Below are 66,888 nucleotides of genomic sequence, written 5' to 3' on the forward strand. Positions count from 1 at the left end.
AGGTTCAAAGAGGAATTGCAAGTTAATAAGCGCTATGAACCAATACGACGATGGAGAGCTAGTCTTAAAGGTAGTCGAGCAAAAATCTCTGCTCTTTTTAAGTTTCCTGGATTGAATTAAACTCGCAGCGGAAAAGCAAAGAAATACGAGACGTCAAATATTCACACTTTCACGGGGAAGCGTTTCAAACGAGGAATTTTGATTTTATCAGCGGTTTTATCAGTTTCTTACTCTTTCCGCGACGTTCCATTACGTTTCCCTTTGAAGTGGTATTTTCTAAACATTTTTACACGTCTCGCCTGTTTCATTTAACGATCATTTTTGTGCTATTCGTAATATTACAATCGTTGGCAGTCAAAGTCACGCACACGTGGAACCTGCCGCGAAAGCGTAAAAATTCGAAGAATTAGGGCGTGATATCATTGGGTTCATCTCGAACGGGGATTCATCCAGAATCAAGAGGAATTCAAAATTAGAGAGAATTAATAATCGCACTGTGCTATACCGTTTGGTAATAAGCGAAAGAACCACGTTTATGGTGCCACGAAACATCGCCACGCCGGTACACAAGAGAGTGCGAGGATGCGCGTAAATTAGGGAGGATAAGTGGCTGAGACGGAGGATGAAGAAGTTCGGGCACGCAGCTCGTTCAGGAAGCGCTCCTCGAGTAATTGAGGATTTCGCGTCCCTCGCGGTTGCGGAGCCGGCTTAATGCCAGCGTGCGCGTATCTCTCCGCGTGACGTGCACGGGGCAATCGGAACAAAATCTTTCTCTTTTCCTCTTTTTTTTTTTTCTTTGCCTCGTGTTAAACCTTAAAAGCGTTACGTGACGTTTTCACGTGCCGCACGAACGCGATTCCCATAATTAGAAGAGCAAGGACGAAACCGCAGGAACGATACGTTTAATGGCCCTGGTAACCGATGCGGTGGAGACACGCGTGTAATTTCGACCAAGAAATTAACGTGTCAGCTGTTTTTGCTCGGGCCGATTTTCGTCAGATTCGTTCCATTTCTCAAGAAACTGCAGGATCCACCAATAAGTACGACGCGCCAAAATCTCTGCGATAAAAAGAAGCTCGCGAAAGCAGCAAACCTCCTTAAAATTCTTAAACCACTCCCATTTCCTTCTCGCCTTTCTCACCCCTTCAGCGATCCTCAATATTCAACCAGGAACGAACGAATCAAACGAGAAGAAAAATGCCCAAGACAACTCCATCCATTGACGATACGAGATACGTAAGATCTGTGCAAGAGCAAGCAAACAAGTTGGCAAACATCGAAACTCCCGAAGATTCTCAAACGACTGCACCGCCTCGCCATCGGCTTCGCTCTCCCAGCGAACCCGATCCAGCCCAACCTCGGGCCGAGTTAAACAAACCTAAAAATCGTGGCGGAACCCTATCCTCCATCCATCACTTATCGTTAGATCCTGCGCAACACCCAATCATCGAGGCCGTCGGCCATCCAACACCCAATCGATCGGTGAATCGCTGGACGATTCTCTCACGGCTCTCGCCAGTGTCATCGCGGCAATGAAAATATCCATCAAGGCTTTGCTTTTCATACGGAGCTAAACATTGTACGTTGTACCTGGCTAGTGGCGCGTCGTTGAGTACCGGTTATGACGAACGACCGGCGTTCCATGGGTACCAGAAGGATCTCGTTCCATCTCCAACATCCTCTCTTTCTTCTTCTTATTCTACTGCTTCTTCCTCTTCGCTCCGTCTGCCATAGAGAAGACTCTGTTTCTCGAAGGAAGTAACAGTATCCGAGTGGATGGATTCCGTGCGAGGTGTGCAGGGACCGTGTGGATTGTGTGCAGAATGAACGCAAACTGTGAGGGTAATTTGCAACACTGGCAATTTACATAATTAGCAGTTCTGAACTCGCGGCCCTCGACGACCCCCACCCTTTCCTCCACGACGCCGCTCCTCCGTCTCTTTCTTCCACTGCCTCCTCCTCGTCTTTCCTCGTCTTCTATCTTCCTTTCTCTAACGCTATTCTTCTTCGTCTGGTTTTCAGTTCTAGATCGTTGCAGCTCGTTGAGAAGATGTTGTTACGAGAGAGAGAGAGAGAGAGGGAGGGAGGGAGAGAAAGAAGATTCGATACCATAGTATTGTTGTGTGAAGTGTTCTGATTCGAGGTGAAGGTAGTTTCGATACTTTCCAAGCTGCCACGGACCATAGTTTCGCAGTGATGTGGTGATAATTGGTGCTCGAAGAATGTTTGGCGATACGCTCGTTTTATCAGCTGCGAAAGTTCGGATATCGGTAAAGTGTATTTTTATCGAGTAACGAGCGTGATAATTTTGCTGCTGAATCAGATTTTTGATACAACTGATGAGAAGATAAGAATCGAAATGAAATGACATTTCAATATTCTTCTCGTACCATCGAAAAGTGGCTGCAAATAGCAAATACTTTTGAAAAGAGAGACACGAACGAACCCTACGGAGTTACATAACAGAATTACATCTACTCGAATAAAAATCGCTTTTCGATTTACCGAACCGCAAGCTAGAATGCTGTATCAGATAAATTCGTGTATTGGGTTAAATACTATTTAAGCTGGAATCGATTATTTTCCACTTAAACCGTCTCGATGAATCATCGAAGATCTGTTTTACACATGAAACTAAAACCAACACACCCAGGAATTAATCGATCGCTTCGATATTCCGGGCCATCGTACCATTAAGCTAATATTATCAGTGCGATTTTACGAGTCTCGAATTACGAGTATTAATAAATATCCTTGCACGATATTAACAAGTGTGATAACGAAAGGATAACGAAATGTTACAAAGTGTTTCGATTATCGTTTACTACGAAAGATCATAAAATCGTGAAAGCGACACCTGTAACTTGTACTTTATCCAAAATTACTATAACTGTTTATTAAATTATCGAGTAAAAGGCCAATTAAAAATCATCGATTTAAATGCACACTGCGCAAACATCAACTGTGAAACAAACCTACCGCCATGGTGTCTAATATCTCCATACTTGAAACAAAGTAAAAATCTGAGAATGTCGACGAGGGACAAGATTGCTGATGATAAAAAGAATCGATAAAAACTGAGTGACGCGCTAATTGCCAGATCACCGCGTAATCATCGATTAAGGACGAACCGCCTCGCACGAATATTAATGAGCCGTCGAGAGTGGCGACGTTTCACCCTGAAAACGGACTTACGAGCTGTCGACAAGCGGTAGACACCGATGAACTATGAGATCTATTAATTGGCGAGTGACGTCCTCTGCCCCGCTGGACTTAATTATCGGCTCTTCGGCAACGTTCCAATTAACGCGGTTCATTATAGTTATAGTCCGTGTTACCCCCACCATTTCATCCACGGTAATTCCCAATCAGAATAACGATTAATATTCGGTGCTAATTCAGTGTTTAGCGACTCTGATTATTCGATTATCGCGCTAACGGTGAAACGCGTTTCGTAAAATGGAATAATAAGAACCGAAGATTAAAATTTCGTCGTTCTTGTGTTAGTCCCTTGTGCTTTATCTGCTTTGGTCGCTGTATCCGTATACTATGTTTCTTTTTCTTTCCTTTCTTTTATTCCGAGCCGAGGATTATTTAGAATTTAAGCCGACTAAAAGTATCGCCTTTAAGAAAGCTTCGAACGTTTCGAGGAAGGCTTCCGCACAAAAGAAACTTCTCCCAACGATAGGAAAACACGACCAGCCATGGAAACTACCTAAACGCCAAATACAATAACAGAATGAAATGAAATTTTTGCCACAACCCATAAATAGTTACTACTTTCTGATACGCGTTTCAAAATCTAAGAGAAAAAGCAGCGATAAAATTGGCAAAAGTATCCTTGACCCTGCGAAAAGCTGCGCAGCAAAAGGAATATTCAAAAATGTAAAAAAGAATGATCTCCTAACGAGTATAAGTTTAAAAATCTGCACGATAAAAATCCATAAAAGCGCCAAAAATATCGTCGTACCGTGCAAAATCGTACGAAAAGGAACGCTGAAAAATCTCAAAGATATTCTTCCATCCGAATAACGTGTGTGAACTGACCAAAAGAAGAAGAAGGGATACGTGGCCGCCATTATATTGTCAACCGATAAGTGCAGGTTATAGAAGCTACTGGTGTAGTTCACGAAACTTGCGGCCCCATGAAGAGGCGGCAATTCCCGCAAAAATAATGACTCTTTGTAATGGTTCGCCTCTGCATATCCGTTGTTTCGGGCAGACACGGCGTGGTTAATTACGGGGCAGCCGACCGCTCGCGTAATTATTCGTCCTCGAAGCGGCGATTATAAAGCGATTATCGACAAGGATCAGGCTGTTGGCCTGCGAAGGAAGCAGGAACGACGGTTCCGTGGAAACGGTCTGTCTCGAACATCGGTTGCATTTTCTTTTCAGTCTCTTCGAGTTTGTCCGGCGAACATTATCGTATTCTGATGGAGCATGGCGCAGATTCGCTTCGGAGAAAGCGAATTATCCAGGAGCAGGAATCTTGGTTTCGGATCTTGGCTTTTTAAATTTGTCTTTTGATGAGATCGTCGAAGAGATTGGATGGAAAGATTGGTGAAAAGTTGATGAAGCAGATTGGATTCTTCGATGGGATTCTTCGCAGTTAGGGTTCTTCGATGTAATGGAGTTTTTCGATGAAAGTGGATGGATAATTCGTTGAAAAGGTGAATTATTCTTCGATGAGAGGTGGTGGAAAATTCTTCGGCGAGATGGATTATTCTTCGATGGAAGATGACGGTGAATTCTTGGAAAAGGTGAATTATTGCTCGGTGAAAGGATATAGATTTGGGTTTTTGGAAGTCGATGGGAAGCTTTTGCAAGTGCATGTGCTCGGAGTTTGATCGTTGTGTTCTCGTTAATCGAAAAGTGGATTCTTAGGTCGATGATTAAATTCGGCGAACAGCGATGGAGAATTGCAATATATTTTCTTACTTCGTGGATTGTATTCTGATTTATTGCCGAAGGCTTCTAAATTTGCATAGTAGAGATTATCGAGACATCGATCGAAGAACTCTTCGACTCGGATTTTTATGTTCTTGTTAATTGAATTTCGAGGAGTTTCAAATAATCGAACATCATTGAACATTCAACGGAGAATGTAGAATTTCTTCCATTTGGCCTTCTTCTAACCGTTCCGTTTCGAGGCTGGCTGGTGAATGAAACGCACACACGTGTTGTCGTGAAGAGATGATATAATTTATTTCGCTATATCGTTAGAACACGAACTGAATCATCCGTATGACCGTACAATCCTACGCTTTTTGCACGTCGAGTAAAATCACAATTCTTTTATGTACAACGTATTTACAAAAACGGACCGGTTAAGCGTGCAAGCCGATCGTTCGTCAAGAAATCGCGATCCATCTCGCGATCTAGACAAGATTTTCCAGTGATTCACTCGTCCATCTGTTCGAATCTCGTCCAGATCGATTCTAGTCGCTTCAAATATCGGTTATGTATCGATAGAGATGCGATACGTGCGATCTGAAAGGGACTAAAAGACATTTTTCATTTTTCATTGTAAAGGGAGAAAAAATAAAAAAAGGAATGGAAAAGAGACGAAGATTTCTCGTGAACGATCGTTTTTCGGCTGACGCGCTCAGCTGTCCCGTAAAATATAATCGATATAATAATTTAAATCGTCAGTACATCTCGGACATCGATTTGACAAAGGGAAATACTGGTCGCTCGTGGGACAACGACGTTAAATACAATTCGCAAGTTACAATTCGAGTTTACACTGGGATTGATTCTTCATTCATCTAAAAAGGATACGAAGTTTGGCACTCTCATTTTCCCCTACGTTTTTATCCTTCGTTTCTTCTTTTGCGGCTTACGCATATTCAGATACGTTATGATGCACGAATCGATATTAATAACGTGAAAATTGTTCCTCGTATTGTCTTTGTGGATAAAAAATGGAAAAGGGAACAAGGCTACTGTATAAATGTTACGAGTATCTATAACATCCTCACTTTTAAGACAAGATACTTATTTTCAACGAATTTCATTGTAAAAACGCGTGCTGAACGTATCATAATTATCTTCCAAGTGCATAGGATATGGACAGAGACCGATATAGTTCTACAAATGCTGGATAGAAGTCGATGAGTACATCGTAACACGTTTTATGTCAGTAGGCCGCGCGTGTTCGCAAATTGTTAACCCATTAAGCATCGAAACAGTATAAAATTCGCGAAAACGCAACATTGTCAAGTAACAAAAAAGAAAAAAAAAAAAGATTTCTATGATTTCAAGAAGAAACTTTGATATACTTTTATCAACACCCCGACTCGTTCGAATTTCATAAAATTAGAAAAATAAAAATAAAAGGAAAAATATAAAATATAAAATCATAAAAATAGGAAAAAAAATAGTATGGGAAAAAGTATTAAGCAAACCCTTGAAATCCCCTTTCGATTCAATCGTATAAATTAATTAAAAATATATCGCGAATAAGATGTTGCGTCAACGCGACAACGATCCTCGATGGATTAACAAGCACTCGTTCTCTTACTCTCCGTAACTCTATTTGCATCTCGACCATTGCGATCAGCTTCCTCGAAAAGCGATCAAACGCGCTTTTCATCGACGAATTATTTACAGACACGTACACACACCCACACATTCATTCACGCACGCATACGCAGATACGCGTCCTCCCGTCTCGAACAAAAGATCGATCCTTCCGTCGTCTACTACGCGGAACGCAGGATCCGCCTGTCTGATCCACCACGGATCACAGTCTACGATTCTTCTCGATATTTATTTATGTACACGAGAGCTGACTGTCTCGCCATCGGACGATCTATGGCAAGATGCGTGTGAACGCGACGATCTATTTGTATGAGGATTAAAATTCGTGAAAATCCGATCCCTTCTCCCCGATCGAATATTCCAAAGGAACATCCTTTCAGCATCGGATAGTTCCAAAAGAATATTCATTCTCTCGCGCGCCTTTCCGCGAATCGATCGAGGAACTATGGTATAAGAAAACATCGGGGGGAACGATGAAATTGATATCGCCGCTGGGAGAAAGAGGCGCAATTCCGCCGAGAGAATAGGGGAAAGTTCTAAAGATCGAGCAAGTTCTTGTAAACGTTTCTGGTTTTTCCGACGTTTCCGCCGGAAATCGATCCATTTGGCTTCGTCCAAAGTTTCGAAGAAACAATACCTCCATTACCCAGCTTCCGTGGCGCTCGAAACCCCGCGCGATTCCATCGATCCTCCGGAAAGCAGTTTGCTTCGCAAACGAGTTTCTCACCGGGATTCTTCGATCGTTTCCGACGCGAGAACACGGGAACGGATACGAGGAGCTACGTCAGTCTTGCCAATAGGGAAATCCGCAGTCTTCCGGTGTCGTTCAACGACGACTATAGGAATCGTCTTTGCCATGACAATTCCACGATCGAACGATCACGATCTTTCTAGCGAGACGTAAATTTAATTGTCTTTCCACGCGTTTTTCGTCTCGTTTGTGTTCGTTGTTGCGATCTTTGGAAATCCGTGGGACACGCAATTCCTTGACAATTCCATTGCCGTTGTTTCTGGTTTTCGGTGACTCCTAGCCTCTTCTATATGGCGCTCGCCTTTATTTTTATTTCCGTCGTATTCTGCTAGAGAACCTTCGGAATCTCGGCAATTCCATTTCTTGAACTATCCGAGCAATCAGCGAGTATTGACTCGTGAATTCTTAAAAATTGCGCTGGACGCGCAATTCCGTAAAATCTCTCGTCGAACGGCAACATATTTTTGGTTTTCACCGACAGTTCTGTCTCGCAAACACTGGAACTCGTCTCGTGCTTTCACACGACATCTACTGCATTTGCAATTCCATCCAAGTTTCTCTTTTACATCCAACTGTATCCTCCTTGCAGTTTCTTCGAACTCGACGCTCCGCACTTTACGCGATCTTTGGATGTTCGCGATAAGAATAAAATTCTTGCCTCGACAATTCCACCAATTTCTTCCTGTTACTCGTGTTTCTCTCGGTGAAGCTTTTCGACGCATCAGCCTCTTTCACTTTAACGTCCGCCATTCCACAATTCTTGCGATACTCGTAATTCCGACAATTCCAACGAAATTCCAAGGTTTCGCCTTCCTTTCGCTCTCTCGCGACTCGAAATTTAAACCTCGATTTTAACTCATCGAGTGGCACAGTTGACAGCGGTCGTTCTTCGTCGGTCAGACGCAATTCCCGGCACCTTAGTCCAGGCAGAGAACGTCTAGCTACGCCTCCGAACCGCTGGAACACTCCTCCGCTTCTGGATCGATGTGTTCCTCTTCCTCCTCTTCCTCGTGGTGATAATCACCGGTCTCCTGTTGCCATTTGCTCACGTGATGGGTGTTCTTATTGTTGGAATTGTTATTCGCGTTCCCGCCTCCACCGCCACCGCCCCCAGATTGCTGCTGTGCCTTTGCCTCCTCCTCCTGCTGCATTCGCTTGTGCTTCGTCCGTCGGTTCTGGAACCAGACCTTCACCTGTAACATACAACAGCAACTTTTCATTCATTTAATTCTGGTTTCTATCATAGGATTGTAACGCGATGTTAATGAATTAATAGATTAATTGCAAGATCTCTGTTCGTCTCTCTTTTATCTTCATTTTTAGTTAGAGATCAAACAGATCAACTGTTTAAGATGAAATTTCTATCGTTGTCGGTTTTTGGCACAGTGTGCCATAGAATCGTCGATTTCTATTATTAAAATATTCTTTCAGTACCGGATCCTCGGATGACGAAGAATTTTATAAAAATCAAAGGATCCTATCAAAGGAAGGCGTGTGCAAACTATTTCCATTGCAGACTTCTCTATCTGGCACTCGTACAAAATGCAATGACCGAAATACGCTCACAATGTATTTACCAATTTGTGAAAGTTCGGAAATAAAGTCGTAAATGTAAAAGAAACGTTGTGCATGTAATGGAATATCTCGTTGGATACTTTCCCATTAACCTAAAACGATATTCTACTACTAGAAAACAAGAATCAAAAGATCGTAATTTAAATGTCCTAGAAAATATAACTAGCCTCCTATACACTGACAGTTATTGTACCATCATACACTGTAATACTACATATGTTAACACAGCGACAATTAACCTACATACAATATCCAATTCCTATAATCTACGTACCGACCACTCCAATTTCCTTGTCTACTTTTATTCGATAATAACAATCGATCGCAATTTTCATTGACCTGCAACCTCGATCGATTCAAACACCGGACAAACGACGTCTCATACGCCTCCATATCGAAGAAATAAAATGTCTTTTCGACAAAGAAGGACTGAACGTCCTCTTCGACGGACAAGAAATAAAATTCCAATCCAAACGAAAAAGAAAGAGAGTGAAATTCCAGTCCAACCATGCCTTTCATCTTCGCGCATCGCAAATTATACAACGATACAGCATAAACGATTCGACGATCGTAGTTTCGTGATCTCCAATCATCGTTTTCAACGTTCTCGGACCAACTGGAAATTCTGCAAGGGCTATCGACCCTCGAGCTTCGGCAAATTAAGTGGCAACTAGTTATAATCCACCCCAAGTGTATCAAGGAGCCACCCCTTAAACAGGGTGTATCCGGTTACAATGGGCCGTGTCGTTGACGCGGAACCCCTCTCGTCGAGGGTTGACGAGAAAAAAGGGAGGGACGAAGCGAGTGGTGCGACGATCGCAGAAAACGCGCATTGTCCTCGAATTGACTGTTAGATACACATTGTCCTGTTCCTGCTTCCTGTTTGCCGCAGAAGGGTTGAAAGGGGGCTCCATTTTCGAATTATCTACGCGTGAAATCAGCATTGTCGCATTGGCTGCTGCATGGATAGAAAAGGCAGGAGAGAAGGATGTTTGTCTAACTAACGTCACGATCCAACGTGTTTCTGACATGACCCGGATTAGTCGCTGTTCACGACCCAACCGAGAGTATCGAAATGATCTGGCGAAGGGGTGGATACGCTTTGGCAAATGGAAAGCGTGATATCGATGGAACAGCGTTGCGTGGATGGTGTTTAGATGGAATTTAGGAGAACGAGGGTGAATGGACGTTGGGAATAATGGTTGTCTTTGGAAATTATTTGGGGTGAATTTAGAGTATGAGGAATTTTTCAGGCTGACCTAAATTTTTCGCCGATTGCGTCGCGATTTATAATTTGTTCGAGGTTGAGACATTTCGTTCGGCTGATTTTGGTGCAAAGGACTCGATGCAAAAGTGATTTTTTTTTTGATAGAGATCGATTGTTTCGGTGTAAAATAATTGTACGTTCAAATTTACTGAATTTTCTTTTGAAATTAGCAGAAAAGGACCTGTGATCTTGTTGTTCGTTTTATGGTTATATACTTAAAATTTATATGATATTTTAGAAATTTACCAATTCGACATAAACGTTTTATTTAGGTAATTATAGGAAATCGAGATTGCTATAATACAAATATAGAATTTCCTTTCAACCAACCTTCCAAAAATTCTACAAATAGTTTCACCCCCTCCAAGCATGTGACTCCAATTCTTCGGTCTATTACGTTACCATCAACTAATTCAATTGTCCCTAATAAATCGAGTTTATTAAGCCAATCGAAAGACCGGAACACCCTGAGGGTGGATAGAACGCAACAAAGTCATCTACCGCGTAATGATATTGTTTCAAACAAATTAAAACAAAAATGCCATGGCATTTCAAAAAATTACTTGATCAATTTGATCAAGAAAACCGGTTCGTCTTATTCTAAAATTTTCACAGCGATTACTCGATTAACTGGGCCGTTCTCCTAAGAATACATCGTGAAATTCTTCCGCCAATTCCATTAAAATGCCACAAAATTATCCGCAAAAGACCCCATTCGCATAAATGCCCACTTACCCAAACCTTTAAACACCGCTAAAATCATTATACCTCCAAAAGTAAATGAAACCAAAGAAACGAAGCAAGCGCTAAAATCATTCATCGCCGCCTCAATTTTCCAAAACCAAACTACAGCCTATCACAGCTCGACAATTCCACCCCCAAGAATCCACCTCTGGCTGGAAATCCAAGGCGTAACAAACACCTCGGGCGCCATACTACGAATAGTAAAATCTTTGGAAATAAAATCACGAGGAAGAGAATCGTGCCGGTATAAATCGACCAAGCTATTGGGAGCTTTTATGCGATTTTTACAACGCGCCTCTGTAAAATACTGGCGTCGATGGAGCGACTCAACGGGGGTGGTTGGGGGAATATAACATAGACCATACATATATATATACATACAGAGACAGAGACAGAGAGAGAGAGGGGGGGGGGGGAGAGTCAGGTTAAACCGAGTGTAAATCCAGGCGGCATAAGGGGTTGGAGCAGAAGGGGGTTGGTTTCGAAAGCGTTCGAGCTTGATCCTGGGGAATAGGCCACGTATCTAGGGGTGAGAAGGGGGTGGCCGGGGTTTCCGCGTGCGTGAAGATCCGCCAATCGGCTTTCAGGACCGCCCGCGGTCGCCATGGCAACCCTCGGGGACGTAGGGTGATTACGAAATGGGGGTAACTCGATTAAACGTACGACACAGTCCTGCAGGGAGCGTTCAAACGTTAGGGGGATGAGACTACGTTAACCAACGGGGTTGCGATTCTCTATTTGCCCTCTTAATCATCCGTTAAGTGCCACAATCCTCGAAAAGTTCCCCTGGGTACACAGACAACCCTAGCTACCCTTCCCTCTTCCTCTATCTGTGTCTATCTAGTCACATCGTCTGAAATTTCCCTTCCCATCCGTCCCATCTTTCTCGTCGTACGTACTTTCGTTCGGCCATTAATTCCTCGGCTAATTGTTCGTGTTACGCGGGTCGAAGGGCGAGCAGAAGGATGGAGGATAATACGGGGGAAGGAAATAGGTGGCTTAGAGGGGAGGACTGGAGGAGAAGTGGGGTGATTTGGATTGTGTTTCAGGACGTGAAAGTGTGAATGGAGTATCCCGGTGTAACGCGATAGATAGAACTCTGCCGATCGTCGATTCAACTAGATTCAAGAAGTAGGATCGTAGGTAAAATTGAAATTATATCGTAAAGATTTGCTGCATTCTCCGGATATTACGATGAGTACTTTGAATATCCTGTACATCGTTGCATATTATCTACGTGTATTATGTATTCAAAAATTGAACTGTACCAAAAATTTTCGATTACACCCCATCTCACCACGTCAAGTCGAAATTAATATTGTCGATATCTACACTGATTTCCTACGATTCCACCAATTCTGCAGAAATTCAAAGCTAATTTTCTTTCTACAACACGTACGTAGGTAGTAATTTCAAACCTTTTTAACATTTGTTATACACGTTAGTCATTGCTCTAACTAAATACTCGGAACAAGCTCACCTTACCATCCTTAAAACGGACCAGACCATTCTCAACCAAACCAAACTATTCTCAATGTCCATAAAAGACGCCTACTTATACACGAACCGACATACACGATGGGAACCTTGAAAGTACAAACTGCAAACATCCTTCAAATCCCTGCAACATCCGCCATTGAGATTGAGAAGCCTTCTCAAAGCCTCCAATTCCCACCAAACCCATCCAAGATGCACCGCTCAAGTTCCAACATTGCTGAAAGCCTCGCAAAAATAGCGTTGCAGAGGGAACGAATCGACGTTCGATGTAAGCGGATAACCGATCAGTAACGTGGCCTTCCAACCGTATCTGCGTATTTCTATCGATCGAATTACCACGTGGATTACGGCTAATATCAATCGGGCAGAATCGCGAAGCATCGCGCAAACCAGCGCGTCGTCGTAGCGTGATCTTCGACGCTGGATAACGAGGCTGTGCACACGTGTATAACCATGCGCAAAAGTGTAATTGAAGTTGCTCCTGGTACACGTTCTAAGTGACAGGTGGACACCTTATACGCGAATCGAGGCAGAGGTTCGATGCGACGGCGTCGGTCTTCGCTTTGGAAGAACGCTCTCGGCACAGGTGTGCGTGGACAAGTCACCGTGGCAGAAGTCGAGGCGGTTTAGGAGCGTCTTCTACTCGCCGGGAAAGGAGTCGCGGCCAGCACCGACTGTATGACCATATTTGCGTTTCGGAAATTTCGCTGATTGATGGCGACAACCTGATGGGCGTAATTGGCGTCCTGCGGATCCTTGGGGGCGAGAGCACGCCGATTGGGCGGTCACTTCGATTTAGAGCGAACGAGAGGTGGTTGCATCGTGTTGCTTCTTTTTTCACACGTCACGAAACCTCGTGATGATGAATTTTGGGGGGACAGTGGTCTTTTTTTTCCTTTCTTTTTTGTTTTTATTTTTCTGCTTTCTCGAAGATTTAAAGTCTGGTTTCTAGAGATTCAGGTTGGATCGTATCGAAGATTTGGAAAGAGAACCAGTATTTCAGTTGTACGTATCGAAGGAAGATCGAGATTCTTTCTGCTAAAAGAATGACACGTTTTAAGTTGATTCTCGATATGTCTACATTCGATTTTTCATACAATCCGCTCACCTTTTGAAATTGAAACCACGAAAGGCAAACGATCTGTGTTACGAAACGCGACAATCACGATTTCCCTCAAACCCATCTGATAATTGGTATTCTAATTATAATACGACCACGTTCGGTTGTTCTCGTTACGAAATCGTCAGATGGTCGTATAAAAAAGGAAGAAACCAGAAGTCTAATCTATCGAAGACCTTTACGTCCACTGTTAAATATAATTATCGGCTCTTTTTATTGTCCATCGTGGAAATTGGATGTTCCCTAATGGAAATTAATACCGTGATTGTCATTCGCCATTTTCTCCTCGCCAAGGCATAGAAACGCCAGCCCCTCCATCGTTTTATTATAATTAAAGTTTGACACCACTTTGTCGAGATTTGTAGAACGAAGCTCCGATAAAATCACTGAGATCTCTTCGACACTTTGGTGAAAGCTTCCGGCATTTTGTTATTCTTTGATAAAAAAATCTTGCATATTGCCGAGGATCTTTAGGAAACTTTGTCAAATTTTGATATCACTCGGTAGAGACTGGCTTGAAGATTTTTAAATTTGAAAATTTCCAAGCTAAATTTGAAAATTATCAAGCGTAAAATGCACTTAAATCTGATCGTATAATTTCTTCCTATAGACACTTTGAACAATTTCATATATCGAAATCAACTCACTAATCAATCAGAAACATGTTTTCCCAAACCTTTAAAACGAACCAACACATTATAACAATATTCATATTTTATTACAATGTAGCAATAATTATACACTATCCTTAATTATTTATTTATATCAATTCCAATTTCCTTGAAAACCTTCAGTCTGTGAAATGCATAAAATAAGAGGCATAAAAGGACGCAATAATTACGTAAATTAATAATTTCACAGAATGAATTCATATATAACAAAAGCAATGAACAAACATATATATTTGTTGCCAATATCGTGCAAAATTTGTAGCACGAAAATTATTAAAACTCACAGTGTATCAATTTTAAACTTTCTTTCATCCGCCACTGTACGTAGAGACTTTGAAACTCCCAAACATGCCCATACGAACTTTGTAAAATCAATCGTTCTATGAAAACTCTCCAACGATCCATCCACCACACCAACGTCATCCAACGTCCTACCAATCAAATTCCACCCCAAATATTCGAAAGCTTGCAAAATTGGAAAAAAGAAGCATCTTGCTCGCTTCAAACCCTCAAAAGATCGTCCCAAAGCAACGATCAAACGAGAGGAATTAAACAGACACGATCTCCCTCGTAGACCATCCGTGTTGGAGATACGAAAGAAAAACAGGCGTATCGTTTTTCCCCCGAATGAAATCCGCGGGTCTGCGACGACTGGCCAATGGCGGGTGTCCATAGCGCCCCATAATCCCCCAGGGCCTGACCAGTCACGCTCGAAACATTATTTTTAATCCCGTGAACGCGTCGCGACGAATCCACGCCCCGCCGATCGTGCCACGGCTAAATAAACCCGACGATATTATTTTTCAATTGTCCACGGGCACACGCACACACGCACGCACACAGAGGAGCGCGCACGCGTGTTTTGTTAGGACGAAATTGAGCGTGATCTGCGCGCCAAGGGGTGGCAATTTCGCCGGATGCGCCTTCATCTGCGTGCAACATTTTTTATTGTCGACAAACGAGATGGCTCCGCTCGGGGAGCTTTGCGTGCGAAATCGATGGAAAATAGATATAGATGTTATACATCGGTACAAGTTTCGAGCATTTCGTATACATCGTACGATGATTTTTCTCTTTCTTTTCGTTCACTGGCTTTTATTTCTGTTTTGTTCTTTTTATTCTGTTTTTTTTTTTTTTGGAAAAGGATCGCAAAGGATTGTAAAGGATTGAAAAGCGTGGAATCGACGATGGTGCTTTTAAGAAGAGGAAATGACGATACTTGGGACTTGAGAATGGTTGAGATCATACGTGGTAGGCAGAATTCTATAATGGAGCAATCGCGTTAGATGTATTATACGTAGACGTAAATCGGAGAAGATCGAGGGTTGAAGATTGGATTAATTCGTAGTCGGCTTAAATCAACGAAATTCTAGTAGCAGTTTAAAAGTTACGATTCTTTGACCAAAATCAAAAATCTAACGGAAGAATAGTTATTGTACGTTGATTAAAAGATCTGTAAAAATGTGTACTACACTCGTACCATCGCCAATCTTAATCTTTACAAAACTAACCTTATTCTGTAACATACGTCGTTAAAATTTCCCATTCTCCGTTAATATTAATATTATTCACTGGAGAATATAAGAGACACTATCGCCGATAAAATCTAAATATATTCACGATGGTCATACGCAACGATACCTTAAAACAAAACCTTAGATCCCTTACAACCCGAATCGTCCAATTACCTGCAACGAAAGCAACCGAAGTTAGAAAATTAAAACACGCAACGTAGCTTTAAAAACTTCGCGTTAGAATAATTGTCGTGTCTTGGAACGGTAATCAAAGTCAAATACCACGACTAAGAAGAGACACACATGGTCCAGACGAAATCCAACCGATCGATCGGAAAATATTGGCGAGGCAAGGCCGCCAATTTCATCGAACACACACCGTTTCTGCCTGCTGACGTGTATTTACCAACGGTTGAGGATTTTTTCCGGCGGATTTCCAGCAGAATTAAAAAAGGGAATGATATTTTGCTAACGGGATACCAAACGTCACGTTTCCAAAGAGTGGCGCGACACCTGCGTGGATTAACGACACCAGGTTGCGACGCGTGCAGGGTGGAGACGCCGAATCAATACGACAAAGAGGGGAAAGATTGATCAAATACAGATCCTTCAAGTTTGGTCAATGGTAGATATCAAACAGCAATCATTGTTTCATCCCTTTGCGATTGATTTTTTGTTTATCCTGAAACGTCGCTAAAAAGATCTCGGATGGAACGCGTGTACAGATATCGTAGGTTGTAAGTCAGGTTTGTTGCGACTTCTAATCTATTAGGTCGTCCGAAAAGTTTTTTTCGCTTTAATAAGGAAATAACGGATGCACAACCTTTTTCCGTTTTATATTATTTTATCGAATTACGTACGGTACGTTTTGTTCTATCGAAATAAAGATCACAACGTTCGACAGATTAGGCTTCACGTTTGCATAAAGATGCATCGTTGTAAAAGAGAGACACTCATCGGACAACCTACTTTGAAGCTGAGATACGTGCAGAATACGAGGTATTTTATAATTATAAATTATAATTATAGAAGAAATTGTGAATGATTTACCGTGACGATAGAAGCTGATACAGTTTCTAACATTTTACGAGCAAAATGAATTTCAATTCGTTCTGATATTTCATGTCTAAATAAAAAGCAAGCACAGTGCTGCGTTCTTCGTAAAGATGACGATCATCTTCGAATTATACTTTTCTTCGAACACCTTTCGCGGATAGAAATCGATAAAATAACGCGGAAAAAGTAATCGACCGCAGACTTCGAGCTTCGAATAAAGAATGAGACAAGATATAATTTTCACGTAGAAACGAACGTATCACCACGCATTCTGCGTAAATGTGACGATGATCTCCAAAGAAAATGAACCTTGCGCCTTTCCTCTAACAACCTTTACGCGAAGAACCGATGAAACGACGTGTAAGTACAGTCAATCGGAAAACTCGATCCTCGAACGAAGAAAATAACGGACACTTTATTGAAAATAAAAGAACGATATGAAACATTTTCAACAAGGCTATCGACAACAAATTTCCAAACAAAGTGTTACTCAGGGAGCCTTGCAAAGATTCCAAAAGAAAGACTTCCATTCTCGTCTTGCAGAACAAGAAGCATAGTCTCGTCCCTAAAGTGTAACGATTTCTTCGAGCGATCTCGAATCGGCTCGAAGGAGAGCTTCCTCGCGAGTAGAGGCCGACAGTATGCACACGAAGTCGACGACACACGACAGTGACATGCCAGAATCGTGACGAGAAAACCAACGTCCTTTCCCCTCTGTTCCTTCCACGCAACCAAAAGGGATGAGGAGCGAGTTTGAAAGAGAGGAATCGTTTTGCTTCGCCACTGCACCGCGCCTATCGTTTACGCCGATCGTTCGAATCGGGAATATCGTTCGCGTTTCGCTTCCTTTCCATCGGCCTTTGAGCTTCGCCGATCGTTTGGAGCCAACTTTCGCCAATTTTCTTCCCGAAGGAATTTTTTTTCAAATCACACATATACTTACACGTCGGAACGTTCTGGACGATGTATAAATGGACTCTGGCGAATTTTCTTCTCTGAAAATTTTTTCTTTTTTTCGAAATTGTACATAGATGTATATATATTGGAAGGTTTAAGATATACGAATGAACTTTGTAAATTTTCTTCCGAAAAGAATTTTCTTTTTTTTTTTTTTTGTACGTTATTAACACACCTCGACGCGTTCACACGTGTGCCATTCGTGAATTTTTTCTCTGGAAGAAAACACTTTTTATTAAATCGTAGGTGTATGGGAATCTTGCGACAAATACACGGAACATTAATCGCAATTAAAGAAAAAATCTCCATTGATATAATTAAATTTTTATTTAACGATTGCTAGTAACAAAAAAAATACCTAAATATAATTAAGATTAATCGAAGCATTTCTTCTTTTCCTATCGCGCATATATTATACAAAGTATCAAAGGATGTGTGTCAACAAGCACGCAATCTAGACAAAGAAAGAGAGAGAGAAAGAGAAGACTCTCCACGCAAATTTCGCCGCTTTAATTACCCATTGTTCACGTTCTCTCTCGAAGAGGCGTTACTCGCCAAGCGTAGAAACAAGACAGGCCTCCCTCATTGCCATCTAGTTAGCATAATATCGTTTTTATGACGGAACGATAAGCGGCTCGTAAAACGACTGACGGGCCACGAGAAACCACGATATATAAGTATGTACTTACATACAGGTCTCGATAGCGCCATAATAAATATACAAGTTCTAATCGTTTTCTACGCGTTTGTCATTGGGGAGATTAATTTTAAGGCTGAGAGAACAAATGGTACAAATGATAAAATCCTTGATACTGTGAATTTATCGTGCGTAAAATTAAATTTTAGCATCGAGATCCGTATGCTCTCGTTAAATCGTATCACTATACAAATGTATTCATGAAGTGGAAAATTTTAAATACGTATAAAAATTAACATCGTCCAGATGAAAAACGAAGATTACGTAGCCTGTTCCAATTCTATCCCATTTTAGATCAACCAATCTTACGCAATCTTACGCCAGACCCGAAGAAACGAAAATCAAAGTTTCGAATCTATGAGTTATTCGGTGATACTTGTAGGAATCTAAATTCGCATAAACATCCACAGTCTAATTACAAACTTTTTATTATCCTGTTAAAAGTTGACCGTTGCAAGAGCTTAGAAGTCGCTACTTTCAGTCAACCGATTAGCTCGACTCTTTTCCAAAATCTCCACCAACGATCGATCTATATACCATCCTCATCCCAGATCCTAAATCTCTGCCAAGAATCAAGAGAACGAAGACTCGAGCAAGTTCGAGTCAATTCGTTCGCGGAAGACGTTCGCCGACACGGCTCGATGAATCACTCTTGTACCGTTCGATTCTCGAAATTCCGCGTTCCTGCTTGCCGGGAATGAAAATCACTAAACGGAAGGGGACGAAGAACGAAAAGGAAAAGAAAAGAGACGAAAGGTCGGAGAACAGGATAGAGAGGAAAAAGGAAAGAACGGTGCAGCGGCTACCGATATAATATCAAGCGGCTATTATTCTTGGCGAATACGCGCGCGTACCCTTTTGCCAGCCGTGTGTTACGTTGCCTCGTGGACGGTAATGGAAGAAGTTTTGCATATTATGCAGGCCGCGTGCGGATTCTCTATGCATAATGAGGCGTGTCGTCGCTGGACTAAGAATAAAGCATTGCGAATGCGCTGTCATCCCGATATTGTATGTGAACGTGGCCTCCTCTTCCTGGCGCAATTATGCGACCGATTCGCCGCACTACCCCCCCCCCCACCCATCCCCTCGCTAATTATATTTCAGATTAACGCCGCTGAATACCACCGGGGGTCGTCCATTTCCAACTTCGTTTCGATGGAATTCATTAATGGACCGCTTCCAAACGATTGCAACAGACGATACGCTCGATAATATTAAACTTGTGAAAGTGCAAGCTTGCTTCTTGGAATTTTATTTTTGTTCCGTTCAAATACTTTTCTAACGTAGGAAAATGAGTCAGCGTTTGAATATTCTCAGTCGAAAGTGTTATCTGAATACGTTAGGTATCGCGAGACTTTGAATTTTCGTTTAACGTTCATTAATTGAATCTATTAATCCGAGCGATTGGAATGCATTGCTTGAAAATAACGGAATGCTCGATGATAATATTATCTCCGTGAAAGTGGAAGCTTGCCTCTTGGAATTTTATTTTCGTTTCGTCAAAATACTTTTCTAATAGAACGATCCTTGCTTGAATATTCCGAATCGAGCTGAATTTCGCACTAACGTGCTACTGTGCGTGTTACATGATATCGTGAAACTTTGAACTTTGGTTTAACGTTTAATAGCGGGGTTTATTAATCCAAGCGACTGGCACGAAGGATGTCTGATATTATTGAGACTGTGGAAGCTTGCTTCTTGGGATTTTCCTCCTGATTATTTAGGTATCTGGTTCTGGCAAGAAGATCGATATAAATCGAGTTTAATTTCGAGCTAACGTGTATATCTTGATATCTTATTACGTCATGTATTTTTGCTATTTGAGATAATTAATACGTTAGAATGTTTGAAGCTAACATGTTAATATATGTTAACATGCTAACATATTTGTCTTGATATATTCGATATTCTAAGGTATTCAAAATCAAAACTAAACTCATTATAATACCCCACCTACAAAATGAAATCTCAATTACTGCGCGTTAATTTTTCACTAATATTCTAAATACGGGTGTCATCGGTGTCAACGACGAAACGAAAATTTCGTAAAACACAGCTGTCGTCAATGATCGAGGTCATGCGTCGATAATTGCGTTCCATTTAGCCTTGTCATCTTTTTACGTTTGTGAGGAAGGATTTATGGGAATGTACGAGTACTTGAAAGGTTAATACTAAAATACTTGGTTACGCAAAACATTTAAAAAGCCATCAGATTACGCACACCATACAAAAAAATCGGTCTGCCCCAATTTTAATTCAAACGTTCGAAACGAATGTTGCATGAAAAACGTGTAATGATTTTCTCTAGGGACTTTTGTGCGTCGTTGGCTGCAATAGCGCCAAGGCCGCTTAAAACTGGGGGTCCCTAACCTGACGCACGATAATTGACGCAGAAATCGGGCTCGATAAGAATCCCATGATCTTAACTAAAACGGTCGCTATTTACATTTTTATGGAACCGGTAATTTGAACTTGGAATTAATTTACCGAAGTATTTGTAAGATATTATAAGAACGAGGCAAAGCGAGCTGCGCGGCAAAGATTGAATTGCAAATGACCACGCAATTCAACACGGCAACAAGTGTGTACTTTCTTGGGTTACTGATGAACCCCCTGCGTGCGCTCGCGCGCGCGCACGCCTGATGGTTTGATCAATTAGATTCGTTTTTCTTTCAGTTTGATCCAGTACTCTCTACGTGACCGACCTGCGAAGTAATATCAACGTGCACACTGATATTTCATTGTTTCCCAGCTAACCGCTATTTTACATTCAACCAGTTCACTATACATCAGTTATCGTGACATTCTTTCTCAACCGAGTATCCCGCTTTACGCTTTGAACATTAGTCGACAGTGTTTCACATACGGCAGAATTTCCTAGAATAATGACAACGTAACCTACAAGGACGATGTTATCGTTCTTAGCAACTAAATGACGTCTAATTAGCAACATTGTGGAGCTATTACACGGAATAATGACAAATGTATAGTCTGCTCAACGAATCGTGACATCGGATATAAAAAAAAGACGTGGTAAGCATTTTGACGAAATGAAATTAGGTTGACCGAGAAATATAATCGAAAGATATAATAAGAAAATATAAACGATAATTTTCGAGATATTACAATAGTCTATTTCCTATATTAGAAGGTATTAGGTACTATCAAAAGGTACGAGATATTCTTCGATTTCTATACTCCAGTTAGATGAATACTTATAGAACACAAGCGTATCGCAGGTTGAAGGATTCACCGGCACAGTCGTCTTTTGAATCGTCGAGACTTTGTCTTTTCTCATTTTCCTCGCCGAAATAAAAATCTCAAGAAATAACTTGGAACGCGAATAACTAGAATAACTAGAATGCGAGCCGACAAAAAGCAGATGCTCAAAACTGCGCACAGTCCTAAGACACCGGCAGAGAGTGCACAGAGAATCCACAGAACGATCAAAAAACCCTGAAACGAGTAACCTGTTATCATCTCCAATTTGCACCACTGTTCAACAACAACCGAATTTGATTAGACATTGAGAGTCGTGGCCCGAGGTGTTGGCAACGGATCTGGAACCCCTTCGCGATGAACGTGTAGAGTATGACGACGAAAAACGCCTGCAGCGACCACCCGACAATGTTCTCGCGTCCATGCGGACCCGGCATTACGCCGGGTTAAGGCGAAGCGACGAAAAAACGGAGAGAACGGGGATACGATGGTGTGCGCGCGAGATTATAAGGTTGTTAACGACGCGGGGCCGCGTACTCGGCCAACTGAAACCCGATGCAAATTACGCGGTAATATACAGTCCAGCATGCTAATAACGTTGCAGTAAATATCACCGCGTATTTCGCGTCGAGAATATATGGCCGTGCCGCGTTTATTTTGCCCGCGAGACGATTTCGATGCACTGCGCAGGCGCAACAGGCCCCGTGGCGGCGCTCTCGTTCGTTAGGGCGCACCCACAACAAAAACGTATTTCTCAGAATTGAACGTTATTTAAATAGATTTTTATTTCCTAACATTTTATTCGTTATTCGTTTAGCTGTTATTCAATTTCGGTCTTCTACTCGTTTATTCGTTATCCGTCGATTGGTTATGTGATTTTACTTTTTAATTCCTTAACTCGTTCATGGGGTACATTTCGAGTATTCTCCATCGAAAAGAAACTCGTTTAACCGTTATATCCCTGTTCAAAGTATGTAATTACTTTTTACTTCTTTCGAATGGAAACTTTGTATTCATCCTCTGGAATTAGTTATTACTAATTAATATTCTTATTACTTCTACGTGATCGTTTATACGTTATTTAATTCCAATTCGTTCTTTCAATTCCTAATCGATATCAATCTCGTATTCCTCGCGTAAAATGCGAACCATTACTTATCCATTATATTTTTATTCAAAACTATAATATCCCGTCTATTATGACACTACATACATCTGTGTACTCCTCAAGGAATACTTCTTTCTGACAAACCAATTTCGTTTTATCGATGAGGATCGATAAAAACCGATGGAAACAAACTATTAGCGTCTCGAATGGAACCTATATTTTATACAGTATATTAACCCGTCTCTCCTGTTTGAAAATTTCAAATAACAAATAAGAGACGTGGAATAAATTCGATCTAGAGCAACGTTTGGCCAACGCTGTACCATCCACAGACCCCTTTCATTGTCCTTCGTGTTCTCCGCCTCCCTTGGCCTTCCTACAGCCGCGAAAAGACGTTTCTGTCGTTACGCTGATAAGCGGCAATTAACTGGATGATTTACGGACCCGGCTTAAACCGGTGTTAACCATACTCGACCGATTACTTTGTAAGGTCTAGACAGGTACCTATATGCAAGAACGACCGCGACGACAAATGTCTGATTTACTGCTGACCTTCTTTTCTGCTTACCAACCAAATGTCTCGTTAATTATAACTGCTAATAAGTACCTACTTACAATCAACTATGAAAAACACGGCAATTTCGTGCTTAGAATAATAGCAAAAGACTCTCTCTCTCTCTCTCTCGTTTGGAATGTCAGCGTCGTTAGAGTCTTCTCTTATTCGAAGATTCTTATTTCTGCTGTTAGTTTACCGCTTTCCATTTTTATGAGGACAATATTATGATTTATTAACCCGTTAGGAATTTTAGATCTTTGCCTCGCTAGTTATGACTTAAAAGAGTGCAAAAAGAGGTCTGAATTTGCATAATATACAAAAATATGTAGGATGAAATATTGAAAAGCAAGGTATTCAATATTTAGCAGGTGAAACAGAAACCTCTGCTTGGTTTTCATTTCTTCACCTGTGGTCACGAAAATACCAATCTACATATAAATATTCACGATCGATCCGTAACGATTTCATGGTGCGCGTAATGATCGGAGATCGACATTTTGGACTTTCTCTCTCAATCTGTCGTTTGAAATCTCACTCGTCTCTCGTTCAAAGTGTTTTTATTTCCGCAATTACTTATTACCTTTATTCTTTCGAGACGACGATCCGCTCGATGATTTATTAACACGTTACCAGCTGTTGATCTCTTTGCCTCGCTAATTGTAGGTGTTAACCGCTGACGTGTTCGGTTGTTCTTCCTTTTGCAACTTTCCTCGGTTTTGTTTCTCTCGTCGATCGTTTCTTCTTCGTCCGCTAATAATCTGTCTCATACTTCATCTCTTGCCCGCACGCCGCTATTAATCACGGACAATCGTGCTTAATGCTGTTTGAGTTCTTACGTCGAGACATCGATAATTCTTCGGTGACCAAGATACAAATCCATTGGGGCGTTCTCTTGTTAGTTTTTCCCTATGCTCGTTAATGCAACTTTGTAAAGCAACGGTCCATCTTCTGGTTTGCAAACAAGCGGCCGATCTCGATTGGTTTTGCGCTGTTAATTATCGGGCCAGGTTCGATCTTCCGTCTCTCGAGCTGGTTTCGAGGTTTACGAGCACACGGCGATACCGATCGTTCCTCCACGCTAAGATCGTCCGTTCTGATGCATGGACTTGCAGATCTTATTGCCCGTGTACCGACGGTTTAATGACTCGAGATCGTAAGCCCGAGATGCGAGAGTCACGATGATTGGTACGAAACATCCGAGTCGCGTGGTATCCAGGCGAATGATGCTCGATTCAATACTTGGTTTACATTGCGATTAATGCGACGTTACAAGAGAATAGTCACATCGCGATTCGTACAATTTGCATCGTGAAGTTTCCCTTGAAATTTGGAACTCGCCTTTCTCCAAGTTTTCTTCGACGAAACTGTCGTCTGTGTTTGGATTATAAACTAAGATTGGATTATACGGGAATGGTTACATTGCAATTCGCACGTTATATTCGCAATTTGTATCGTAAACTTTCTGCTGGAACGTGAAGCTTGGCTGTCTGAAAGTTTTTCAACGGAGCTATCGATTGAGTTGAACAAAGTTAGATTATATGGAACGAAATATCGAAGCAAACGATAGTCGCTTCTCGAGTTAGTTGGATCATTGTAAGATGTTCGTTAATGTAAGAGTTTGTATTCGTTTGTTCAAGCTTGTGAATTTTCAATTTCTTCCGACAGCGAAATCTTCGTTCGATCAATCGGTACATAAAACGTTCGATGGAAAAGTCATTTTGAACGATTCGCCTGCTCTATAAATCAACTTTCGAAACGACATCAATTTCACGTTTCAAATGCGATCAAATAGTCTACGAACTTCCAGCGACTATCGCAGAATATTCTGTGAAAGTATATTCACTGGGATACACTGCTATCATAAACATAAGCTACCGATTAAACGGTACGGCGAATAATTCGCATTTCTTCGTCTTCAAAAATTCGACGAAACATCATTACGTTATGGCGAATAATTGATCACACGCGTCTCCTCTTCTTCCGTGCTTTATCTTCGCTTCGTAAGAATCGTCTTCGCGCTACGATGTTTATTCGACGTGTGTCGTTGTCGTGGATTTATTAGAGAAAGTTAACGCTGTTGCTCGGTGGATCGTTTCTAACGACACACACACAAACACACGTGGCAACATGTATACGCACATCGAGTTTACAGCCCCGAGTCATCAACATTGTAGCGATATTGGCATTAATCATCGATGCGAAACGTTGATCGAAATCCGGAGAAGGGTTGGAGATTAATCGTCTTCCGGCGGCCTCGTAATCAATTAAAGTCGTCAGCGTGGTATCAATTTTAAAAGCTCCGATGGAAAATGATTCGCGTCATTAATCCTGCGACTATCCCTGCAACGCTTTTTCCATAGTCGAAGCACATGTTCGTGATTCCCTCCTTTCTTTATAGTTTGTTAAATAGTTCTTTATAGCTTTATAGCTATAGTTTATTGATTGCTATTGATTTTGGAGCAATGTTTCATGTCGATTTTATATAACGTAACGAAATATACGTTTCGTCTTAATTATTAGGAAGCCTATAATCAAGAAAATTATTTCTTAGAGGGTTGTTACATATACGCGGAGCATGATTTTTATTCGACGAACTTGGAAAACGACAGAAGATATTACAGAATCGAACGTCTATCGTTTATCGAAAAAATCCAGCGACATTTTACCAAAGAATCTTGGAACCAAATTTTCAACGCAAACTTAGTGCCAGACGCTGCTGTAACATTTTGCACCCTCGTTTTTCCATGATCACGTCGTTGAATATAAAGCATCTCCGTCGCAAGATCTCTTCTTCCGTCCCTTTGGCAACGTTCTAATAGTTTCATCTCGTCTTCTGCCTGCAGATAATTACAATGCATACTTGTCAATGGATAAAAAATCTGCAGAATGCCCACCTTAAGGCAACACACCTTTAATCATCCTGACAACTTTCCAACTCTTCCATCATATCTTCCACACACCTCTGCATAATTACATCCTCGCCAATTAACCCATTTGCAACCGATGATATATAGTAGAACTCCACTTACATGAAGTCGTCAAGAGACAAACAATTCGTATAATTAGATTTCATGTACATAATAGTTTACATTCAGATACAGTCGTATATCAATGAAGTTTACTTTTACTTTATTTTTACCGACCCTTGTACTACACACGTTAATTAACAAACAACTTTAAATTAATATTTACATTTTTATGCACAAAACAAATGATATACTTTATCGATACTTATTTTCCCTAGCTATAGGCTTATTTTTATCGCCGACCGTCAGCGGATTCAATCTACACAAGTTGGTCTAATTAAAAAAAAAATTCCTTTAATTAAGAATTTCATTAGCCAATTTCTCGATCTTACGCATCAACGCGAAACGCGACGAATTTCACAACCGATGAATGACACGAGCCAAACATGGGCACGGAACAGTCGGGACAAGAGCGACAACATATTCACCTGCTCGATGCTGCTTGTTATCTCTTCATCAATTCGGTTCTTCGGGTTCACGCGCCATCTACACAAACGTACTCGTTCGTCTTTAATTGCTTAACCGGAGCGTCGGCGCGCTAATTGCGACGTGAAAGCTCGTCAGCGGCAATAAAACCGAGCGATCCAGTAACCGACGCATTTGCATCTCCCGGGACGAACCTTTTCCGCATGCATGATCTCGCCAGGCCTAACAATTAGTTCTCTTTCTTTCTCCTTCTTCTGTTCTTTTTCTTTTTCGTTTCTTTTTCTTACATCGTTCGCGATTTCAACTGCAGCGATAACAAAGAGGAGAAGAAGGGCCTCAGTTTCATATTTCGCCGTGCAAAAACAGAATTACTAAGCGAGGATAATTGGACGGGCCGGAATCAGGCTTGCCTAGCGGTCTAGCCCGCGTAAAAACGAAGCACGAAATACGAGAGAAAATTGCCTTCGCTTTGCTTCAGTCCTTTTTTGATATTACGGGGGGTCGACGAAATATCGCTGCACCTTTTCCTGAAATATTTCTGCACGTTGAAACGATAGGTTTAACGATATTCAGCAGCTACCTCCTTTAGTGTCTCTTAATTAATTAAAGGCCGACCAGTAAAACGATGGAAGTTACATTGATGAAAAGGTTATTAAGAGACGCAAATAATGTAAGTTATCGTTCGGTCATAGTACAATATACACTGCGGATGTTCATTAAATAAGCTGATTTTTATGATTCGAACAAAGACACGTAGCTCATTTTCTTCGGCTATTATAAAATTACATCTAGCGTTTAGGTAGATGAAAAAATAGTAACTGGGAAAGATGTTGAGCAAATTTGTGGAATTGCCTTGTGCCATCACAACGTGAATTCAATTCAGTTGGATGAGATTCCGTGATACGAATTGACTGAGGGAAAATCACAAATGAAACGTTGCGTTAATGTAACGTACCTGGCTAATGGGTTATAATATGGTTTGGCTAATAATATAGTTAATAGTGGGGAAATTGTGGAAATAGAATGAAAATTGGTCAAAAGGGTAATGCCAAGGATGATAACAGAAATAATAAGAATCAATTAAGTCAGGAAAGTTTCTGGCTTCGTTAACTTCGAATCTATCGATCGTTAGCTTTGCTGCTGAACTATTGGTAACCGTTTAACAAGAATTTAACGATGATCGAGATAACGCGAAGCAATTAACTATCTCTCCTTCCATAACGCTCAGAATACAAAACAGTTAAAAAAGTGCCCGATGAGAAAAAGAAAAAAAAAAAAAGAAAATACATATCTATGAAGCTGCGAGGAAATAATAAATTCTCATTCAAATCTCGCAACGGCGGAAAGAAAAATCGCCGAAACGCATCGTCTTGTATCGATGGCGGAAAAGCTACTGTTACCGGCCTCGTTAACGTTTACTAATTGCCCTTTATCCGTCTCTCGACGCTTGTTAACAAATCCTTACCTTTTAACGTGCAGCCAACTTAATGAAAATTTAACAACGTTAACGATAACAATCTCGCAAAATACGGTCATAGGGATAGTTATTAGCGTGACCATAACTTTATTATAATAACAGATCAACGTTGTAAAACCATCAACAGTAGTCCTGAACAGCACGTCTGGACGTTCCCACCGAGAACCTCGGACATATTTTAATTAAAGAATCGCGTGGAGGAGGCACCTTGGTAATTAGGAGCCATCGAGCTTATCGTTTCATCATCGCGTCTTTAATTTTGGATTTTAACAGTAATCGTCGGCACGATGTTCTGCGATATTTATCGATGATTTATGGTACGACCGTTTGAATTTATTGGAAAGATACGTGAGGTGAAAGTTTGTTGTTGGAAGATTAGAGAAACAATTTGGATTTTACGCGATAGGAGATCGACGAAAAAGGATATTCAATTTTCAAAAGATTCTGACATCGATAGGAAAGTAACGTTGATTTCTTATTGGCCTGAGATAACAAATTTCAGATAGTTAATCCGCTACTACGTATGATAAATTCGAATTACGGGCCTTCTTTTCCATTTTCTAGTTTCCATGAAATCATAAAAGCAGAATGATATTGCCACGTTTATTGAAACGTAATTCAACATCTTTTTACTGTGTTCTGTGAGTGCGACATATCGACCCGGTGTCATTGATCGTGGAAAATTGCATTGATCTCTTTTCTAACTTAAGATAGAGGCCAGCGTATATATCTCTGTTTCATAACGCTACTGTGTAAGATTTAAGAGCTTACAGCTGTATCGCTATTTTATCTGTAATTTAAAAATCTCTATTTAAATTGCGTTTCTTTAACGTCACTCGGCAATCTACCCATTAGTCACTGAAATCATGCCGTCATCACGCAATCGCTAAAGACCACTAAATCAAGCTCTTAATCGTTAACTCATTAGAGACTAAAGTTTCAAACGGCAAAGACTTGCACGTAAAATGACACCACGTACCTAACCATACGCTTTATCAAACGTTTCCGCGTTTACTCTCTCTCTCTCTCTCTCTCCCTCTCTGAAAACGGATAAAATAATTAGGAATCGAGAAATTTTCAGACGTGACTGCTAAATCAAACACCATCGGTGGTTCACAAATAGCGATTACGTGTGTCAATTATCCACCAGCCATGGAAACTGTCGTACATCTAAATTTACAGGAAAATTTTCTCTTCGTGCCAAACGAGATTGCGATTTAAGTCGAATTGCGCGTAAGGTATTCGTTGGATAATTACGAGGCTAATCGCGCGTAATTAGGGGCCTAATGAGGGCCACAGGGTCGCGTGTAACTCATGCTCCGCTTTATGAATGTTAACAAGCGAGAACAAGCGGTTTGGCGCGCTTATGCGAGTATACACGCGATTCGCCTTTGGTGAATTTGTGTAGTCGTTGTACGCCTGTCTTCTTTAACTATCAGTTTTTTTTTTCTTCTTAATTCAGACTGTAATTTCTATCGTTTTTCATAATTTGGATCGTGTTATTTTAAACTGTAGATTTCAATCTGTGAATAGGTTTGCATAATGTTCGAAGCGAATCGAGTAAGATCGAAACAAATTTTACTAAAAGTTGGTAGAATGCGAAAGTTTTAGCAATAAACGACAATATTGCTACGAAAGAAGGATTTTTCGAGTGTCAATGATAGTTTGCGGTATTCTGTACATTGGACGTAATGTCGTGACAGAAATATTCGGAAGAAAAGGACAAATGATCCTTCATAATGTAAAGGTATTTATAAAAACGAAGAATAAGCCAGTATGTTTTTTGATTTCAAAGAAATATGAAAAAGGAAAAGGTATTGTAATATCGTGATATAATGTGTTTACAAAGAGTGGACAATAGAGATGTTAATCAGACAGAAAAAGACGATTGTTGTTCAACCTGAACTATTCACACCAAACGTACAGAAAACAGCGCAATCCACACTCTCTCGGCAACGCCACTCGCGACCTCCGTCTCCGCTCAACTCGCACTCGGCTCCTCGACTCACACTCTGTTTCTCGACTCGCACTCTGCTTTTCGACTGCCTCTCGGGCCGTTGTAGCGCTCTATTGTCTATTGCTGGGCCCACCGCACACGTGTTTTACAGACGCTCGTAGCCAGGGTCACGAAGGTCTTTTCGGCTATTTACCTATTTACCTGAAGTACCCGGTAATGCATTGACGGAGCCGACAGCGCCTCGGCTCTCGCGACATTGTCTGTAGTTAGCTCGACGTTTCTTGGGCCCTTCTTCCCGATACTACAGTATTGTAGCGAAGAATTTAATCAACCTCTGATATTTTCGTTCCTTTCGTTCAAAGAAAAATAGAAGGTTGTCTAGAACGGTCTAAGTATATGTACATCTGCGACTTGAATAACAGATTTGCTCTTAAGTAGCGTTTGTAATCCTACAATCTGATTTTTCTATCTGATTGCCAGTTTTATTATTTTCCTCTTCGATGAATCAGATAATGAAGTACAACCAGTGATTAACGTCCGACACTGTGTCGTGAGTAAGCATTATGCAAAACACACATCAATTACCATCAATTGTTTCTCGTATCTTCAATTAAAATAATAAAGTAAATTTTCTAAGAAAGAAATTGCCAGACGTTCGATCGAAAATTACCGAAAATTTTTCCCCTTGAAAAGTTCACTCGCTCGGCCGTAATGACTAATAAACTGACTCAAATGTTTGCTTTAGTTATCTTGCATAAATAGCGAGTTCGCTTAATAAGTTTAATTAACGAGCACGAGTTAAGCACAGGCTTGTAAAACGCGCAACACGCAACCATCTATGCGCGGTGTTTAGAGGGTCACTAAGTGCCACTTGAACTTGTACCGTTCCACGTTAATTGCATCTCAAACATAACCTTAACGACGCGATCATTCTTCCTCGCCCCTGCTTTGCGTAATTACGCTCCCAGAAATTTTTATCTTACAAAATCCTACGTATTTTGTGGATGCTAGAGAATTTTTACGGGACGAGCAACAGCGAACACCATCCAATTTCAATCCGAAACCTATCATCCTCGAACTTACGTATTCATCGAAATTCATCGAAACCTTTATCGAAGAAAAAAAGTTCCAAAGTCATTAAAAAAAAAAAAAAACTTCCACAGATCGAACTTTACAGTTTTATACAGTTTCGTAGATTTATATAACCGCGGAAGATTCAAATTTCTACAAATAAAACATAATTTGGCCATAAATTGGCCTGTACAATTCGCGAGAAATTGGAATTTCTACGAGCAAAACAGGCCCTCTAACTAACTCCACTTAATCCCAGTGCAAAATCTTACGCTCTTATACATTTATGCAAATTGCGTTAGATGGACATTTTTACAGGTTAGATACCATCTAAGGTTATACTGTATATACCGCTGAAAATCTACATCGCTCAAAACCGATATAATCTTTAATCGCGAGAAGCCACAAATTTTCCCCGCGAGAAAGTTTCTATTTGCCATTAGCGGAAAATTGCGGGCGCGGAGAAAACGAGGGGCCAAAGTCGAGGACGCGGAAGAGCGAAAGCCTGTTTCCACCGTGACACCAAGATGGCGTCGAGCCGCTCTCCTCCATTCTCCCGGCTTAAATTCACAATACCACCCCGCTACGCTCCCCTTTACGCTTGCCCTCTCCCTTTTTTTGAACCGTGTTACGCCCATGGAATACATAACGCGACGCCTGTCCGTGATATATGCACGTAATGCATCTGGATCGTGCAGCAACACGCACCGCTTTACACGAGCTCGTGCATGCACACAGAGAAACAGAAGCACAGCACGCACCACCCTAAAATTCGCCACCCCTCGATCGGCTATTAGCATATGAAACCTCTCGTTACTCGCTCCTGTCCCGCAACCTTTCTCGTACGTTTCGACCATTAAGGGAACGAATAAAGGCCACTGCGCGTTCCTCTGCATCCATGGAAACTGGCTTAAGGCCTGCTCCGGAGGTAGATGTAGAGATACTTTGGGAATTATGGGGTGTGATGGACGCTGATTTGCGAAACTAGTCTCGGAAACCGGTGTCAGATCGGTTTCGTTGCTGTATGAAGTTTCTATGGTAGGTTGCAAGGTGAAGATTGATTTAAGTAGAGAGGAGGTTAGGTGGCGAGATAGGATCGAAAGATGGTGGAAACGGCAACTTAAGATTTATGGGCCCTTGTTAAGGCAGATTACGCCTCGAACGCTTCTGCCATATTATAGACGAAAAGTTTTTGTGTCGGAGGTCTGAATTTAGAGCGATGCATTTTCGAGGTTAGCATCGAGGTAAAATCTTATTTCGCTTAGGTTAGATGTTAAATCCCTCCACCAAATTTGGCACCGTGTCGGATTAATCGAATATAGAATTATCTCTGAGAAAAACCTTGCAAATTGTGTCGCAATCATTTTCCTTTGATTCCTGACGTTAAACTTCGCGTACGTCTCCCTTTAACCTACCAATTTATCGAATTAATCGACGACTGACACGATTGTTGAAAAAATCCGTCGGTATGGTGTCAGAACGCGAAAGAGGAATCTTTACATTTTTCCGCGGCACTCTGAACAAAATTTCAAAGCTTGCTATTAAAACTAGCACAAACATGCCCTTAATTTCCCATCCAGTTATCGAAATAATCGAGGAATAATAGAGTTGTTCAAGAAATTTCTCTCAATTGTAACAGAATTCGGAATCGAGACGCGAATCTTAAAAGACTTGGAGCATAATTCAAAGATCGAAATTAAAGAAACTCGGTGACATTGTGCACGCGGCTTTAGATGCAGTGCGTGAGATAGCCGCGGAATTTTGTCCACGTTCCCGATAATTGAATAGCCGTTCTCGTTAAACGGAGTAATTTGATGCCGGCTGAACTGCTTCGCGCCCTTGCACCCGACCGCGTTGTAAATACGGTTCTAATTGCCGGGTAATTAGCCACGACGCTCGGCTCGACCTAGCGGATTCTCTACCCGACGCGAGTTTTCATTTTTTTCTCCGTTTTCTGTAAACCGTTTTGACGGAAATAATTGTTGTGCAGCGGCGAGATGCTCATCAGCCCATCACCTCGTCTTCTATTCCTACCCTTTTAACTTACTAATTGCCGATATTTAATTGCACGACATTCGATCTGATCGCAGCCAGGCTCCGTGAAATTGCACGAAATCCATCAAATTTCGATTTTCTCTTCTTTTATAGCAGGATCCTAATTTTTCTAATGAATTTAGAAAGATTTATATCGAGACGAGCGCCACTTCCTCCTTAGAATTCGCCTAACGTAAGCTAAGCATTGAAATCGTTATCGAAGTTATGAACAGTATACGACGATTGTTATACACTTTTCTTCTCCAGAATTTATATTCAATTTAACAGATCGTTATTAGAGTACGAATATTTATGCAAATTCATATATTTGCGAACAACGAGAGGAATGGAACTTAAATACTTCACTCGAAAGTACTATGGTAACAGGATTGTGAGTAGGTGAACATTTTTCCAACTGCTATACGCCAGTGAAACGAAAACTGTCGATCATCTGTCGTGCAAAGATCATAAAGAATTCAACGAGCTACTACACGGCGTATATTTAGAACACAAGCTTTTTAGAAAATCGTTTAAGTATTTGCTTGGAACTAGGATCACGATTTCTAAAATTATCTTGAACACGCTTGTAACAACATTTTATCCTACACATCTATCACAACATAACGTCTCAATTGTAAAATATCAAAGTACCGATTAATTAAAAAAAAAACGTTGAACGTATTCTGTTATATCAAACACGCAGCCAAGATTTAATTCTTCGCGCAAAAATGATCAAGCACGCTTATCTCGCCAATATGTTTCGGATTAATTAAATAACGGAGAATCGTTAAAAATTACAACTAAAATTACAATTAAAATTAAACTTCTTCGATTTATTACCGATCGATGTATACGTTTGTATATTTTACATTATGCACCTTTTTACGTAACTGGGGTCGCGTAAAGCTTTCTCAAAGGAAATAGGATGGGGCGAATGAGGAAGGTTTAGGAAAGGCTACAGCGCAGAATCGAATATTTTGCTCTGAATATTTTACATACACTTGCGATCGTTGTGCATTTTCTACGTACTTTGAAATTTCCCGTAAGTGCGTAAACATTTGCGGTCTACAAGGTTCTACGTAATGCTTCGAATTACTATCGATTTAATATAGGATCAATACTAACACCGTGCGACAAAAATATGGAGCGCAAAGGGTTGATTCTATGGAATAGGCGGAGGATGTTACCTGCGTTTCCGTCAACGAGAGCGCCTGCGCCAGCTGCTTCCTCTCCGCACCGACGACGTAGTGATTTTTCTCGAACGCGTGCTCCAGCTTGAGCAACTGACTGGGGCTGAAGGCCGTCCTTATTCTCTTCGGCTTCCTGAATGGCTGCAGAAGAAAGCCTGGTATGTCGGGGCCTGGAACACGCGCAAGAAACCCATGAATTAGTCAGTGTCGCGATTCGACGTTTAACTGGAATTCTCTTTTCCTTTCTTTTTTAAAGGGGAAATTGATACTAGTTAAGTTTAAATTACTCGGATCTCTCTCTGCTCAATTTTTATTGGAAAAAATTTCGACAATTATACACCGCGCCGGAGACATTGATAAATATCCTACAACTTTCTCGGATGATTTGAAAGCTTAGGTCGGTAAAAAAAAGAAAATTTGGCTCCAAGATAAACGATCCAGTTCTCTCGTGGAAGATCGAATCGCGTACACACTGTATCTTAACATCTGCTACCTAAATTAAGCACGCTATTACGTTACTCAAGCTCTCACTTCCAACTTGGATTCTTCTAACTTGAACAAAATTCCCATTTTTCGAAGATACTACAATTTCGATTCCATGTGCTTAACTGTCCAGGTATTAACTGTTCATAAAATTCAAAAAGTCGGAGAACGAAAGGCAAAAGGATTGAACGTAACGAGAAACGGAGAACGAAACACCTAAAGGAACCTAAAGAAAATACAAAGCACGAGGAATAGAAAACTTGCGAGAAGAAAGAAATTTTCGACGTAACGAGAGAAAATGTTAAATTACATTAGATAACGCGATTCAGGGAAAATTCATTAGGTGGCGATTAATTTTTAAACGACGCTCGTCATCGACGTTGTCCACGCGTCGTCAGGAACGAACGACACGCAAGCTTCGCTCGTTCGTAAAGAGTCAGTGAACAATGAGGGTTGGGGAGGAAAGGAAAGAAGAAAAAGAAAATGAAAAGAGGAAAAAAGAGAAAAACGGACACGAACTGCACGAGCCGCTGGCTACCTAGAAGTCCGCTCGCTCGGTAATTGAGTATTCCACCTCGAAAGAGTCATGTCGATCGACCGATACCTACGTCTGCCGGAAGTCGGCCGGGGATACTTTGCCGGGAAAGCTCGGGACGATAAATCGCTCGATTCTCTCGACCAGCGGGTCCCAGCTATCCCGAGCTACTTTCCGACCTCGATCGAATTCGATTTCGCTCTTTTTATCCCTTTTCGTTTCGCCAGCTTCCATTCTCGATTATGTAACCGTGATTAATATCGTCGTACGATTCGATTATAATATGCTGACTTAACTTTCGACCTTTAATATTCTAGAAGTCTTTATTATGCGATAAATTAATCAAATCGTTCAGTCGAATACGATCGTAGAGGGAAACTTTTTGGAAGCAATAATTTCTATTTCGAAAACGTACGAGGAGCGAGTTGTCGCGTGTTGGATAATAATTCGAATTGAATTATTAGAAATTCGCGTGGAAGATAACGCGCCTGCGGAGAAATCCAATATCAATTCGAGTAATACCTAATCGTTGAAAGAGTATAAACAAATGGAGAGGAACGATTTGATATTTAAGATCAAAGGATATCTACGTGAATCATCCGGATAAAACTAGCATCGGTGTATAATTCAGATAGATTGAACATCACACTTTGGCGAACGCAAAACTCCTCGTTATTTCTAAATGCGATTTAATATAGACTTCGATATAACAAATATGCGTTTCTAGAAATTCGCCAACGTCTAGAATCGAATCTACAGCTTTATACGAAGAAAGAAACGGAGCATAAATAACTTGCAAATTTAATTTTACCAGTGAAAACGACGAAAGGAAATTTTCACATCACCAACGCGGTATTTTGTACGGTAAACTCGACAGAATATAAAGAATTAAATCTTTCAACGTATCGCGTGCAAATAGGTAAATGAATGATTAAAAAAGCAGAAAATAAGAATAAAGTGTGCTATAACTTTCAAAGCGCACGATCGATCATCGAGAACCTGTGGATGACTGACAATCGTTGTTTGATCATGCTGGTAGCATTGTTTACGAGCGGCCAAGGCAACATCTATCAAGGGTATGCGTTTAGACGAGAACCTGAGATCGTAAGGAACGTACGAAGCACGTGGAAAACGCGTCTTATTTAAGCCAGCGCGTGCATACGTGATGTGGCCATTAAAGCGGTCTCTTTTCTACCTCGACCTTCTCGATCGAGAAACGCGCACCATGCGTGCGACTTAAAGACCCAGTTAACATTTCATGCGTTTGCATGGCAATGCGACTCCTCGTCCGATCGATCGGCAGCCCGTGAACTGAATTAGCTCTTCGCTTCCTTTTGTTCCTGTGAATAGCAGCTGAACACGTGTCGCGATTACTACCATCAATTATTTCAATCAATTACCGGAATCAGTGATATTTCTTCTTGTCCTCGAGATTCTATGTCATTTTATGAATTTACATTAATTTTCCCCTTATTCTTTTCTTTTCGCTTTATATCGTATTTTCGTGGGAAGCAACCGGGTTTGCTGGTTCGAAATTCTTCTTTCGTTCTTTCTCGCGACAATTGAAACAATGTTATGTTTACTCCAATAGCTCGTTTAGCGTTCGACATCGACGTTCATTCGAAGTATAAAAGTCCAAAGTCTGAAAACTAGCGGTTAAGTAAAAATGTTACCCGATTGTTTTCTCGAAATTCCCTTCGATGCAAAATCTAACGTTGATACAGCGATTAATACGAATGAAACGCGAGTAGAGGAAAATAAATGCATAAATACGTAGCTTTCGTGTGATCGATGTTTAGTTTTTTAGACGTTGAATTCTTAATTCTTTGAAATTTTATTCAGACGCCAGTTGCAAGATAATAGATACCCTTCCTTCCATGAAATTACGATTCTGCACCATTCGATGCTTTTATCCATTTTAAAGTTTCAAGAATTGCGAGGAACGATGAAAAATGTTCCCGGTATACTTAAGACCACTATTACCAGCTCATTAATTATTCCTTGGTAAGAGGCGATACAACCAGGCAACAACGAGCACGAAGGCCCCGTCGCATTAAACGCGTCGATTAATTCGAAATCCACGCGAGTCGCGGTTCGATAATCTATTAATAATTGCAGTTATTATTCGATAACATCTGACTGATCATTAACGTCGTTATTGCGTGAAAAGTTGTTGCACGGATGGATAGAAACGTTAATACCTTGGTCGTGACTCTATTTTCCAGAAACGTCACCTTCTGTCGATGCGAACGGACAACTTCTCCTAACCATTCGATGATTAATCGACGATTAATTGAAAGAGAAGAAGACGATCGAAACTTGATATAAACTAATTACTTTCTCGATCGTCAGATCGTTAACCAACCATATGACGTCTAAATATATACGACATAAATCGATTTCTTATTAATTCCAATTAATGAAATTATTCGAGTAATATATATATATATATATATATATATATATATATATATATATATATATATATATATATATATATGTCGGATTATCATTAGGATTTAAGGCGCGTAACGATTCTTCGTTTGAGTTAGCCATCGTTTTACGAGACAGAGATTATATTTACGCGAATATACAAGATTTTACAAAATATTATGAGTATTGAGTTTAATGAATGATAAGATTAACAGACGTTAAGTTCAACCAATAATTAGATCAAAGAATAATAAATTTAACGAACAATAAGAGGTACGAATAATATGTTTTACGAATAATAAATTTAACGAATAATGAGATTAACGATTGATAGGTTTAACGAATAATGAATTTAATGAACACTGTTAACAATGTTTCCGGGGTTCTAACGAATCCACGGTCAACGGGATAACTCTTTGCTATGCGTAGAATAATTTTAAACACAAAAATACAATTGCTGAGACACTCGGTAAATTGCTCGATGTATCACTTTCCAAGGCGATCGCACGAATGAATATCCGATGAAAATCTTTTTCGCTGTACGACTGCATTTGTTTGTTATATGCTCGCTGGAGACATCGAGAAGGTTCCAATCGTTGTTGCTACGCAATTTCTGTCAAAAGTTTGTTGTATACTCTTTGGAAACATCGAGAAAGATCCAAACGCCGATACTAGGCAGTTTCTGTCTGGAGATTGATTCCTAATACAACGTGTGTTCCATTATATCAGCATCTCTAAAATACAATTCTATGTGATTTCTAGGGAGAACGATACAACCGATCCACACCTTCGTCAGGCAAAACGTTTATCCCGTGACCGTGGCTACGTTCGGCGACCAGTTGTCACCTCGAACCCACTTTCGCTTTCACGAATGTCAAACAATTACAAATGACAATTGCTTAATTACAGTTATGATAAAATCTAGGCTAAAGCATTAGAAGGCTTCCTCAAAATTGCAAAGGGAAGGCTCCGGTTTTCCTTTCATCTCCGACATATATATATATAACGTGTGAGATGTTTGATAATTTTGAACATGTTTTCTTAGAACCGAGTTATGATCAGAACATTGGGGCAACGTAATTTATAATTTATCGAACGTAGAAAATGTTTTTGCGTTTTTAAAAACGCAAAACGAGCAACTCTTCTTCGTTCGAATTCATATTTCTATAGATTCGTTTAATTTTGAAAGTAATACGTACTTTGGCAATCTTAGCGTGACTAACGAGTATGTTTAATACAGCCTTCACTTCGTATTTTAACTAAATAAAGCCGATGATGAAGTTGATGATATCGTTAAAACGATTTACTTTATTCTCAGTGACAATGCAACGATACACGTCACAGATGTTTGATATACAACCACCTCTCAGCGAATGTATTTCGAAAGTTCGAGATGCAGAAACAATAAAAATTACCTATCGAATCGAAACGATAAGAAAATGGTAAATGAGAAATTAAGTGACAAAAATGACCAGAGATATTTTAATATTTAGAGATCGATGCGCACAAAGTCAGACGAAATTTGAAACTGGAAACACAGACTATTTCTCCTACTATACTAATAGTTATATAAACGATCAATAAGTGTCAATCCTAATTTGTAATTATTTATATCGAATACAATACTCGTTTTAATCTCGTTTAACATTGAACGGCCGCTGACTCATAAACACTGCTAATATGCAGGGTGGTTGGTGACTGGTGGATACTACGCGAAAAAAGAAGTCGAAAATATGGAATAAAAATTTTTCCTTCGAGGCTTTGTTTTCGAGAAAATCGACTTTGAATTTTCGCTCGGTACGCGTGCACTTTATCGCGTCTCGTTATAACGGATCTCACTGTAGATCGTTGTCTCGATGGAAAAATTAAAAAAAAAATTTTTATTCTATATTTTCGACTTCTTTTTTCGCGTAGAATCACCCCCTTTCCGCTTGTACCACCAGTTACCAACCACCCTGTATACGTAGTATATGTTATAAACATATGTACGTAGTAAACGTACTATATGTAGTTAACTACGTAACGATGACATTCACAATGCATAGTTTCTTGGTATCGCAGAGTTATAAGAAAATTATGGTTTAACCTCCTTCGATAGTCGCTATTTACGACGGATCTACGTGATTCTATCTGATAGCGATAGTCGAGTATCTTTGATCGCCAGCTTACGATTCAATTGCAGAGTAGAAAGTTTTTTACGTAGATGTTTATTCATTTAAATAGATACATAGAAGAGCCTATAGCCGAAACACGGTTACTCTACGAACTTTCTACATGTCGTCGTGTCTTCTTTTAGCTCGGCTCATAAAACTCGCGAACAATACCTTTCAAGGATATGTATTTTCTATCTTTCGTAATACTATGATTTTCAAAGAAACGGAAATTAAATAAAGTGGCAATTAAATACGACCAAAGGAGAGTGCACACGATCGACGTTATCGTCGATATTCAGAGCTCTCCACATTATCGTACGCGCGAGATCCTCGAGAGGATCAACGTGTATATCGTTGCTTGGCACTGATAGTGGCACGACCGAAAAGATGGGAATTTTAAAAGAGAGATTCTTTAAAATTTACAAGTAAGTTTTCGCCAGACGTTTCAACGACATCGACACAGGGTATTCCGCGTTATTCGTGAAAACAGTACGACTTTGCACTTGTAGCGTCACAAAACAAATAAAGAGGAGCCGATGTTGTAAAACTAAGGTCACGTTGATAGCGGCATACATGAATAATAATTTTCCCCTCTGACGCAAAACTGGCGGAATTATAAATATACCGTTTTACGTGATAAAAGTAGAAACATAATGCAGGCCTTCTATTCGATAAAAGCGAATTCGAAGTTTACTCCGTTGTGCCACTATCAGTGCCAAGAAGCGATATATTGACAGTAGAATATTCAGAATCCTGAGTATTCGCTACAACATTCACGATAACTTTAAAACGATACTTTTAAAGTTCCAAGCAAAGATCCATTCCCTTTCGCGACATAAAATTCACAAAATTTAGCGACTATACTAGAAACTATTCTAAAACAACTATACGCTAAAACCTTCCATCCCCCGATAATTCACCCTCGAAACAAATAAACGGAAATCCAAATGGAAAGCACGTCGTAGATATAAAAGTCAAGACTTCTAGCGAAAGAATAATAAAAATTCTCTATCGGCCTCTTTCCGAAATTTATAAAATTTCTCCAACTACCCGACCCAGATTCCTCTATTCCAGGATACCTCGTACCCTCCTCAACCCTCGGATACGCGCGCTACACCTGCAGCCATATTAACAAATCCGCCACGAAACGAACTAGAACCCCGCCTTATCGAGTGTATCGCGGCGGAATTTGCATCGGGTCTGTTTACGGTCGCGTTAGCAACAATTAAAAACGCATTAGCGCCGGGGTCGACGTTTGCTTGGACGATTCACGTAGCTCGGCGAAACGTTCGAAACGCCGTTGGTCGCCAGCTCTAGCGAAACCAAAGGGAAAAAACGACAAAAGAAGAAACGAAAGAGAGAGAGAGAGAAAGAGAGAGAGAAAAAGGAAAAACATAAAAGGAGGGGGTAGGGAATCGGGGTTATAATTTGATACGTTCGCGATTTGGTCTTATTTTTGAGTAATTTCGAGTCGCTCTGGGCGGCTCAGCTGCGCACAGCCAAGCTTCCCGTAATTACAGGCCGTCTAGCTTCTCTTCGTCGTTTCCCTTCGCCCTCGTCCTCCAGAACCTTCGCTCCTCCGTCCTTTCCTTCGTCCTCTTCTCCTGTTTGCAGAGAACCGGGAGAGGCTCGGGACGCCCGTGGGCGACGTCTAGGAAGCGCCTAGAGATTCGCTAACGACGCAACAGGAGAAAAGTGTAGGTCGAGGGAAACGGTGAACGAATGGAGCAACCGGGAATGGCAAAAGATTTTGAAGCCCTCGAAGACGATGTTGAACGAGCAAGACGTTTTGCGGAGAGGAGATGCTGCGAAGGAGAAATGTTAACGTTAAATAATAGGTAGGTGTTGTTGCGGAATGAAAAACACGTTCCAGAGATGTTTCAATGGAGAAGAATATAGGAAAAGTGAAAGCAGGGATGAAGTTGGTTTTTTGGTACAGTACGGGAAACGTTGAAGGACGAGTTTTAGGATTCGAAGACGATAGTGGAGTCTGGAAACGCGTGATGAAAGAGATGGTGTTGACGAGGAGATTTTTACGTCGGAGAGGAACGATTTTAAGACGGAAGGAAAAGTAGATTCTTAGGTATACAATTTTCTTGAGACGATGACGCAAGGATTTCGATATTTAGACAGCAGAAATAGTGAGATATAAATTGGAACAAAGTTTTACGTTTGCTATCGGTGACAAGAGGATCGATGTTGCTGCGATAAAACGGTAAAACGTCATATCGAAGAAGAAATCACATTGTGGATAGAGACGTTAAATCGTCAAGCGTGTCTCACATGGAGATAAATAGCAAAGAAACGAGAAGGATGAATGAAAATAACCACAGCCAATAACACAAAAAGGAATATAATAAGGTGTTACGAAAGATGGAATCTTCTAAACTTGTAAAACGTTTGACAGCTTCCATCCGTAATCCATAAACACGTAGATTTAATCTTCGTATCAAATATTCCAAGAATAAAAAATTATATGGACATAACAGTACAGAGGTGTTTCTAAGAAGCGTCGCATAATCTCTACGATCGCGTATTTAACAATTTCCAAAAAAAGCCGTCGTCAAACGGTGTGTATCGCGAAGAAGAAGGAGGCCGTACGATCGATCCGAGACGAGCACAGGATATGTTTTCGAGGATAATCGCGTCACCATGGACCATTAACGTCACGGAAGGCTCGTTCTCTGACGAAATATTATTCGCTGAATTACGCAGTTGGTTAAACAATTAAGAAGCGCCAATTACGGAATTAAGTATGCAAATCAGCTGTCGTATATATAACCAACCGCCTCCGTAATTATGTAAATTCACGAACGAACAATCGCAGCCACCGATATATAACCAAATACGTACACGCCGGTTCTTGAAGATATTTGATTACTCACATAGACAACTTTAATGCCCATATCGCATGTTGCATAAAATATTTCGAGATTTTACGAATACTGTAATTGGATACGACCTTCGTGATTACATTGATCGTGATTGAAAGCAATACGAAAACCTATAAGAATACGAGATATTTCTTGCAAATGTATAAGTATTTGTTATTTAGTGAAAAATAAAAATACGTGACGAATAACCATGTTGGGCATGTAACAAGTGTTAAGGATTATCTCATTGAATATCGAAGTTCATTAATAACGAATAATTGACTGTTTAAATCTTGTAATTTCTATGTATATTTTTAAACGAGCTTTCAACTTTTAGAATTATGAAACCATTATGAGCACGATAGTCGAGCATCGTTGAAATATCGACGATATTACAAAACGTAGTAAATCAAAGGTTTTTTTTTTTTTTTTTAACATGCAAGTTAAATACCGTGGAAATTCTTTACGAAATTTCATTGCACGATAATTCGATTATCATTATAATTCAATAACGAATCATTTATTTCGATAAGCTTCGAAACAACGGTAGTTATATTTTTCATAGAAATGTAACGATACGTTGAGGGAACGGAGCTGCGAGTGATTAAATTATTACGTGTAAAATATTGGCAATCCGAACGAGACAGGTTAACGAGTTACGAGTTCTAAAACACACGCCTATATAGTTTCCTATAGCGATTAATCATCCGCGATTCTGCATTCCTGTTAAAATAAAATATCGTCGTTATAGCCAAGCAAATGAGAATGATATTCTCGTTAAGTAAAATATTCAAAAAATTTCCTATAGGTTTTAAGTAATGGCGCTTCTAGTCTTTCATTATCCACATATTAATTTCGATTCCATCGAAACCGGTTAGAAATATGTTGCATTATAGGTAAGTATAACTCGCGTGCATATACGCCAATATAACAAACGACGGAGCCACGGTAATGAGCGATTACTATTTAATTACACGATTCGTTGGCTGCTCGACACGAGCAGTCATCCACCGATACCGGATATCGGCAACGATTTTTCAACGTGCACGGAATTGAAGATGTCGCACCATTTGCATACACGAACGACACTCCTCGTAACGAACGTATCTAATTGCCGTACCAGCAATTAGCGGCATATTTTACATGTGGATAACCACTTTGTTCGCGTCACGATTGCTTCTTTCGTTAATTCTTGCAAAAATTGCATATGCACGTACGCGCAAGTGAAACATAACTAATTATGGATACACACTCGTATGTCCTATTTACATTTTCGTTGATTTTTTTAAATGTTGCAACTGTACGTTGACAGAGGTGAGATATATATTATCCATTAATTATTATATCCTGTGTGTGTGTGTGTGTGTGTTTGTGTATTGTAGCTATTTCTTTTACTCGGGAAAATTGCGAGTACGCGTTGATAGAACCGAAACGCTGTCTACTGCTCTTTATTTAATTAAACGTCCTATTTACATCTTCGCTAACTCTTTTTAACGCGGCAACTGTACGTTGACAGAAGTGAAGAATTGTGCACTGATTATGTATCCTGTACGTATTTTCGTTATTTCTCTTGCCTGGAAAAATTGCAAGTAGAATATTTTTTCGTGCGAGACTTGCTAGTTAATAGACGCGTGTTATAAGATACGACATCGATCCACTAATGTTTCAAAAAACAGAAAAGAACTCAAAAATTCATAATACAATATTCTAAATAAATTTAGATCTTATCCGTCGTTTATCGTACTTTTTTCAGAAAACCACCTTCGCACAAAAGCTTCTCGATTCACGAAAATTTCAGTTCGACGAAGCTTATTTCTATCTTTCACCATTCAAGAACCGAACAGAAGAATACGTACTTTCTCGACTCGAAAAAAACGCTACTCTACTTGGTCGCTCTATAAAACGCAACCAGTAGTGACGTTCGACTAGTCAGACAATGTCGATCAACGAGAAGGAAGAAGCGCTCGCACAGTCCATGCTGCAAAAAAATCAGATCATTCGATTGTTCAATTTGCACGGTGGATCTCTGACTCGATCGCGATCACCGATCGACCGTGACGATTCGCTCAATGAAGACGTCAATCCGATTCACAAAGGAACGAACGAAGTAGAGGAGGGGAGAGAAATATCGCGTCATTGTCGATGGAACCTGAAAGATCAACGACAGAGGCGTTTTTCGATCGGTTCGAAACGATGGCTCGGTTGAAGAAAAAAAAAAGCAAAAAGGAGATAAAAATAGCGGGGGCAAACACATGGAAACACGTGGAACACGCGTGAAATCAAGATTCGAAAAAATGGATGACGGGAAGGCTACCGAACGCCATTGTTGCCGATGGACACCCCATGGTGCGAACGTCACGAGGGTAAACGTCCCTTTAATAACGCTGATTAACACGGTATTGTATCGCGAACCACTATACCAGGCCTCGATAACGACAAATGGAAACGTTCGCATGATTTCTATTACGAGTTTGAACATTCGCGTCACTCGATTGCTTTCTAACGCGAGTTTCACTGGGACCTCTTTTAAATTTTAATTCACTGCCTCCGTTGGGGGATGGAGATACACGGCTGAGTGATTTCAATGTCGTCGTTTTACACTGCCAAGATCAAAACGGCGAGAGAAGTGGACAAAATTGGACGCTATGCTAAATCTAACAATTCGATTAATTTACCAAACAATAAGAAAATCATGATCCTTCTACCGTAATTGTGTAAACTGTAATTAACATCTACAAAGCGATGTAGAAGCGGCTAAAGTCTAGAACGAAATCGTAACAGCTTCAATTTTGCAGTTCGCTAAATTTCTATCAAAGAAAGCTATTTACATATATTCGTTTATCATCTACAATTAATATTTCGTGCAAAATAGAGCTATTAGAACATTGCAGAAGCAATTAAAAGAATCCTCCAACGATCCTAATATTCCAGTCGGAGGGTACGATATAGCCAAAATAACCGAAATTCGTCTGTTCGTAGAAAGAAAGATAAAATTACATAATCGATCCTCGAAATAGCCAAACACGCATAATCCACGATCATTCTAATAATTCTACTCTATTAGAGGCTTATTTACATTCGAATAGGTATTGCTGATTATTGCTGATCCGTCACCGTGGCTCGTTCGGGACCAATTTTCCAAGAAGCGTACTCTTCTTCGACGCCTGGCGTCGTAAAATTTGCATTTGTAAGCCCGGAACCGGTCGACGATTTTAACGTTTTAACGAAACCACAGTGGAATCGTGCCGTTCCGCGGGTCACATGTTTCACTTAACAAAAGGGTAATTACTCAGAACGGGCTTAATGGTAATTGCTCGTGACTTAACTGCAAAGGCAATTCCCTTTCGTAATATCAATTCTCCGTAAGCGGTGTCGACGGCAGACCAACAGGCGGGAATTCATTCCGCTATCACGTCCATTCCATTTGCGCAACCGCGTATTAGAGGTAATTAGTATTGCAACTGTTCGTTCGCCGTTGGCAGACGTCATTAAAAAATCGCGCCGTGTCAGCTCATTGCGACCAGACGAAGAATAGATACGTAACGAGATTTAACTTCTGTGTTTAGACGTTTTTAACGTGATTCTTCTGTTCTTCGCCAAATCGAGTGCCTCGTTACATGGATATTCTCTTAAGAACGAAGAAGCCTTTTTTTTTCTACGTATAATGGGTATTAATTATATATGGTGAGAGGAAGAAGAGGCACGTAAGAGATCTTACGGTGTTCCATGCAACTGGGTCAAGATGTAGCTTCAACACATTCACTGCTAATTGAATTTTCATTGCCTATCCAACAGTATGGCTATTAACTTGAAGTGTTTTTCTTGTAAGTGGTGGATTTAGATGAGGGAAATGGAAAAGAAGGTTTCATTATTCAAAAATTTTCCACGGTTTTCGCCATCTATGTAATAACGAGGTCACGAGTGCTTTGACACTGATATAACCGCAATTCGCTTTTACATCATACGAAAGCTATTGAGGTCAATTTAATGATCTTAATAATAATTGTAACACAATATTGCGTTAATTATGCAGAGACAGCGTGTCGCGTGGTCGCTATCGCCACTAATTCTAGGAATCGGAAAGGAACTTAAATTTCTGCTTTAAAAAATAAACTTTCCTAACGTCGACTATGTAAGAATTATTTATAATTACTATGTATCGTTAGCTCGAAGCACTTTTTCAAAAACGAACGAATATTCCGCGTAATATACAGCTACGTTTCAAATTACAGTAATAATACTCTTGTGTATTCAATAAGCAATTTTAGGGATAGTTCCTATGCCGTGGAACTTACTGTGTAAGTAAATGTTTGTTACGTTATCCGAACAGTTCGATTTTCCGAATCACCTCGATGTCCCAATTGCTTCGGATAATTGACGCTTTATTCCAAAGAATTTAAAAACTCAAAATATCTCTATATTCCGTCTATATTCTGCATGTTTCATTCGCAGAATAACTTTACATAACGTTTGCATAACGATTTTAATATTTCATTATCAAATTTTGTAGACAGAATTCTATGATAAAGTTTAACTAAGAAATTCCTCTTCTACGATAAAGTCTAGTTACGATAAAACGCAATACTGTAATATGCTGTTAGATTCGAAGAAATCCATCTATACGAGATACCATGGAATTTCTGTTATCTGAACATTCTGTTATCGGTGCTCTTATTTTTCCTCCATAACGGAGCTTGATTATAGTATAGCAGCAGAGCAACGGGTTATAATAAATACTTAGGCCAATAGTCGTAGCACAGATTCGACAATGTTTCAGTTTTTATGCCCTCTTCACGTTCCTGATGCCCTGTGCTTAATGTGCAGAATCTGAACCCAACGAGATGGAGGAAGTAGCGAGCAATAAAACTACGATTACATTAGCGGTGAATTATAGTATTTACGAATCGACAGCTACGAGCAGTAAAAAAATAATCCAACGAACACGCCATTGGAAGTCATTTAAGACAGATACGTTCTAATGACAAAAAACGATCCATAAAACCCAACAAATTACGCTCCGATCGCCGTATTTTTTCCACCGAGAATTTCTAAAAGAAAAGATAATACGACGAATATAAGAAAAAGTAGCAGCGTCGTTAATATTAACGTTGACTTTTAATATCGTTAACAACGGTTACGACTGGTTCGTATGTTTTATTGGCGGGAGAAAACGTTCATAAATCTAAACAAAAAAAAAAAAAAAAAGAGGGAAGAAGAAAAGAGTTTAATCGCCGTTCCTTTCTAGGAATTTGCGAAACTTGGCTAAAAGGAACGAAAGACTAGCCAAGACTAGGATTGCTGATAGTCGCGTGGATTACGTGTTTTATATTTGTAATAAATATTTGGATGCTGTTCTCCTTCGGTTGGTCGTAAAATATGATTTAAAAACGTAAAAGAATAATTTCACGAATGAGAAATAATTTAAGCGCGATTCTTTTCGGATAATTCATAAAAATTAATTAGAAAAGATATCGCCGGCAGCCGTTCTCGCCACTATTCGTCAACGATAAAACATTCAGGAAAATAAATTATGAGGCACAATGGAGCGAAGGAAGAAAAGACTAAAAACTTTAGTCTTAATCGTTAGCTGCTACACTCAACGAATATATTTCCCAGCGATAAGACAGAGATGATTCGAACGCCATTCGTTCAGAACCTACGGAACACGACACGAGAGAACCAAGGAAAAAAAGAAAGGGAAAAAAAAACGAGAAGAACTTTAATATCATTAAAAATACATTTCCACCGGTTTCAAGAATTACACAAGCGTTATAAAGATCGAGTCTCTGGCTCTTTCTACAAAGTATAGCCTGCATAAAACTAACTAACTCAGATCTAAGGAAAAAGAGTAGTGGAAGAGGAAAAAGAAGTCCTCCTGGCACCATTATGAGCCACGAAGAGTAGCAAAGTCGAGAGCCGGAATAGATTACAGAAAACGACTCGAGAATTCCTTATCGAAACAGTTCCACGACCTTCCTCCTTCTTTCTCCCCGCTGTAAACGCGTGCGGAAGACTGCACGCTAGGGCGGAGGATACTCCGCGGTAATTACCGATACCGACTAATTGCCAGATAAGCGAGTGTCTACTGCACAAGCGGCGATTAGTTCAACTATGGTGTCAGAAATTTTTCTTCCGTTTAATTTTCACCTCCGCTTTGATATCTCTAACTGTCTTCTTACGGACAACATAATCCGCCAAACGATAATTTTCAACGGTACATATCCCGACTGAGGGAAAAATCGGAGAACGAAAGCGAGTGAATATTTTCGTGATCAATAAACCGCGGATTTTTATGATGCGTTCGTGAAAAACTTAAAAGCGTAAAATTGTACAAAATGCTGGTAATATACGAGGATATAGGAAAATGATGAAAGTAAAGCGGTTATTGTAATTTTATTATAAGAGGCGAAATAAATCTTCACGTAGGTTTCGTTAGCTTAGTTATGTCGATAGAAATATGAAATGGCATAAAAATCTGCAACATACTGATCGATATGTGTCTATAATTATAAGTTCCACGATATACACAGGCTCGCCAGAGTATTGAAACACTTGTAAACCTCCTTTATGAATATACCACGCGTGTTAAAAATTCCATTAGCACTGGTCGACTTGAACAAATCTCTTAGACCTATCCTTGTAATATCTACTCTAATTACGTTCGAATGACGTTATTCGAAGAAAGTTTCGCCCAGTTAATGGCGTATTCCATTACCAAAAGTATCAATTAGAGTTATAATAGAATCCAATCAAATCTAACTCTATATCTGTGTCATCGTAATAACGTTTTCCTTCCTTGTTCCATTGCTATCCTCCGTTCTATCTTTGAAGCAAATTTTCGATACAAATGGTAAATAGCCTCGCAATACAATTTCTCTTTCTCATTACACGAACCAAGCAGGCGTGACCTCAACTTGAGCCGTACTTCATTTAACACGAACGATCGTGACAATTACTCGAGTGAACAATTCCAACCGCCATACATCGGCTAGCAAATGGCACTAACTTCAGTCGCTTTGGCCGTCCGTTTCAAAACGAAATTTCTCGCTGTCGTTCGTAGTTATCGGTGGAAGTGGACAGAGTTTCGTCTTGAACGCGACTTCAAGCGAGCTCACAACTTTCAATCGTACCACGAATTCTATTCCTTCGACGAAATTAATTATAGTGAAATATACGAGTGTAAATAAAAATTAAAGTGCTACAAATTTATACGCAGTACTTTATTATCACTTCGATTCAGAGATTGGACTATTATATCAAAGTTAGATGTAAATTAGATGCAAAAATTCGCAGAATGCTCGTAAAATATAGAAATATACGAAAAATCTAAATTATAATGTTCGCTGTAATATTTACAACTTCTTCTACTTGCGTTTAGAAAAACACCAAGTTGCATAAATTTCCTCAGTCTAATTACAATCTATTACTACGCTTTAATACATAATTTACATACAAATTAATATCACCGTAAGCAATACCTGATTTCGTATTTCACTTTTTCCGCTTGAATTCTCCTCCGCGAAATAATATCCTATTTACTCCGACCGAATAATTATAAAGGAAAATTAATCAAAGATTCTTGTAAACATAGAAACAGTAGAAGCAAAGAAATTCTGAGAAATTCTACACAACTTTCTATGTATGATACTCGGTATTCTAAAACGAGCTATTAGATAAGCGACCAGGGCCTCGTTCGAGTCCAAGTTACGTTGGAAATGGTAGCCTATCCAGCTGGCTCAAGTACTCGAGAAATAACAGTAATCGAATGGTAACGTGAGTCCTCGTCCTGTTCCGAGAACACCGCCCGAAGTAACGCGCTGATGAGACAAAATTGACCAAAAAGTAGCAAACAACCCTAACCGAGTAACACACGGCATTGAAGCCACTTCATCATCGAATCATTGACTGGGACGTCGCCTTAGGCGGGCCATTCGATGAGTGTCTGAATCCTAAGCGTTTTACTCCCAGCCACCTCTTCAAATTGCTGCCCTAACAGGCTCTCGTTTGCGAACCTTGGGAAACAATGAATGATGATAGTCACGTTAATGCGGAGAAAAATCTTCCACCACTTAACGTCCTAGTTTCGAGGATAACTTTCGCGTTAAGGATCGACGAATTTGATTATTTTATCGAAAAATCTAATAACAAATCTAATAACTATGGATCACGATAGAAAGCTGATAATTACAATTTACAAGATCAGGTTTCAATCGGAATACTTAAAATATGTGAGAAGCACGTCGGAAAAGTCAACGTATTTCCATTTCGCCAATTAAGGGTGAAAAGCTACCCCAATTACGAGAGAACGTTAATATTCAGTCTCCATACCGGAGCAGTATCCGATCCTTGCAGGGAAACTTAATTCCAAGTACTCAGGAACGCCACCATCGGTTCACCCGAGCAACTAGAAAAAGTCCCTAGGGGCGCTCGCACAACGCACCATAAGGCTTACACGGTCACGATTTTTTCCGCGCGCGGAACTAGTTTCCTCTCTCTATCGGGGGACAAAATAACCGTATACGATCCCGGTAGATCGCGGTAAATTTATGGTAATCGTCGATAGTCCATTTCTATCGACGGGGACGTTTCGCCTTTTCCTAGCTTTTTCCCAGCCGACGGGCCTGACCTCGTATGCTACCTTGCAGGCCTGGTCTGATGTCGCCTGATTGCCGCCCGATTAGGTATAACCAACGAACTACACCCGTGCAGCTCGAAACGAAGCGGCGGCGTTGTCTCCATACACGTAGCGGTGGAGGAAGAAAAAGAAAAAAAAAGAAGAGAGGGAAAAAAGTAAAGAGGAAAAAGGGAGGAGGAGGACTGATTTTCCAATGAAGTTTCGTTGCAAAAAGTGGATTTTTCGATTGAGCGATTAATCTTCGAGCGGAACGAACAACCTCGACGCAAGAGCCACGACAACCGCGGGAATATAATTAGAGAAAAAATATCTGCTCGCATGATTGGACGACACTGAACGATAATGAACCGCTAAGGAGAGGTAGGATGGTTTTCGCGTAATAACACGGCCGAGATTCGAGCTGCTAAATTATCGGTTGCGTAATACAGAAATCATGGATTTCAGTTGGAGCGGCAGGGAAAATAAAGAAAATAAATATAAAAAGTAGGAGGATACAGGGGAATTCGGAAAGCTTCGAGCACCTGTCGCGGTTCTCGTTTCGCGCGACGTCCGCCTGTTCATTAAGGAATGCGTAATTACTACTTCTGAGGAGACGTTTCGGATTTTTCTGATGTAGGGCTCTGCCTTTGGGTGGTATATACTTAATTAACTGGCGCGTTATTTATAAACGTGGATGGGAATGGATATATTTTCGTGAGCAACGTTCGCAGCAACTTCGATCGGATTATATACAGTGGTTACGCAAAGCACATCGCACCAGCGATATATTTATTGTAGAATCTACTAACTAATTAGGACCAGCTAATTAAATTTCGTATCATTTGGCAGAATTTTCGGATGAATACGGAGCTTCGATACTACGAAAATGAGATGTAAAGACCTTCCACTGGAAAACAAAGAGTATGTGGCAATACCTTTTGCAACTGTAGCGGCACATGAGTCAGAGGACAATTCAGATCATGTTGTTATTTTGCCTCGGAGTATCGAGATCGTTAGGATACAAGTAATGTAAGAACAAATGTCGCCGCTACGCATAATCGTCGAACAAAGACGAATCTGAATCTTTCGACTCCCACCCGCCCCCCCCCCTGCCCCCGAGCATCTTTCTGTATCAACGAGCGATCTAAGTGTTATCACGGGTTATCTACGTTATCTATTAGCGACTCGGCGAATATAGGCTGTACATTAATTTATTATTTTAAATATATTCGACGGTTACGACAACAAACGATAACTTCCAATAAATCTCACGGTCAAACATTCTCATATCTGTCCTCTACACAACCATTACGTATGGAATACTGCGAGGATCACGTAAACTGTTTGCATGATTTGCGGGCAAATGTATAGAGTTTTTTGAAGAATAGAGAAATTGTGACGTATTGACATTTTTAGTTTGATAACTGAACACTGGATGCCAGATCGAGTATCTGAGACAATTGAACGGTTTTGGTGAGACTATTAGGACTGTAAGATGTGTTAGAATGATTAAAGGGCGCAAAAGGTACTGGCGAGTTGTCTCTTTTAACGTAAGATCGAGCATTTCGAACGATCGGGTATTACTTGGTAGCATTAAATTTCTTTTAATTATCGAGCCTGTCGAGATTATATGCTGGAAGCGCGATCATTGTAGCAGATAAGAAATATTAAAATGTCACGAGTAATTTACGACGAAGAATCTTCAATCTCATAAATTAATACCGATCCTCATATTGGATCCAATCTATGTTCCTCGTATTTAAATCACAACTCCTAATAAGGTCAACTTTTTTCCCAAAAGAAGTTACAGAAAATTAGCATTAAGAATCAATCTTACTCAACGTGTCATTCCGTCGCTCACCTATATGTAGATAGAAATCCAAGTAATTAACCTTTCCATTAAGCCTTAATCACACAACAAAAGCCTACCTTAAAGATCCTAGCCTATGGCAAATATTATATATCACGTAGAAATTAATTTCTCACAAACAGACCCTTCAAATGTTAAATTTAAAAAAAATCTCAAAAAAAAAATCACGATGATTTGAAGACCGTAACACAACAAAGCGCTACTTCTACATTCATCGCTGCTAACACGCTCCATAATAATCCTCCCCCATCAGTGGCGCGTTTCACGTCTTGTAAATCGCCTCGCGTATAAACGTCCACGCGTGTCCATAAAACGTCCATCGAGGTTTTCCACTTGACGCATTCGTTTTCAAACGATCATCCCCTCGTCCCTTTCGATTCGTCATCGTGGTCATTCGAAGAATCGAAGCGAGCGCATACGCGCGCTCACAATGAGTAAATTATTATTAGTCGTGCCAAGCACACGATCGATCGTTTCTTTTCCTCCATATAATAATTAACTCTTTTCTTAACAGAAACTTGCAAACTAATCCTTTTCCTGGAAATTATTCCCTCGATCTTCCGTTTTTCACAATTACGCGACAAAACCAGCCAGAAATACGTGTATCTTCCTAAAGGAAAATAAATTTACATATAGAGAGTGGGACGGTAATCGTGATAGAACTGGATAAGGAGCGATTTCGCGTGGAAAAACGAGAGAAAAATTTGTTACAGTAAATTATAATAATAAAATAAAAATCGACTTCCAAAGTATGGAAGCATATTTAAACTCGTCTAATTGCAAACTGAACAAGAGTAAATAATCGACCGGGATTTTAGCTACATTTGAAAATAAGTAGAAACTGTAGAATAGCATTTTTTCACAAGATGCTTCGTTTTCGAGGAAATTAAATTTGAAAATGCAACGTGCGCGTGTATCCGACCAGTTCGTAATTAAACGCGTTTAAACTTCACTTTCTTCAAGACGAAACCTTGCACGGAAGAATTTTATTTCACATTGTTGACTTATCTTCACGCGTACAATAACCTTCTGCCGATCGTTCGCTCGTACGTAGTCGATACTTAGCCAAGCCAAAGCAGATTCGACGAATTTTCAAACTGGATCTTCACAGAAACGAAGCGTCGTGCGAACAAATTTCATTCTACAGTTTCCACTTATTCTTTCGCGTGTTGACTGTTACCGCCTCATCCTCTACAAATGTGAACGCTTCGTGATAAAACTCTCGTTTCTAACATACGTCGCGTCTCGTACGAGTTTCGTACGATCGAATGATTTACAATCGACTAGCGATCGTAGATAAAATTAACCGTGATACGAACGAACCGATGAGTGGCGAGACACGAAACTCCGTGTGCTTCAGCTTGAAATCGGTAATGTCTTCACACCTTCACAGGTGGAAGAAACTGACGCAGTTGTCGAACGGTATCGTTCGTCGTACAATGCACAGCTACCTGTTTTGCTTTGCCTTGGCTAATTAGATTCCAGTTACAGGTAGCCGGTAATCGCTTGGAGATAAATGGGCGAACTGTCGCGCAACATCTGTCCGAGTGGACGTATGCGTGTTGTAAAACGATAACGAGAATCATCAATTTTACGAGAAAAAATTTTGTCCAACGTTGCTATATTCCTGAGGAATCTTCCCTTTTTTTTAAATGAAAGTTTGTTTTATGACAAGCTTGAGTTGCACAGCACGATATACAAATGAATTTAAAAAATCTTATCCTTCAACGAATATCCTGATGTCTTTCCCGGAATTCGTTAAACGGTATACAATAAATATATTCTTATTCGTCGATTCCTTCTATCGCCGGCAAATTTATTCCGTCTTCGAACATTTCGCACGAAAATTCGTATGGTAATTTCTTGCGTGGATAAAATTGATTTAGATCATCTTCAAATTGATTACCTCCAACTATTAAGAATATTCAACGCGATTCCTTCGCTAAAAATTCTTCAAAAAACGGATTCTTTTATTTCCTATATTCTTCTATATTCTGTAAATATTCTATTTATTTCCATTTTTCACACGTACATTAAATCTGCCTATCTTCCTATCGCAATAGAAAGCTTCAACGTCTTTTAGCGAAAATTATTTCCACCACTTGCTCGATTCTCCGCTCTTCGCTAATTCACCATAAGATCGTTCCTATACGATCCTAATCTAGAATAAATATCCAAACTGTTGCTCTAACTCTACAATTAATCGCCTCGGGCAGATCTATTTTTAAAAGTTCAATCACCACGCAACACTACCGACTGCAACCACTAAACAAATAACGCTATCGCTTCTCTTCTCCTCCATTCACTATCCGTTATCATGGATGACTGGATGGAACGCTATCTCGTCGTTACGATATGGCCAGTATCGTGGAATAATTCATAATTGGTCCAGGGGTCCGGTTATCACTCTCGAATGAATCAATTACGCGAACCCGCTTGTTTTGCCTCGTCGTTTATGGCTCGAGATAAGAATGATCGCGTCGCGGACACAACAACGTTACAAAATCTCCGTTACGAAATCTTTGCGTAACCTCTTCTTTCACGGGGTAAAGAAACGCGTGCGTTCCTTCTTATTTACCAGCCCTGCGGAATATACACGTAATTATCGTGTTCGTCGTTTAAGCGCGATCGACTACGATATACGCTGTTTACATCGCGACCAAATCGATAATCTCTCGCGGGCGAACCGGTCGACATAAGGGAAAGGGAGGAAGAGGGGAGAAAAAAGCGAGAATATCGCGCCATGGGGTTTATTAACTTGGAATATGACGAGCTAACTCGCGGATCTCGGCTATTCGCACGTTCCACGCTTATAATTGATTCTTTATTCTTGTTTATTACTTCAGACACATATACATACATATTTATATAGAAATTAAGAATACGGTGTTTGGGAAAATTGGGGACGTTGCTCGTTAGCAGGCTCGCGCTTGTACCTTTGGAGAGGGCCTAGGTGCAGCGTCGTTACGAGGCATAATTGAGCTTTAAAGTTAAGTTCGAAAACGTGGCGCCATAGAGAGCGGGCCGTAGTTGACGCACCTTGCGCACGGTAGGAAAAATAATAATTACACAGGTAAAAATAGGTGTTAATTGGATGTTCACTCTCGTAGGGTAAAGTAAAACTTTCTTTGGAAAGATCATTATTGTCCAAATATATTTTAACTTCCATCTAGAGACATAAAGACAGCCGAAATTGAAATTCATGCAGTGGAAATTTCTCTCTATTGTAAATATAATTTAAGGTTCATTCCAGCGGTCCTGCAGGGACATTGCCTTTTGTCCGGGACTTCCCTCGAAGAGCCGTGAAAATCGCGTAAAGAAAGCGAAGTTACAGATGGCTTTCCGATCGGCAGAATTGCCGGACGATCGCGTGCGAAAGAAACACGTATAGAGAACCAACTGACAACGATCTAACCATGTAAACGAGCCTCCTGCCTTCTTCCTCCCTTTTTTCTTTTCCTCGAAACCAGCAAAAATACCACGTCGTTCGCGCGAAATAATTTTACAACGAGCATATGATTTCGAAACCGTTCGATGGAATTCGTAACCAAGTGTTGCCCTTTCGTCTAGCGATTAACGAGAAAACGGAATAACAGCTTTTAGTATTGCTCGATTAATCGATAACGCTTTGTCGGATAAATATGTTATTAAAAACGACGGCTATATTATTGCGGAGTTAAAGGAATTAATGTAAGTATATGAGATTGTTTTCTGTTCGTTAGATGTTATTTGAATAAACTACTGTTGTATCGCGCAGTCGAAAGAATCGAGAATTAACGAACCGTTGAATAAACAGAGGAAAATGTTTTGACGAGCAAGAGCTTCCTATGCGTTCGATCGGAAAGAAATAATTATATTTTTCGGAAACGCAACTACGTCTCTCGTTCAATCACGTACACGTTCTACGAATTGACGGTAATGTCTTGATCAGTGAATCGGTCGCTCGTTGATATTTCAATTAAAATTTATGTATTAAATATTTCTTTGCCTAAGTACGTCTGTATAAGTAACGCGTGGATTGACTACTTTCTTATTCGCTTTAACGCGGTATCTGACGCAAAACATCGAACTATTAGGTATACGTAAACGTAAGTTATGTTCCGTAATCTGCGATCTTGTAATTAAGAAACGATGTCGATTATAAAATTGGACTTTGATGCAGAGGCAACCATTCTAAAGATATACAAACGTCTTACAATCGATCTATTAATTTGTCATATTATGAACATAAATAGTATTATAATACCAAACAAGTCATACACCGTTGCAAGACTACATAATTTTGTAATTATTTAATCATTTTTATTCATCATCTTATCACACCTATCCTTTGGCGTGAAACTAATGGAACACAGAAGCAGAAATATGTCGTTTTATCTGACAAGCTTCGATAAGTTTAAGATAACTTTACTACGAAGCTTGATATTTGCCAGGAAGTCATATAAAACTTGATAACTTTACTATCAAGTTTATTTATGCAATAAAAACAACATTTATTTATTTCTCTACTTGTACCGCTATCAATGATAAAAAGCGATATAGGTACACGTATACGTAAGCATTCTTGCAACTATAAAAACATGAATCGCGTCTTTCGAGTCACGCGAACCAGAAACTGAAAGCTATCATTCCAGGCACTGTGTTTTAATTTCTATCCTGTAAGTAAATTTCGATATCGAGTGTTCTATTTTTCTCCGCTTTCCTCTATTTCTATCTAATTAATTACGATGAAACTAACAGCCAGAGAAATAAAATTAAACTCACAGAAAGAGAGAGAGAGAGACTCTCCACTAACGCTCAATTGGTATCATTGGGTTACGTAGATGATCCACAATAGTTTCAACTAAATTACTTAATTTTAGAATACTTTATTTCAACTTACATCGTTTCGTTTAGACGATAAGGTGCAAGATACGCGATATAAATACGAAACTAGATCCGCAAGGATTAAGTAACGTTATTCGAATCAAACTGCAATTGTTACGATCACCTATGATCTAACGATGCCAGTTTCCTCCAACTATTTCCGGGTAAAAATTATTAAGGCCAGAAAGAACAGATACGTGTTTCATCTTGGTCGGAAAAATAAGATAAGCACGCGTAATCTGACCATTGCGCGACAAGCTAATTGTCCAGACGTACAAGTACACTGAATAATATGCAATCACGATAATATTTCTTGCAGCTTTTACAGTTACACTTCAACCGCGCAAAAACTAGACGCACGAGAGACAAACAAATCGACATAGTCTTTTCTTTAAATTAAAAGAAATTAATACGGTCCTCGATTCTAACCTGGTAAATAATGAAACATATTCAACTATACTAAAAACTGTCAAGACTAAGGAAGAAGCAACATAGCACGCTTACATGTTTTCCAAGTTGAAACAGTCCTTTTGTACTAACCTATCACACCTAATGAACACAACGAAATACACTCAAAAACGAATATCCCAAAAACGAAAAACACAAAGCTGGGAACTAAGAAGAAGAAAGACAGCTGCGGGACGTACCTCCGGGAAATCTATGAGGGAAGATCCTTCCATGCCTGGACAGGAGCCAAGGATACAGCGGATAGCTGTCTCTAGGCGGTTGATGAGGATGCGGCGGTGGATGAGGTCCACCAGGCGCGCCGCCATGGGGATAAGGTCCGTGCGGTGGTCCATGGGGCGACGCGCCGTGATGCGCCTGAAGGGCCACTGCGAGATTCGCCGCTTGGAAATGTTGCGCCGCGGCCAAATTCGCGGCTAGTGCTAATTGCTGTTGCGTATGATACTCGTTCTGTCCAGTTTGCGGTCCCGTTGGACCGTGTCCTGGTAGCCCGTAAAGAGATTTTAATTGTTCGGCAGCGACCGCTGCCGCGGTTGCCGCGCCAGGCGGCGGTGCGAGGTAATTGGGACTCGGTCTGACGACTCCTGGTGGCGGCTGAGGGTGTGTACCGACGGGAGAATCACCGTGGGATATCCTGTGAGGTGGACTGGGACTGTTGTTCGGCGTAGATCCTCCACTGTGACTGTGAACCGTCGTTCTACTAAAATCCAGGTGGGTGGCGGCGGATAAGTGATGATGATGACCATGGTGGTTGCCGTGATGGTGATGATGGCTGCCAGGATGTGACGGCGTTCTTCGAGAGTTAGGGTACGACTCCACGGAGGAACTTCGCGACACCGGCCGATCGGAGCCCTCGGAATGAGCGCCAGGGGATCGCGTGGTCACTCGACGAGTTCGAGGCGAAGACGAACCCTCGACCACGTCCATCGGGCTGCCATCTCTCTCGATTTCGACCCGTTCTAAACGGTCCAAGCGATCCTCGCGACCCTGTCCACCACCACCGACGATCGAGTCGATGCTGAAGCCGATCTTCGGCTTCGAGGGCACCGGTACAATTGGCGTCGGCGCGAGCGGCATCATCGTACGATTATCGTACGCCTGGCTGATGGACTGGCCACTTCTGCAACACGCGAGGGCTCCAGGTAACTCGGTCGAGTCAGGTCCGCCGCATGCCTGCACCCGCCCCGGTCCCGGTTCCTTCACCAGACCGAGAACGCTTGCCTGCCAGACGTCCAACCACGGGTTACTCCTTGAGAACACTTTGGACGCACTTATCGACGCACTGATAACTCCCTATTTTGGGATACTATCCCAGTTGTAACTTAGCGTTGACAATGTTCTCGATGACAGTTATCGTTCGTTTCTTTTCGTTAATGAGTACATGGTCCATTTGTCGATCTCTTCGCCACACCAACGTATAATATCCTCTTAGTTCACGTATTATTCTACGACTGTTTTCGAAATATGCGACACTGTAGTTTCCACCACCACGATCACCATTGATTCATCGTTCACGTGAGATTCGTGTAGCGTCACTGAGGGATCATCCAGTCGACGATGACCCCGCGCGAGACAAGGAGTAATGTCACCACCGTAACGCAAGAGAGAGAGGCCGCAACACGAAGCGTTTCGCTCACACGGCCGACACACACTGCGATATCCCGGGACCGCGCCTCTCCATCGAGCTGCAGCCCCGCGGCACCAAATTTACTCCGGCCAAAGGAACCACTCGGGCACAGTTGTCCCGAAAAAAGAGCAACTGTGGCCCCAACGAGCGTATCTCGAGACTCCAACGGACCACGGGCTCTCTGACGGATGTTTCTGGCACGAGAGCTTGCTAGTGTTTGAGCAAATTACAGGCTAAACGAGGCGCTCTTGGGTGTTGGTGGGGGCAACTGTTCCTCGGCCGCTTCCCAACCCCACCACCGTGCACCGCAACTCCGCTGGTGGGGATAGAGAATCGACGAAAACTGGGCGGTTCTTCAAGGTACGAACAGCTATACTAGGCGTACACCGCTTCAACAGGATTGGACGATTCTTCGAGGTAGAAACTCGCTGGTCGGCACCAGCCACGCTACCGCGATTCCACGAGCAGCGTACGAGCTGCAGTGGGGCGACGCATTAGTCGCCGATGGGCGTTAAACTCACGTTTTTGTCGTGCGATGAAAATGAGTCGTTTAATTAATACGTCTGGACCCCCTACCCCCACGCTCTCTATCCCTCGCCAACTCCCCACTCCTTGTCCATCAGCCGTTTCCCCTACCACCCTTTTCGCTCCGTTTCGTTCGACGAGGTTTTTTCTCTCCCTGTTCGTTCGTTCGTTCGTTCGTTCGTGTTCGAGGTGCTTTCTTTTTTATACGCGGTAGGCCAGAAGACGACGCCAAGGGAAATATCGCGGAGAATAGGGGAGAGAACATCTTTCGTACACTCTGGACGTAACCGTGTACACTGCTCAGTCGGTATGCTGCGTACAGGGTAATAAGTCGAAGTGAAGGTTTAGGTGGGAGGAAGTTAAACGAGCTACCAGTAAGTAGGTTGAATCGAGCTTCTGCTTCGCGAGATTCTTCGCGCGAGATTGCACTTCCTCACATCCTCTTGGCCTGGGTCGAAGTCTTCGTTATCGCAGTTTTTTACTCGTCGAAGAACAAAATGTTCGTACGTACGTGTTGTTTTATCTCAATGGGTATCTTTTAGCTCGTATAATTCCTCGCGAATGTCTTCGTCCATGCAGTTCACCTTCGAGTATTTAGTCTGTGACATTTTGCCCCGCTTCTCTATTCTCTTCAGTCTCCACGACTGAAAACGTACAACTTCTCTTTTCGACAGATCGATAGTCTGCAGGTTTTCCGCAGTTTCGTTTATGTTGCGGAGTACGTATATACTTTCGTCAAAATTGACGGATAGGCAAGATGCAATATAAACGTAAACTATTCACAAGATAACACGTTGTGCGAACCACATAGGTAAGTTAGCTGTAGCTAGTAGGAAAAAGCGGAACGTCGCATCTTTCGTAACGTTGACCTGCCCTGCTTACGTAAACAACAACCTATCCGTTTCGAAAAACAAGCGAAAAGCTCGATCAAGCCAAACTCAAGCTCGTCTAACGAGTTATAAAAAATATCGAATCTACGTACAATTCTGTACGAATCCTCGTTACAGTTTCCAATTTCCTCCACGCGTATCCCCGATAAGATGCTACCAACGTCCACAAGGAAGAAGAGCAAAAACGAGAAATGAAAACGTCGAGTCAACAGAGCCAAGAGACGTGGTCGAGACGAGATGAAGTCGAATTAACGTGGATTTCGAAACGTCTCTTTTTAAGAAACACGAATGAGGATACTGATCGTTGGTTTGCTCGAGGTTCGGTTATTACCAGTCACATGGAACAAGATCGAGATATCCAACTTTCTAGATCGACTCTAATCGATTGGAAGGTGATTACTGGAACAGATCACGATATACAAGAGTCTCGGACGTAATCGCGCAATTAAGGTGTCAGAGCGTGTACGGTGACACTTTCTTCGACCCGAGCCCGCGAAACTCGAGAGGCAGAAGTGACGTGTCCTGGTTAATGTCTGTGTTTAGGCCTTGTTTCGTTCTGCCTAACGATCGACTCGACACGGCGGGACTGTGTCGAAACTGGCGGCGAGAAATCGGCCGGTCGAAACACGGGAACGCGATCGTTACGCGATTCTTTGCGCAATTTCGCCGATACAAGCGTCCAGTTTGTAGTTCTTCGAAGAATTTCGGCCGTAAAAGTCATGCTAGCCTGTAAAAAAAAAAATTCTAACAAACCTGCCGAATCTCTTTCCTTCTATATTTTATTACCAAGCGTCTTATCTCTTGAGAAATTTTCGGACATTTCGATTCTTCGCGATCCTGTGGAATCGCAGACCCGATATTGGCAATGGAACGCGTGTTATTTGATTTTATTTTCGTCGATGGAAGCTTGAAGTGGCGCGCGTTTCAAGATCTATCTCCTACGAAAAACCCGGTCCTTTCCTTCGCAATGCGTTAACTTTTTCAAACTTGAGAAATAAAAGTGGAAGTTACTGTCGATCGGGCAAAATTCCCGAACTTTATTTACTTTTAAACGCGTCCATTCATAATACGAACCTATGAATTGTCGATCAGCTTTTATTCGATATATTCTTGAACCCTGTTCTCCTATCCTATTTCTGAAAGAAAAACTTGTACAACCGTATTCTTAAAAGAACTCGTCGTTTTATTTTCTCGACTTTTATCCCTATATCTATATATCAGCGATAAGGAAATAATCTTGGGAATAGAAAATTGGCAACTAATGGAAGGAAGATGTAAATTCGATGATTGCTATACCTTTTCCAAGTCGACAGTGAGATTATAGTACAAATAATATAGTCGTTTGATTAGCTTTTTTTTTTTTTTTTTAATACCGGAATACTGACTACTCGCGTCGCAACATCATCAGACGTAGTTAGACCCTTTCGATACTTTGTGTGTGTGTAATTCTCTACCTTAGATCGACTATAATCATTCAGTACCATCGTAAAGTAGTTTGATAAAAAAGTAGCTCGGTACACTTCCTCGATATTCCACGAGCGATTCCACCGCTGTGAAATTATTACTTCTCGTTTCCTAACGCAAATACGTTCGATAAAATTTGTTAGACACGATTTAATTGGCCGTCAAATACAATTTACTTGTCCATCATCACTTGCAAGTCTGACACGCAGAACTCTAGAACACGTTATTTGTGCTTCTATATTTTCACGGAAGCGAGATTTTAATAAGATATGTTCTGATCAATGATGTGGAAACGTATGGTCGATAGTATAAATGTATCAAAGGGGTTCAATTCATTAGAATAATCAGATGTAAGTGCTTCTTGTCGAACGTTTGAGAGATAAGTTTTCATATAATTCGCTCGATACGCGAAATACTAAAAAATCTGTGATTTGAAGTAGTTACGTATCGCAAAATTCAAATAAAAGGAATCGAATAAAATCGCGAAATACTTTGGACCTGGAATTTATTTAAAATCGTGCAAAAGCGCGTTCGAGTAACAAACGAGCCTCTCGGAAACCGAACTGATCGACTCTACCTTTTGTCAATTTCTCAATTTCATCGCGCTAGTACGGGATACTCAAAAAATAGAAACAAATTATACTTCCCGCGAGTTCGTTTGTTACAAGACGACGTGAACGACAGGAAGTTCGAAAATAAATTTCAAAAATATTCGACGCGTCGTCGCGTTTCTCTACTTTCCCATTTATGGAGTTCGTCAGCGTGGCTTGAATATCCGCGAATTCGTTATTGACGATTAAAAACCAGCATATCCGAAAAGCCTCGCCTAAGAATCTGATATTCGTGCAAGTACAGTTAAACAACTAGCATGGAAAACGAGCGTACAAACTCGGAAAGATATCTGAAATCAGATAAATAACGAAGTCGTGCCAGTCAAACGGCTTCAAATTACTGTAATCAAAGCAGCAACTCAATTAATCGACACGAGACTTGATAAAAAGTAGAACGAATTCGAGTCGTTCGACCGAGTCGCCCGGCTGTTCGATTTATTCCTAGTTGTACGTGTGTATTATGCTTGTTTCAACGCGTTCTCTGACGGCTTAAAATCCACCTGGAACAGGTCTCGCGTGTCTCCAACCGTTCCAAAAATCCTCGTAACTCGCTCACTGCGTGTACGCATAAAACGAGTTGGACTATTAACGTCTAAATGCTGAAAACAGACATCTCTGCACCTTGCAGTTTATCAAACAGCCTTACATGCTGTATCCAAGTAGTAGTACTACGACGAGCGAAGTAGTCGCGAACTTGCAATTAAAGCTAATTTAATTAAGCGATAAGACTCGCGATGACCACAAGGTCGAGTGGTTCGAATTCGAACAACGTGAAAAACCTATAAACTCAGACTTAACTCGTTTTAGGACCTAACGTTTGTGGGCTTTGGGGATTAGAGGGCGTCACTGCACCACCATGAAACGAATAGCTAGCCCCCATGGCGGTGGCCGATTTCTCGCCCCTACCGTGGACGATGATATTGCGACCGGTATCGCGTTCCCGACACGTGTGTAGGTGTAGGACACGTGGAACGGAAGTGGGGATATTCAACATGGCGACTCTGCACACATCGTACACACCGGTGCACCAATGCGCGAGCAGCGTGCACGCCCGTTCCCAACGGTTCTCCTTTTCCTCTCCTCTTTCCGCCCGCGTTCACCGCCGCCGCCGCCGCCGCCGCTGCCGCCTCTTCTTCTTCTTCTTCGCATCTCTTCTTCCACCTTCGCTGCTTTGGTCCTCCGCTGCCTGCGCGACTGTTGCCGAGTAATTTTTATCCGACCCTCTCTAACACCTCCATCTTTCTACCATCTTCGTGACCTTTGCATCCTTTCGGCATCTTTTTCTTCCCTTTGACGTCTTCTTTCTCTTCTTTCTGCTGTTTTGAATATGCCGATTGGAAGCGATGGTAATCCACTTGGTGTTTCGACGTTGTTGATACGTTCATTTAAAAGATATCGTAAGATAAACGACGCAGGTGAATTATACTGGCGCGTTTCTCGAACGTATTCTCTCCCCTGAAGCGATAGCTTTCAAGTTCGTACTTATTTATGATTGGACGTTGGCTTTTGCATTTTGTTTAGGAAGAGCAAGCAACGGTAGCCAACTGTTCGTGTTTAGATCTCGCGCACATTTCTCACGCTGGAAACGCCACGGTTTCGTTATTATGCTTTCGAGCAAGTATATTCTCCGTATATTTCTTTAATTAGCTCGATAGATGTACGAAAATTGTTATCGTTGCTCCTCGTTCTGTACTCGATTCTGCGTGTTTTACACGCTTTAGGAAGAGATCCTCGCGTATCTTCAAATTATTTCGACGAATTTCTTACCAAACTGCAATGAAAACTAATCTGTACTAAGCTTCAGCCGACAAGAATACGTGTTCCCAAAAATAAGAAAAGAAAGAAGAAGGAAATAATCCATAGATTTCGAAGCGGACCGAAGCTAAAATATATCGCAGAAGCGTGCGAAGCGTCTCTCGGGGGAATTCTTAGACTCTAAAACCCTGCGACAGTCCATCGACCGATCTAATACGTTTCGAATGTGGTATCGCGCGTCCAAGCGACAGAGAAGAAGCCACGTGAATCGAACAGAGGGAAAAAATCGAGTCCAACAAACGAGTCGAAATAAAACGGGCGGGACCGTTCCCTTTAGAAAATTTGCATGCACTTTGTACGGGGCTGAAGTGGCGGAAACCGAATAAGCCTGCGAGTCCCTTCCTCGGCTGGCTCACACCTGTAAATCCCTTTTAGGCTGTTCGGAGCTTTGGACGCCTGTGGAGATGATTTTTACGACTCTTGCGCGTTTCTCAAAGACGAACAACAAAAGAAAGGAATAAAAGAAATAGCAAAAATAGCTGTCGAAACGGGCTAAGAATGTCAACGATACCTTCGTGGTACTTTGTGAAAAGCTAATTCTGATTTGTCGTCAGTTGTGTATACGTTGCGTATCGAACGTTTACATTTTTTCGGTTTCCATTGTTCTCGAACATTTTTGCTAAACATACTCCGTTTTATTACGCGTACTTGTTCGAGAATTAGTTTCTCGCGAGTATTTCGTTTATCGTGTCACGCCACGTATTGTAAGTATAGCAGATAAAGAAGACTACGTAATAAGTGCTACAGAATGCCCTAAGCAATGATATCTATACGACTGGTCGTCGAGTTTCATCCTATGGTATCTACACCATCGATGCAGTGGAATTTTAAATGATTAAAAAGATATTCAATATCGAGCCCTGTATGAAATATTTGTAGAATATTTTTGTATAAAAAGCGGGGAAATTTAGTTGTCAAAATCCCGACCAAATCGACGACTAGAACACAACGTAACATGACGTAAGCCTGAATACTTAAAGGCTACATATTCATTTCCTACGTGAAGCATCGTTCGATTTTCGAAACAGCAACTGAAGAGAAAGTAAGATAGAAGTAAACCCTGGTGAACTGACTTTTTTATCTCAAAAAAAAAAAAAAGAATCTACTGAATTTCTGAAGTAGCAAAGGTAGAGGAAACAAGACAGAGAGAGAGAGAGGTATACCTAATCTGGTGAACTGGAAAATAATGTGAAAAATCGTTCTGGCGA

General features: G+C 40.8%; 1 protein-coding gene across 1 annotated transcript; it reads right to left on the minus strand.

The window, feature by feature from the left end:
• Positions 1-5,178: 5,178 nt before the first annotated feature.
• LOC117230444 (homeotic protein empty spiracles-like) lies at positions 5,179-60,619 on the minus strand. The gene is made up of 3 exons (XM_033487916.1): positions 58,931-60,619; positions 34,454-34,626; positions 5,179-8,487 (listed from the first exon to the last, which is right to left on the minus strand). The coding sequence occupies exons 1-3, from the start codon at positions 59,826-59,828 to the stop codon at positions 8,236-8,238; spliced, it is 1,323 nt and encodes a 440-aa protein (XP_033343807.1). The 5' UTR covers positions 59,829-60,619; the 3' UTR covers positions 5,179-8,235.
• Between the last annotated feature and the right edge of the window lie 6,269 nt (positions 60,620-66,888).

The sequence above is a fragment of the Bombus vosnesenskii genome, unplaced genomic scaffold (assembly GCF_011952255.1).
Source record: "Bombus vosnesenskii isolate JDL3184/JDL3185 unplaced genomic scaffold, Bvos_JDL3184-5_v1.1 scf7180000013267, whole genome shotgun sequence".
Classification (NCBI taxonomy): Eukaryota; Metazoa; Arthropoda; class Insecta; order Hymenoptera; family Apidae; genus Bombus; species Bombus vosnesenskii.

Excerpts from the sequence above, each read along its gene's own strand:
- LOC117230444 (XM_033487916.1), bottom strand. The coding sequence starts at position 59,828 with ATGATGCCGCTCGCGCCGACGCCAATTGTACCGGTGCCCTCGAAGCCG. Across the intron at positions 34,627-58,930 it reads CCCTCATAGATTTCCCGGAG|GCCCCGACATACCAGGCTTT; the intron begins GTACGTCCCGCA and ends CGCGTGTTCCAG. Across the intron at positions 8,488-34,453 it reads TCTCGTTGACGGAAACGCAG|GTGAAGGTCTGGTTCCAGAA; the intron begins GTAACATCCTCC and ends TGTATGTTACAG.